The sequence below is a fragment of the Equus asinus genome, chromosome 13 (genome assembly GCF_041296235.1).
Source record: "Equus asinus isolate D_3611 breed Donkey chromosome 13, EquAss-T2T_v2, whole genome shotgun sequence".
Lineage (NCBI taxonomy): Eukaryota > Metazoa > Chordata > Mammalia > Perissodactyla > Equidae > Equus > Equus asinus.
The window spans coordinates 31,792,018-31,845,768 of NC_091802.1; the positions used below are offsets into that span (position 1 = coordinate 31,792,018).

General features: G+C 42.4%; 1 protein-coding gene across 2 annotated transcripts; it reads right to left on the reverse strand.

Annotated features, from left to right (window-relative positions):
* Positions 1–12,896: 12,896 nt before the first annotated feature.
* LOC123275680 (phosphatidylcholine transfer protein-like) lies at positions 12,897–50,868 on the reverse strand. Of its 2 annotated transcripts, XM_044745547.2 has the most exons (6): positions 50,574–50,863; positions 22,189–22,306; positions 19,630–19,709; positions 16,464–16,635; positions 15,477–15,544; positions 12,897–14,156 (listed from the first exon to the last, which is right to left on the reverse strand). In XM_044745547.2, exons 1-6 carry the CDS (start codon positions 50,712–50,714, stop codon positions 14,091–14,093), a joined length of 645 nt encoding a protein of 214 aa, XP_044601482.2. In that variant the 5' UTR covers positions 50,715–50,863; the 3' UTR covers positions 12,897–14,090. The 2 variants fall into 2 exon arrangements, with proteins under 2 accessions (XP_044601482.2, XP_070339069.1); XM_070482968.1 differs by lacking the exon at positions 15,477–15,544 and having other exon boundaries at positions 50,574–50,868.
* Positions 50,869–53,751: the final 2,883 nt, after the last annotated feature.

Here is a 53,751-nt window from a genome sequence, read left to right on the forward strand (position 1 = left end):
GATTCACCCTGAGCTAACATCTGTTGGCATTCTTCCTCTTTTTTTTTTTTCTCCCCAAAGACCCAGAACATAGTTGTATATTCTAGATGTAGGGCCTTCTAGTTCTTCTGTGTGACCCACCACCACAGCATGGCAACTGACAGAGGAGTGGTGTGGTTCTGTGACTGGGAACCGAGCCAGGGCTGCTGACATGGAGCATGCCAAACTTTAACCACTAGGCCATCAGGGCTGGCTCGATATTGTAATAAAAATCCATTAACGGTGTTCAAGGAACTTCACATACCATTCTAAAATTCATAGGAAAGTTGTAAGGATCAAGCAATTTGAAAAAGTAGGAAAGCAATTTTTTAAAATAGGGGAAAAAAAGAGGGAACCTGCCCTATCAGATATTAGGATTTATAATAGAGATAAGAGTGTGAATTTGACCCAGGTCTAGGAAAAAAATACTAAAACAATGAAACAGTTTTCCATCTAGAAACAAATCCACATGCATATTGAAACTTAGCATGTGAGAGAGAATGCACAATTTAAAAAATAGTGTTGGAAGGATTGACTATCCTTATACAAAAATGAGATTCTATATTATATCAGACACAAACACAAATTCTAGATATATAAAAGAACTAATAGTATAAGGCAAAATTTTGAAATCTTTAGAAGACAGTATAGGAGTGAACTTTTATGGCCTAAGAGTTAAGAAAAGATTTCTTGTAGAAATAAAACAGCACAAACCATAAAAGAAAAGATTAATAGTTGTCTACATTAAAAAGCAAGAACTCCTGTTCAACTACATACTACAAATAAACTAAAACCTCACACATAGATTGGTAGAAGACATTTGTTCCTTCCAAAGCCGACAAAGGATCAATATTAACCATACACATCAAACACCTAGAAATCAATAAGAAAAACCCAAATAAAGCAATTGAACATATGAACAGTAGAAAAACCCAAATGGCATGTAAACACATAAAACATTGTTCAACCTCCATAGTAATTGGGGAAATGCAAAATAAATTATGCCATTTTATTTACATAAAATTGGCAAAAACAAAAATTAGGTGTCGGTGAATATACAAGGCAATGAAAGCTCTGACGTAAAATGTTCTGGTTGAAGTGTGAACAATAGTTTGAAACACAACTTGAAAAGACCTATTGCGTTTGAGGATACACACCGTCTGGCCCAGAGTTCCACTTCTCTGAGCATACCTGAGAGAATGGCTGCTATTGCCTAAGGATTGTTTTCATGGCAAAAAATTGGAAACAACATAAATATCCACCAACCAGAGAAAAAAGAAATTAATAGTGGTATATTCATTACATATATTTTGAAATTAGAAAAGAATCTACATGTATATCACGGATACATCTTGAAAACACTACTGAATGAAGAATTGCAGAAGGATGCACAGAGTAAGAGACTATGTCTCATGTATGGCCTATACATATAAGATCTGCAGTTTAACAAGCATCTAACCAGGGAGTGAGCTGTTAAGCCCCACTTTCTGCAGGTCCTCTCTCCCGTCTCCACCAATTCCTACATAGTGATTTTTCTCAGAGATTCTCCTTAATTGGCCTGGGCTGTTACTGGAAAAACCACTAATCTTTTCTGAGGGGGCCATAATGGAGTAAATTCTTATCTAGAACACTGCATGCTCCCTCTGAACCATTAACTCCTGATCCAGGTGATGTCTCTTCTAATGCAAAACCTCCTGATTTTGAAGCAGAGCTGGTTCTGCCACCTCCTTAGTAAGTCCTGCTGGGCTAAGTCTAGCAGATCTCTTTAAAACATACATGTATCAGTGAGCTAATGCCATGAAACAAGCCATCCTAAAATTCAGTACCTTAAAATAGTATTTATTAATGCACACAATGCCACCATCTGGGCATTTTTGCTGCTCTGAGCCAGGCTTAGCTTAACTCAACTGAGCTTACTCATGCTTCTGTGGTCAGCTGGTGGGTGCGCAGGGGGCTGGCTGAATGCCAAAGTAAGATGACCTCATTCACATATCTGGTGATGGCTGGGTGGCTGGACCTCACCTCTCTCATCATTCAGCAGGCTGAGGTTTGTTGTCATGGTGGCTGAGCAAGATTTTGAAAGAGTGACAGAAGCATGCAAAACCTCTGGAGGCCTAGACTTCACAATGTGCACTGTTACTATTTGCATTCTTCTTGCCAAAAGAAGTCACAGCTTAGCTCAGATTCAAGGGCAGAGAAATAGATGTCTCTTCAGTGAGAGAAAATGCAAAGCCAAATTGCAAAAAGCCTGATACAAAGGCCACAGAAGTCCCATCCCGGATCCACCAAATTCAGTGTTCTTCCTCTATAGTCCAAAAGGACTGGTGATGTTGTGCTTAAATCGTCTTTTTCCCTCCCTTTTCTTGTCTTTTTTTGTCCTTCAGAGACGGTTACCTTCATGAGACATTCGGTTTCTTCACACGGAGGAGCAGAAGGGGATAAAATAAGTGTGCAGAGTCACTATCTGTTTCTGGCAGACCTGCTCTAGGTGCGGGCTTGTTTGTGCCTCGGAAACTGCCAGCCCTTCACACTCATGTAATCTACATCTTCCTTGCACTTGAACATGTGCCAGAGGAGCCACGTGAGGCTGTACTTGGACTCAGCTCCTTCTTGAGCAAAGGGAGCACCTTCCGCCTATTCCCTACTCAGTGATCTTTCCAGACACTCTATTGCTGTGCTTACCAAGCCACTAACAGCTCCCCAGACTGTGAGACCAGACACACTGGGTTTAAACTCCACCTCTGCCACTTGCAGTTAACTGTGTGACCTCTGGCCAGTTGCCAAACCTTTCTCAACTTCAATTTCCTCATCTTTTGCCGTGGGATGGTCCCACCTTATGGGATTATCGTGAGGGCCAGCATGACTGTACAGCGCAAAGTACAAGGCAGGCAGTCGGCCATAGTATTTCTCTTCTTCCTTCCTCGCCCCATCCCCAGGTACCTTATGAGTGCAATAAGGAGAAGAAGAACGTGCCTGGAACTAGACAGAGCTTCGTGAGTGGTGCTTCTGTGAAGAGACGAGGCTTGTGGACAGACACGTGGCGAGGTACTATAGGACGTGGTCTCGGAATGTGTGAACATGTGTTAGAGAAGGTAGAGCAGGATTTAGAAAGAAGCCCAGTTTCATTGTTCCAGTGAAGTGTTAAAAACAAAAGGGACTGGCAATAATATGAAATCTATGCATGATTTCTATGGCGTAGAAATCTATGTTCTTTGGGTACACAAATGAACCAGGGGATTTGGGTCCCAGGATCTCCCAAGAGGGAATTAATGGGGACTTGAGTTAGTCCCAGAGAACTTCTAGGGCACTCTTGACTCCAAAGCCTTGACTTCCTTCAGGGAACTAGAATAAATATGAAACCCAGTTATGCCTATCGCTGTTATCGGGGATCACGAGACCTCAAGAAGGTCTAACAGCTAATAAATGGAGACACCAAAGGCTTCCCTCTCTTCCATGAAGTAACTCCAATTACAGATTTTCACTGCGTGAGACTTGGACCTTAGAAAGCTTGCAGTCATGCCTTACAGTATGGTCAGGTGAACTGTGAATGGAGCAGGAGTTAACCTGACGCATGCAAACTGAGGTGAGAGAAGAGAGAGCTCCAGAGGTGCTGGAGGTCAGGTCATGCTCAGTGTCCTTGGGACTGTACTTGTCTCCATCTTCTTTATGGAAATGGCTGTACCAACAAGTTGCATTCAGTAGGTGGAGCCTAGAGTTAGACTGGTGGACACTGACCAGTCTAACAGGCCAGATGGGCACACTCTCCAAAGTCTTATTCTAAACAAGAAGACCCAGGTAACTAAGTGCGTCCCTGAAGCTAGAAACTGCAAAATCTGGACTAGTGAACTAAACAAGGAAACTGGTTGCACTAAGGAGAGGGCATCAAGGCTGTGGCTCTATTCTGTTGGCTGAGTGAGGGTAGGGAAAGAAGATAGCAGAAGGGAGCTGCTACCCAAACTTGCTCAATCCTTCATAGTAATTAATACTGCCACTGGATCTTAGACCTAATTAGTAGTGAGCAGTGTGGAAGCCACTCAGTTATCAGAGGTCATTGAGTCTTGGGTCTGAGCATCCCAAAATCCCAGCCTGGAATGCGAGTCATGCTGCATTACCCATCTCCATCAGGAACAGCTCAGGGAGCTGAGCCTGCAGCTGGAAAGCATCAGCAGAAGCAGCTGTGACCAGCTGGGGACTCAGAAGCTTGAAAGTGAGGCTAGGGCTAATGCAGCATTGAAAAAGTGTCTCTCTTAACATGTCCACAGCAGTTACCATACAGGAGCTCTCTTGATAATGCCTGGACTGGAATCCACTAAGGATAAAGCTTTCTACCACCGAGAATTAATAAAGATATTGACATGCAGAAACGGAAGGCAGGGGAGACCGGGAGCTGTCCTTTTGCCTGTAGCAAAAGGCCTCCGGTCACTTCTTTCTTAAGTTTCTAACTTATATCTTTACCTACAAGTTTTGCTTCCTCAGGGAATAAAAAATGTCTGATGAGGAGAAGACAAAGAGAAGGAAAGAAATATCCATGGAGGAAACTTTAGGTCCACGTTGATGTAAGCACTTCTCAATCTCTATTCATTAGTCATTTGGGAAAAAAACATTTTAAAGGATGAATTTAGTTGCTTCTTCTTAGAAAATTTAACTTTGGGCATAAGACATCACGTTAATGATAAGGACAATATAGTCCATGTGGAGTGACAGTGGAGGTCAATGTTAAAATTTATCAGCAAAGTAGAATAAATATTTATAGTTCTAAAGTAAAAACTCAGACAGAGGATCGTAGCTACTTATAGGATAAAAATTAAATTCTACCTCTTTTGGACCAACTCAGCAACTGACTTTTAAAAACTTCAGTAACTGAACATTCTATCTCCCAAATGACAAGGATATTTTATCCATTAGAATGTGAACTCCAGGAGGGCAGGGAATTTTGTCTGTTTTATATGCTGCTGTCCTTCTAATGCAAAGAACATAGTGAACACTCAATAAACATTTTGAATAAATGAATGAATTCAGGGCTTATGAGAGAAACCAGTTTGAAAGCATTATATCTGCTTATCTACAGCCTTACACCCGTTTCAGTGTTTCAACAAGGGCTCAGCTGTTCCCATGACGTCATCATCAACTTCCTTTCCTTCCATACGATCAATCACGGAGAGTCTGGGTTTACTGAAAAGAAAGCTGTCTGATTCTGATTTAGTTCTGCTCTGATTCTTAAAGAATCCAATGGAAAAACACAAAGATGAGAGTGAGGCCACAAAAATTCCTGAGAATATTTCAGAATGCACAGAATGAGGGCTTGGGGACAGTCATGGAAGGACACAATTCCCCTCACAGCCTCTGCTCTTGATCACAAAGAGCAGAATGGAAGGATACATTGCTTTCCTTTGGGACTTGAATTCTGTTACTTCAGTTCCTTTTCACTCTCTTTCTCAAAAACCTTATCATACCCATGTTCCTTGTTAATACCCCTATTGAAATGTTTCCATTGACAAAGGGTGCCGTTGTGCCCCTTCCCACAAAAGAATAATCATGCCTGTGGCTTCTTTCACACTTGGATCAGGGTACATTGTTCAGTCACCTTTGTCCAAGAAGGAAGGGGCACAGTCAAGGTGCTGATTCTGCCAGACTCAGTCACACATCCTGAAATGTTTTCCAACATTTGGAATTTGACAAGATCCCAAGCACATTTGGCTGTGGTCGCCCTTTCTCCCTTAATTGTTGAGTCCAAACAGAAAATACAATCCATTTGCTGCAGAGTCATTTTCCCAAAACGCTTCCAAATTTTCCTTGGTGAGAGCTATTTGACGTCTTTGTCTTCACGGGCCTAACACCTTCCGTCTCACGTTTTATTTCTTGGAACCAGGAAGCAGACAGAGCCAAGAGTAACAGGACTCAGTTTCAAACACAAGACACAATCTGTAAGATCAGGTGCTGGAGTGGAGGGTCGGGGGTCTCACTCCCAGAATTACAACTGCAATACATCTGAGGAGGGAGTTAGGGCAGTCTCCAGGACAAATGTGTCCTTAGGAGGCCAGAGAACACACTTAACTGAGGAGAGATTTCTCTCCACCCCAGTACAACAGCAACTGGCGGCTAACATCTCACCAGAGTTCCACGGTGAGAAAGATGGAGGCAGAGATTCCACTAACTACTGCTGTTTGGTGGTTGGTCATATCGTGAACGCTGGACTTGAAACACAAGATGGCTCACAAGATCCACCTAAGACCTTTTAATAAGACCCCAAAACTCAAAGTGAGACAAAAATGGGTCAAAGTCCTACTTCCTAACTTATATGGTACTTTCTAGTGTTGCGAATTGGGGAAATCTCTGAACTTATGTTTTTCCATTGTAAATAAAGACAATAAAACCTTCCTGGTATATTCATTGTGAGACTTAGGAGAGATTATGAAGCTTAGCATGATGCCTAGCATTGGGAAAGCACTCAATTAATGACAGTTATTCAGACCGTTAATGTTACTTTTTGTAACAGCTTTATTGAGAGAAAATTCACATAGCATATAATTTACTCAATGGCTTTAATATATTCACAGAGTTGTGTAACCATCACCATAATCAATTTTAGAATATTTTATCACTCCAAAAAGAAACGCTATACCCATTAGCAGTCATTGCTCATTACCCCTCAATCCTAGGCAACCGCTAATCTACTCTTTATCTCTATGGATTTCCCTATCATGGACATTTCATATAAATGGGATGATGACAATACATGGTCTTTTGTGCCTGACTCCTTGTTTTCAAGGTTCATCTATGTTGTAGCATATATCGGTACTTCGTTTCTTTTTATTGTTGAATGATATTCCATTATATGGATATACTATATTTTATTTACTCATTCAGCAGTTATGGGAAATTTTGGCTATTATGAATATTGCTGCTATGAACATTCATGTACAAATTTGTGTGTGGGCCTATGTTTTCATATCTCTTGGGTATATACCTGGGGGTAGTATTTCTGGGTCATATGTTAACTCTATGTTAAACCTTTTGAGGAACTGCCAGATGTTTTCCAAAGTGACTGAGCCATTTTACATTCCCTTCGGCACTGTATGAGGACTCCAACTTCTCTACATCCTCGCCAACACTTGTTATTGTCTATCTTTTTCATTATAGCCATTCTAGTGGGTATGAAGTCGTATCTCATTGTGGTTTTGATTTGAATTTCCCTGATGGCTACTGATGTTGAATATCTAATATGTGTTTCTTGGCCACTTGAGTAGCTTCTTTAGAGAAATGTCTATTCAGATCCTTTTTCATTTTTTAATTGAGTTTTTGTCTTTTGATTATTGAGTTGTAGATATTCTTTATATATTTGAGACACAAGCCTCTTATCAAAGATATGAGTTGAAAACATTTTCTCCCATTCTTTGGGTTGTCTTTTCACTGTCCTGATGGTGACCTCTGAAGCAAAAAAGTTATTAATTTTGGTGAAGTCCAATTTATCTATTTTTTCTTTTGTCGCTCATGCTTTTGATGTCATATCTAAGAAATCATTGTCAGGTCCAATATCATGAAGATGTTTCCCTAGGTTTTCTTCTAAGCATCTATAGTTTTAACTCTTACATTTAGGTCTGTGATCCATTTTGCGTTAATTTTTGTATATGGTGTGAGGTAGGAGTCGAACTTCATTCTTTTGCATATGAATATTCAGTTGTTCCAGCACAATTTGCTGAAAAGATTATACTTTGCCCATTGAATTTTTTGGCACCCCCTGTGGAAAATCAGTTGATCATAAATGAGAAGGTTCATTTCTGACTCTCACTTCTAATCCATTGATCTGTATGTTTATCCTCATGCCAGCGTCACACTGTCTTGATTAATGTAGATTTGTAGTAAGTTTTAGAATCATAAACTGAATCTTCCAAATTTTTTCTTCTTCATCAAGATTGTTTTTCTATATACAAGATCATGTCATCTGCAAATAGAGATGGTTTTCCTTCTTCCTTTCCAATCTGGATGCCTTTTATTTCTTTTTCTTGCCTGATTGCCCTGGCCAGAACCTCCAGTATAATTTTTGAATAGAAGTGGCAAGAGCAGACAACTTGTCTTCTTCTTGATCTTCTGGGGAAAGCTTTCAGTCTTTCATTTCAAGAATGATGCTAGCTGTGGGCTGTTTGTGGATGCTCTTTATTGGGTCAAGGAAGTTCCTTTCCATTCCTAATTTGTTGAATGTTTTCATCATGAAAGGGTGTTATTGTTATTATACAAAAATGCAGCTGTTCTCTTTTTTTCCCTTTTTTCCTCTCTTCTTTCCCTTTTTTGATTTCTTTCCAGAGCCCGGTAGGACACCAGGATGACGTCAGGAAAGAGGAAGCCACGGGCTGCTGAGCATCCATTCCCTGAAGTGCCCTCTGGGCATCTGCCACCTCCTCCCTCCTATCTGCACTCCTGACCTCGTGGTACCCTTGTTGTTCTGGCACAAGCTGCATCCCTCCCACTTTGATCTGTTTTGCTGGCCTACTGTCTCCTTGTTCTGGGTCCTCAGCTTCTTGTCACTCTTCTTTAGGGTTCACATCCCCTTTTCCACCTCTTCCCAGGTGCCCTAGACTGCCTTGGCAGCTACTGGTGTTTGGAAAGCTAAAGGCTGTTTTCCACGCAGTAGAGTTTCCTTTTCAGTCCTCTACCCAGTTTGATTCCACAAATATTCATGAGAGTATTTTCATGCTTTTTTTTTTGGTGAAGAAGATTGGCCTTAAGATAACATCTATTGCCAATCTTCCTCTTTCTTTTTTTTTTCTCCCCAAAGCCCCAGTATATAGTTGCATGTCCTAGTTGTAAGCCTTTCTAGTTCTTCTATGTGGGATGTGACCACATCATGGCTTGGTGAGTGGTGTGTAGGTCCATGCCCAGGATTCAAACTGGTGAACCCCAGGCTGCTGAAGCAGAGTGCATGAACTTAACCACTATGCCACCAGGCTGGCCCCACTGACGCCATTTTAATGCCAGGCATTGTGCTTGTTCAATCCTGATAATACTCACAATAACCCCACGATGTTGTTCTAAGTTTGGTTCCATTTTACAGAAGACAAAACAGAGGCTCCATGTGGCTCATTTGTTTGAGATTACATACATAGTAAGTGGCAGAGCCAGAATTTGATTACAGATCTGTGTGTTTGGAACAAAAGAGAGGGACATGCATACCATCCTAATTGCTAAGACAGAACTCAGGGCATCTGTTGATATGTTGTTAAAGCCAGGAAGAGCTAGGAAAGTAGCATGTCTCATTTCACACACAAGGCTTCTGTTGCTGTGGGCTTTGCCCACTAATCCAGCCCTATCATCCAAAAACACATGCTCACCCGCCCAGCACATGTTGAACCACATCACGCTATCTCTGTTGCTGTGCTTTTACATATGCTGGTATCTCTGCCTCAGAAAACTGTCTCTGCTACTCAACTACCAACTTCTCGATGCCTGGCCAACTCCTACTCCTACTTCAAGACCCAATTCAGAAGTCACTTACCCTGGGAAGTCTTTCTGGCCCACTCTGGGCTTTCCTCCATCTTATCCCATACGTACCTGTGTCATAGTACTCACCACATTTATGTTCTCCTTCCTCTCCCCCAAAACCGATTACCAATAAAGCATGAGTGCTTTCAAGGTAAGGGCCAAGGTTAGGTCTACCCTGTCTCCCAGCTCTCAGGATACTTCCTGGCCTGATGTTTCTTGAATAACTAATTGAATCTTTAGGATGAGCTCCTATACACACAAGCCTTCTCGGGTAGGAGATTTATACCCCCTCTCTACCCAAATAGATTAACAGCTGGGACAACTTCTTGTTCCCTTCCGTTGTGGAGAATCTGAATCATAAACCAAGGGGCTCAAACTTGTGAAATTTGAACTTCAAAAAGTAAAACCACCTTTCCACTCTGCATAGCACATCTCACAGTCCTGGCGTGTCACGTAGTGACTTCAATACTCACTTGCATAACAAGCTGCCTACTTGTTGTTCCGTTATCGTATCTTATGAAATGGAGCACGTACTGTGTATCCAAGCAGACATACACAAAAAACACATATAATGGATTAGGAACATAAGTAATTTTTCTTAAGTCTTCCCATTTTTTGGTTCCATCTCCGAGAACCTAAGCAAACAATGTGTTTCTGTCTTCTCAAGCAAAGCACTCCTCTTCCTTGTAGTTGGGGAGGATCCTAGGAAAAGACACTTTGGGGAAAGTCGACCTGCTTACGTGTTTTGTGCCTTTCCTTTTTCTCTCCAACTGGCTCCTGAAATGGTTCTGCTCTGATGGGTGGCATGACGCCATCACATTGGAGGTGTGTTGTACCCCAGCAAGGCCCGGGACAGATGGAGGGGGTGTGCTTGGATGTTCCCTGCCCCCCTTTTACTCCTGTTGAACTTCAGAGGCTGACGCTCCACTTTGGAAACTGGATTTGGGTGATAGTTACTCGGCATGCTGCCCGATGGGGGCGAGGATTCAGAGTGACAAGGCTTAAAGCACCTTGGCTAGGACCCCCAGGACAATGTTGCAGGGACTGTTAGAGATGGCGGAGGACCACAGGGAAAAATGGGCAGCTATCCAGAATGAATAAATCTGATCAGGTCACTCGTTGGCCTAAAATCCTTCCAGGCTATTGGTGCTCTGGGTTTAAAGACCAAACTCCTTGCCATGGCTCCCAGGGTCTCCCATGGCCTGACTAGCTACCTCTTCAGCCATGTCTGAGATGCCCCTCCTTCACTCGCATTGCTCCAGCCATACTGGCCTTTGGTAGTTTCTGTTTTACAGTTTCCTCAGCCATGACTGGCTCTCCTGCCTGAGGGGTTTTGTGCAAATGTTTCCTTCCGTGTGGAACGGTTTTCTTCCCCAGCCGTCACCCAGCCAACTCCAACATGTTCTCCCTTGACCCCTCAGACTTCGTTAGAGCCCCAGTTCTACAGCCTCTACTACCCTTTACTTGTCCTTTCTCAAAACTCATCACCTTTTCAACAGCTTGTCCACTGTATCTTCTTCACCAGAACATAAGCTCCTTGAGGGCAGGCACCAAGCCTTCTCTTTCATCCAGGAACCACCATGTTGATCCCCTTGCTGGATGGACTCCAGACTCTTGAGAAATGTCTGCTAGGCGAATACATGTCTCAAAGCCTTTAAAGATAATTCTCTGAGCCGACTGGGTGGTGCTACCAGAAACACGAGAACCGAATGGGCTCTTCCTGCTTGTCTCTCCCAAATCCAGCTGGGAAGCAGGAGGTGTGAAGGGCAGTCATTAGAGATGGGGATTCTGGGTGAGGAATCTCAGCCAGGGAGCCGGGCCAGGACTCTCACTGTGAAATAGGAACATTTTCAAGGAAGTGACCCTGGGCTGGAACACCTCAGTTCCAAGGTGGTCATTAACTTTGAATTGTTATGCGGGGTGAATAATTCGCCTGTGGAAAAAATTGAGCACTGACAGTCGTGCTACTTTTGTCATTAAAATCCTGAAATCCTGACTAATCTCAGCTGGACTCAGTTCAGACTGTGCCATTTCCGTAACATTAAAATATCACCCGCAGCCACACTAGCGAGGCCACCCCTTAACAAAGAAGGGACCTTAATACTTTCAAGGAAGGATCAGTGGGAACTGGAGGAATCCAGAACCCCCAAAAATGAGGACTTGGGAAATAATTTGGCTTGAATTCAATTATTCAATAATTATTACATTATTCTTTAAGGTACTCAAATTAACCCTCTATATCAAGATGGGTTTAGCCTCTGGGCGTGTCAGCGGGTCCATCTTCTGTAAATCACTCAGTCACTCATTTTAGTGCCTACTACCTGCCACCCTGATGGGCAGTAAGCAAAGGGAAATCACTGTTTCTATCCACAAAGATGTTAGTGTCTATTCGGAGAGACAGACGTGGGAAAAAGAAGCAAAACAAAGTACTAGAGGAATGACAAGATATCTACAACTTTCAAATTCCAAATACTACCTTCGGCCCCTGCAGAAGGGCCGGCACTGAGGAATCAGCGCGGCCTCGACAGCATGAGCTCTCTATTTTTGCACCTCTGGCATCTAAGTCGGCTCTGTGGCTCTCGGTTTCACACAGAGCCTCCTATTTCAATGCTATGTAGGACCAACTGTCTTCTCCAAATGAGCAAGTGGAAATGTCAGAGTCATAACTCTACTAATCATAGCAAACTATGGGACTTTTTTTTCTAACTGCCTTACTAGAAACTCAGTGTGCTTAGTATTCTCAGAGTTGTTAGCAAATTATCAAACACTGTTTAAAGATCTGGTTTGCATGACACCATTCGTGTTGATTCTCTGCTCAAAGACTCTAATGTTAGTGCTTTTGTTCAATGACCCTCTATGTAAAATTTCAGATTGATCTCCATAACATGGGGAATTTAGCTTTAGTTTATCTAAAATTAAATTCCAGCTACATAATGACATTTCAAGGATAAATTTATGAGGCGTTTGCTTATTTGCATAATTCTATCGATGTGACCACGAGAGTGGGGCAGGGATGGGCACATGGGTTAGAGGGAATCATGGGACAGTGCGGCATCTACTGGAGAGGAATGCCGTCTTCTTTTTCTTTCTTTCTTTTTGATTGGCATGAGCCGGGGAAGACGCAGGCCTACCTTTTGCTGTTAGCAGCAACCCTGCCACCAACACAGCCCAACAACAAAGATAACTTGAAAAAAAGGAGAGCTGAATTCTAACGTCAGTTTGAGCACCTATATCAACCCCTACCTGAGGCCACTCTATACCTGGCCTTGCATGGAAGTGAGCCCCAAATTCTTTTTATGTTCAAGTCCATGAGTTAGGTTGGATGTGACTTGTAAACCAAAGAGACTGATTCATTCTCACAAAAGGAACAAGGTAGGAGGGAAGCAGCACACAAGACAAGCATAAGTCATTCTGTATTTATTTGCTATTCAACACACTTTCCTTTGCAGAGAGAAGAAACACAGTCTGAGGTATCCCATTAACAAATCCCCTGCTTCTATCTTTATATCCTGAATTCCTATGCCCATTAATCAAGGTTGGGTACCATCACACAGGTGATTAAAATTGTTCCCTGAGATCATCAAGGCTGTGGCTTTGGCCACAGAATATCTTGCCCTGCCAAAATCCAGGAGAAAACAGAGGAAACTAGAATTCTTTTGGTGGTAGAAGAGGTAGACAACTTAGGTAGAATTCCTGAGAAAAAGGTGCAGTCAACCAAGCCACGAATTAATATTTCCCTGGCTGTGAACTATTGTCCCTTCCCCATCTCCAAACATTCTAGAAGGCAAACTCATCTTATTGCATATAGACACTTCATCACAATGCTGTGCTCAAAGCATCCTGGCTTTGGATAACTGCCTGAGCCATCTTGATGCCTCAGTTTCCAGTCAAAGGCAGAGTTGGTAGGGTATGCACAGCCCTTCCCCAGCCTTTCCCTGTCATATGGGAAAGAGAAAAACCCAGAAGTGGATGATGAGAAAAAATGGTGATCACATTATGTGCTCTGTCAGGCCTGCAATGTTTTTCAAGATGGTTTGGTATCAAAACAGCTAGTGAGCCTCCAGGAGCAGGATGGGGAGAGACTCACTGCATTATCACCTCAAGCCCGGCCAAATCAAGTCCCCAAAGCAAACGGGCAGCAGCACGTGTCCTCCAGCCTGGGTGCACTGAGAGGCGACTGAAGCGAATACAACTTCCAGCGGCCCCTCCTGGGCTGTAAGAAATCACAGTCTTGGAGGAGCCAGCTGGCCAGGCTCAGTCATTCTTGTGTTTTGTTGTCCTTCCTCCACCCACCCATCCCCCTAAAATGACACAATGGAATGACTGTGTTCCTTATTGAGGACCTTCCTTTTTAAAAATAAACACACAAAGGTTTCCCTAATCTGACCCATATTCCATAGTGGAAGAAGGTCGTGGGCCCGGGGTGGGGAGAGTAGGAAAGGAAGCAGGCGGGGGAGCCGGGCGTCGGGCAAACACGTTCAGAGACGACGTGCAGGAGAGTGTGCAGGCAGAGAGGCGAAAGGATGGCTGAGCATCCGTGGGCTGTGGCACTTCGGAGATGTCATTCCACGGCACGAGGTTCCCAATACTCTTCCTTAGGATCTCCCAGGGTAGGTCTGACAGGCTTTTGCCAGGTCATTCAAGAACTCAGGCACTCCATTCTACAAAGCAAAGGACACTGTCACTCCTCTGTCCTCACAGCAATCACTCTTGATTCTGGGGCATGTGGCAAAAGGTAAACAGAGATGGCTCTGGGAATAACAGACAGTAGGGCCTCTGACCAGATTCCAGCTGAACGTTGCCACAGATAACGGCGAAAGCTAAGACCCAGGGTGTGGGGGAGACTACCCGATAGGGGCCACAGTTATAAGACACTGCCTTATATTTTGGCTTTTGCCACTGTTTCTTGAAAAGAAAAAGAAAACACAGGAGATGGGGTAGGGCTGGGTTGTTTGACTCTTCCAAGAAATAGGAGAAAGGACATGCTTTGCAGAATTAGAACATGGTAAGGACTTGGGGACAAGAGATAGGCTACACTATTATTTAGCTAGTGTTGAGCATTGAGCAAGACTCTCCCCAAACATTGTCTTAGTTACTCCTATTCCATGGGGTAGGTAATATGAACCACCATTTATTTTTTTTTCTTTTTGGTGAGGAAGATTCTCTCTGAGCAAACATCCTTTGCCAACCTTCTTCTTTTTTGGCTTGAGGAAGATTAGCCCTGACTAACATTTGTGCCCATCTTCCATACTTCCCAGGCCGGCAAAGTGGAGCAGATGGAACTTTAACCACTTGACCACGGGGCCGGCCCCTCCACCACCATTTTTAAAAGGGAAAAGATCGATGGCTTCCCTAGCCTACACAGACAGTCAGTGGCAGGGCCAACATTCAAAATCACATTTGTTTGACTCAAATCTTAGGATCTTTTCCTCTCCCAGAGAAGCTGTTGAGCCCTCCAGCCAGTAAGTAGGACGCTTACAAAGCAGGTTGAATGGTCCCCATGAAGCCAGGCTCCTTAGGATGTCTCTAGTGATCTGGGCGACCACTGCGGTTCTCTCTCCTTCCAGAAAAATGGAACAACAATAACAAAACTGGAGGCTGCCCCAGGCTTGGCCACGTCTGGTGGTCTCTTGGGCCAGGTCAGCCTGTCTTACTCCCCTCAAAGCCGATACAGGATCCAGGGGTACCGTTGTTCCTACAAGGAGCAAGCTATTGTCCTGACGTTCCACTGAGTGATCCTGGCGGGGTCTCTGGGCGCCAGCAGGCAGGGGCTGGCATTCCAGCTAATGATTCTTTGTCTTTTGTCCCAGCCTCTGTCCTGGGAGTTGGCAACCCCAGTCCTAACGGTAGTCACTCAACCAAGCCACCTCATAAAAGAGCCTCATTAGGCCTGAGACAGCAAGTCTCTTCAGCCTGACAGCCCCACGGGCTGAGTCAACATTTGTCATACGCACGTCCCCTCCCACCTCTGGGGATCTCACCTTGGCAGCCCAGTTAATGAGCCAGGTTGGAATCTGGCCACCCGGGTTATCGAAGTAATACATGAAAACTAGAGGGGAAAAGAAAGGAGAATTCAGAAGGAAGAAAAAAGAGAAGGACACAGCAATGAGCCCCGCGAACATTCCTCCTTCATATTCAGGCCCAGAAAGTAAGGACGGAGGGAACACGTGATTCAGGCGAGTTCTCTCCCCTGCCTCGTCCTACGGGATATTTCTATATAAACATTTTTGAAAACACAGCCACAGGCACATCTTGCTGCGATTTATTAAACACCTGGCAAGTGCTAGACACTAGGAGACAGTCTCTCATTTCATTTTTTCTCTTACTACTTATCCTAACAATCCTAAAGAATTGGTAAAATTCCAATTATAATCCCAGTTTATTACTGATAAAGTGGAGCCTCAGAAAAGCCAGGTGACATGTCCAAGGTGCTAGATCTACGAGCCTCAGAACTACGGTTCAGATGTCGCCTCAGACGCAAGGCCACATTCATTCCAGCGGAGCCGCTGGCTGCAGGCCGCTGTCTGCCCACAGCTTTTCTCCCTGTACTGGAACTCAAGGCAGGCAGGGCCTGAGCGTCTGGGTTTCTGCCAATTGGGAGCTGCAGCCACACAGACAGTCCTGCCGGCCCTCTTGCCCACCCCCAGGCCTGGCGTATGAACCACAGGACCAGCCTGACATGAATTTCCAAACCTCTGGTTTACTTGGATGCGCTGATTGCACCTGGACAACAAAGAGTCAGTACAGAATGCACTGAGTCAGAGTTAGACACCCACCTCGCTCTGTAGCCCAGTGTCTGGGGGTGAATTGAGTCTCTCCCCAGCTGTGGAGCCCGTCTGTTTTGCACCCACACCCATTCTCTGACCTCAGGGGGCAAGCTGCGTGCACTGTACATGCCTCGCAATCAGCACGGCCGTCACCTGCGTGACCCTGACCCTGACCCTCCACCCACATGGTCCCGTCTTTACCTTTGCTCCCCTTCCTGCCATCACTTGTGATCGCCAGTCTCTGCTTGTACTGCTTCACCCGGACCACACCGGACCGCTCGGGAAACTGCGAATGGGAGGTGCTCTGGGCCAGGACCACGTAGACCTTCCGCTCTTCCACATGCAGATCTCGCCGCTCCCGGACGTAGACATACTGTACCGCTGGTCAAGGCATGACATCCACGCCAGCATTTCAGACAGGCAGAAGGAAAGCCCCACAGGCTGAAGACAAGGGAGGTGACTCAGTTCCTCCCACTTGGCTCTGGCTCCCTGGCGCTGTTACTTCACTTACCTGCCCTGTCTCCCCAAATGCACTGCAAGATTGTGCCTCATGCCACCCGGTATTCTCATCTGAGAGCACGCTTCACCTCCTGTGCAGGATTCTCTCATGCTTTCAAGCTTTTCATTAGGCAGGAAAACCACTCCCGTCTCCAGGAAGGCACTATGAGATCTCAGAGGATTGCTCACTAATCTGCTGAGATCCTGGCTTAGTTACTCAACCTTTCTGAGGCTGTTTCCCTATGTAGGAACAGGGGGCAACACTGCCCAGCAGGCAGCCTTGTGGGGGCATTAGGGAAACATTGGAGCAGAAGAAGCAGTTAATAAACAATGGAGTCATTTCTTCTCGTCCTGTCCTCCCCCAGAGCTCTAATTAGAGACCTCTATGCACAGAGGATGGTTGAGCAATCTTACTCACACCTGGTGATCACAGGAAATCTATGAGTACCTGAATATCTAGAGGCAGAAGTCCTCTCTGGGTTAACACTGGTTCACCAAGAATAACAAAGCCATTTCATCTCAACGAACACAGAACAACCACTATATCTATGGCACGATTCAAGGAAGATCATTAAATTCTAAGAAACAGTAAGAGTTGCCACTCACCGAGCCCTTTCTATGTCATAAGCATCATGTGCTTTAAGATAGCATCAATCTTGATCCTGAGAAGGTCCCTGCTGAGTCTGATGTAAGTATCTCCATTTTCCAGATGACAAAATTGAGGCTCAGAGAGGTAAAGGGACTCACCAGAGATCCCACAGCCCAGCTGAAGTGATGGAACCTGAATTTGAACCCCGATCTGGCTCCAAAACCTAGCCAGCCTTTCATAACTGGACAGGGCTCAACTCTTTAAAGTGTTCATTATACTCTCAAATGGTAGAATTTTAGGTTTCACACTACAGAGAATGAAAAGCCCAAATCAATAAAAAAAAATCACTCTAAGGCAATTACACCCACTATAACAGCAACAACCACAACCCCATCTCACCTCAGCGTCTCTACAGCACCCACAGTTGTCCCACCCTCCCTCAGGCACCCTGCAGGACGGCCATTGGCCCTGCTCTCTACATACTGATGAGTGAAGTTCTTAAATGTCTTAGCGAAGAAACGATGTTGCTTTGGCCCTGGCTTTCCTCTCTCCCAAGCCTTTTACTTTTTCCTTGCAGCAAATATTGTCCCACTCTCTCCCACAACTTGCTCAGCTCATGCGACAGTCATCACCTGATGCTCCATTGAGGAAACTTTAACTCAATTAAAATTTGTCAGTGGTCTTTGTGGGTTGGAAGGTCCAGTGTGTCATAAAGCCTGTGACTGGGGAACCACCAGTTCCCTGAGGCCCAGAGAAATGAAGGGCCTTTTCCAAGGTCACACAGCAAACCAGGGAATGTATTCACACTCAACCAGGGATCTTTTGCTCCAAAACTAATATTTTTTTCCATGGCACCATTCTCTGTTATAAAAAATTTAACAACTCTTATTGGAGAGACATATGTGCCTATACAAAGACCAAGAAACTCATTATGGGATTGCATGCCATTGGAGAGCCAATAAAATAGGACTTCAAGGAGCCCCAGGTGTCCACTCCTGGGAATACCTACCCAGCAGTGTCACTGTGAGGTCAGAGCAGTGGATTGTGCCCCGGTCAAGATCACCATCTCTGGGACAGCCGGACCTGAGTCCTGCATCTGCTTCTGTCACCCACTAGCTGTATGAACCTGAGCAAAGTTCTGGACATCTCTTTGCCTCAGTTTCCTTAACTGTGAAATGGGGATGATGATGCCTAACTTACACAGTTATTGGCAGGATTAGAGAAAATCCAAGGGATTAAGTAATACATGATTTGTTGAAATATATAGCATGTGTATACAAACTATCTAGTAGCATGTGAGAACTATGCCAAGAAATAAACTCTTATGGAGTTTATAATCTAGTTGGGGCCACGGTACACACATATATTTAGACACAAAAACACAAAAACCATACACAGAAAACACACCCACATGCTCCCTCTCTTTCTAGAGAAAGATTACGGAGGAACATAGAGACTTGTGGAATGTTAGAGCTAGGAAAGATCCCCACCATCATTTACTTCAGTGGTTTCCGAACTTTCTTTAAGTCCACAGATCCTTTGTTCCATTCAGGATGTAAAATACTTAGCTGCTGCCATTGATGAGGACGCTGAAGGAGTCGAAAACTTGCCTATCAGTCACCCTACCCCCATCTGCCCACCCAGCAAATTCCCATCCCACCCTCCCAGGCTGGTCCTGAGCAGGCTTCCTGGAACCTTGGAGCGCCAGCAAAAACTCCCCACATCCCATTCAACTGCTTTGTCTCATAAATGAGGAAACTGAGGGGAAGAAACATACACCCAGAATCCAGAGCCAAGAGTCAAGGAGGGACCACTGTGGGGTCAATAAAACAGGAAGTGAGATGGGGGAGCTGGAAATGTGGGGGCCTGAGTTCCCCTGTCAGTCACTAACCACCTGTATGAACGCTTCTGTCACTTTACCTCTCTGGGTCCCCCCCTTTCTCCTCTATAGCTTGAAGGAGCATATTAAACATTCCTTATAAAAAGTTCTTTCCAGGTCCCCAATTCTGTGGCCCAGCAATTTCAAGCCCTAGAAAACTTCTCAGGAAAGTAGGAGCTGCCCTCCAATGACCACAATTGCAGGATGCTCCACGTTGTCAGGCCCAAAAAGCAGGCTCTGAGATCTCTGAAAGCCACACAAGATGCAACAGCTTCAGCAGATGCTTCTGCAGAATCAAAGACAATGTTGCCATGCCTGCTGGACATGCCACCATTGGGCGATGGGCCAAGGGCATAGAAACACTTAGAAAGGCGAGTAGCGGTGAACTTGGGAAAGGATACATCTCTGTTGGACATGAGAGTAGGGTATCTCACTTGCCAGTAGACCACGGTCTGTCCGTTGCATCGTCTTTCATAGAGTTCTAAGGAGAATAAAAGAAGTTAATGTATCTGGAAGCCTCTTTGGCTTCAGTTAAAAAGAAGCCTAGATATGATGACACCGTAGGGTATAAAAAACCACTAACTCGTGAGGCACAAAATTCTAGAACAGTCAGACAGATTCATTACTACTGAGAGCTTCTTGCCTGAAGGCAGAGTCTAGAAAATAGAAAAATACAGTAAAAATAAAAGAACGCAACGAAACGTGTCCATCGTATATCTCAAACAACATTTTCAGATAGAATGCAAGAAACAAAATCAGGCACCCAAAAACAAATTTTCAGGTTTTAATTCAGAGTAGCCACCAGATGTCAGTAGAGTACCAATAGTTTTGCTTTTGAGAACTTTCTTCCTTCTTTAGATTTCCTGACACATTACAGCTAGCCTGGGACCAAGTCACCCAGTCTAGTGTGTTCAGCTGGGAGATCAAGGTCCCAGAGAGGGCAGTGTCCTTCCTAAACAGCTAAAAAGTGGCATAACTGTGGCTAACCCTTGGAGGGGTTAGCAGCCAGCTCTTGGAGGGAGACAGCAAAGGAATTCAATGACATGCGCACCCTCTGACCCCAAGCTGTGCAGTAAGCTTCTAAGTACTTAGAGAAGGAGCCCAGCCAAGGCTGCTAAAGTAACCAAGAGAGTCCCTTGAGGAGATGTTGATGCGGGAAATGTATTACTTAATTCAGCTTTTGAAAGAAAATCTATCAGAAGCAGACCATGGATTAAAGAGCTGGCCGGCCCATTGGTGCCACATGAGGCTGAAGACAGCCCTTGAAAGGAAGGAAAGGAGGGGACATCTGTTGCTTTTGCATGCCTAATATTGACTCTCCCCTTCTTGGACCAGCATCTTAATTCTCCTTCAGGACATCACCCTTCCCGTCCTTCTTGTGGTTTAAGCAAGACTGACTCGACCCGAATTGCAGAGCTGGGCAAACGAGCATGACGTGCCCATGGTGATTAGCTCAGGGAGGGTACATCTGGCCAGGGTCTTAGCTTGCCACTCTAAAAAGTTGAAGCCAAAAAGTGGCTTAGTAAAGGCTCTCAGATAGCTCACAGAATATCTAGGAGGACCAGAGTTAAGCTTAGAACCTCAGGATTGTTCCAGAGAAGTCAAACTGCTGCTGCCACTGGACCAGACACCACAGCGTGAACTGTTGATGCTGCGTACTGAACATCAGAGGCTCTGCCACTGCTTCCCCCAAGGTCAGATGCCTTCGCCGTGACCGTGACCGGAAAATGGATTTTTGCATGTTGCCCACTTCCTCACGTTGCTTTCTCCCAAGCTGAAGCCACATGTACCTCTTTTTGTCAAGGTCTATATCACAAGACTGAACCATGACTGCTAGGGAGCCTGCAACAGAGAACATCTGGCTTCTCCCTTGAATGGATAAGCATCACAATTCCCCCAGATAGGAAGGGTATTTGAAAACACTAAGCAACCCAAAACGGTGACAAACGTCCACAGGTAATGAGCACATGATGCTGAGGCGCTGAGAGCCAAACCTGGGACTGTGGCTGTCACTAATACGAAAGTGGAAGTCTCGTTCCTGTTCCTTTATGATTAGAATATAAGCTTGGATCTTCTGGCCCCATGGAGTTTTCAATGTCATGAACCAATGAATTCTTTTTTCTCTTCTTACACTGGCATTTGTTAGCTTTTTGCTACTTGCAACCAAGAGTCCTGACTATAGCCAGGGTCTCCAGTTCACGTTCCCCTGGGCTGGCTCCATAGTTCTACTCCACTGTGATGGAGAGGGCAGAGGCCACTCCAGCTCTAAGTGGCAGAGGGATCCCCTATTTTATGCCTTTCATAATGCTCCATCACTTAGAGGGTGAAATCTAACTGTAGCCTGGTGGCCAGGCTGGGCCCTGGGATCTGGACACTCCTCCCACCCCAGCTCCAGAGTCTGCTACCCAACAAACCAGCAACAACCTGCTCACAGTGTTTGAACATATCATGCTGTTTCGTGCCTTCCTCACCTTACTCATGCTGTTCCCTGGGCCTCGAACGCCTTTATACCATTCATCCCCACACCCTCTCCCCTCCTCACAGAAATGTATTCCTGTTGTTTATTTGCTTTATAAACTTTTCTTATAAACGTTTATGTTTTAAAATAATTGAGTAGTTTAAACTATTATGTTTTATAAACTTTTATAAAACAAAGCTTGGACACCACCTCCTCCAAGAAGCCTTCCACGAGGAGCGAGGTGTATGGGACGATAACAAACTTACAGTGAGAACAAATTAGCCCTCAGAGCAAACTGGAGAGTAGCTCTAAGAGCATGCAAGGAGCAAGTCCTAGGAGGAGCAAAGGCACATGTCAGCCCAGCTCTTAAGACTTTCCTGCCAAAATGAAAAGGGAAACATAATATAGTAAAGATTAAACCTGTCGCTTTCTACTGGCTGAAATAAATAACAATAGATTCTACGTTCTAATTGAGTTTTTAAAAATAGTAGGTGTCACTTACCTTCAACATTTTGGTCCCACTGTTTTCTGTAGTCTAGGTCCATATAGACATCTATGAGCAGAGCCGGTGGGCAATCCTTCAGAGTTCCAAAGACTTTATACTTATAGAGTCCAGTCTCCTGTAAAAATAGAATAGGCAAAAACAACCTATTAATTCCCAAGTTGACAGACAGCTGGATTACACGCATATGAAAAACAGCTGCTCATGCAACACCATTTATTGAGAGCCTCCTCTGTGGTCTTGGTGACACAATGGTGAAAAAACAGATGAGTCCCCAGCTCTCCTGGGTCTTATATTTGGCCGTAGGCATTGGTTGTGGTGATATCTATAAACACTATCCAGGTAAGCTGAATAGGATATGAGAAGGGTTGTGTCATAAATGCTGCCTGCTTTGGGGCAGGGGGCAGAGGGGTGGCATCCTACATAATCAGGTGGTCAGGAAAGGCCTCTATGAGGGATAGCATTTATCAGAATATGTTGTTCTAAATATTGCAAGGAGCCAGCCATGGGAAGATGAGCAAAGCCCCTTCCTGGAGGGGGAAGGCCCCCAGGTTGGTGGATTAGAATGCTCAAAGAATAGAAAGTCAGGGGTCTGGAGACTGTGGATGAGGGAGAGTGGTAGGAGCTGAGGTCAGAGAGGTAGGGGAGGCCAGGCCCCAAAGGGCTTTGCAAACCAGGGTAAGGGGTAAAGATTTTGTCCTAACTGCTATGGAAAACTAATACATGACTTTAAACAGGGGATGGCTTTAAATAGAAGAATGACTTTAAAAAGATGACTCTTGCTGTTTTGTCAAAAATAGATCATAATGGAGCAAGGAGATGGTTTAGAAGACCAGTCCAGATAAGACATGATGGTGACTCAAGAAGGGAGGTAGCGATAGTGATGGAGAGAAGTCAGTGATTTAGGGACATACTTTGGAAGTAAAGCCAACAGGAAGAGCTCACAGATAGGCTGTGGGGAAAGAGAAAGCAAAGGAATGAGGATAACAGTTAAAACCTTTGCTTAACAACCAGGTAGATGGGAGCTCTATTTTCTAAGACAGAGAAAACTTGGGGAGAGGAGATTTGTGGGGTGTGGAGTAATCAAGAGTTCTACTTTGAGCAAGTTGAGTTTGAGATGCTTACTGAACACTGAAGTAGGGGTGTCATATAGGCAGCTAGCATTCAGAGGACAGATAACTATTTTAGTTATCCACAGGGCATAATGAAACCCAACACATTGTTGTGTCAATTCCAAGACAGAATTTTTCATAATTGCTTCTTTTTATGTAAAGGACTCATGTATAAAGGAATGGGAAGGGGGAAAGAACACCAGCTTCAAATCATATGAGTCCCTTTTATGCATAAGAAGACCATTTCTAGATTCCAAAATACAACACGAGAATTCCCTGGTTTTCACGTTAAGCCACATCCTTGTCTGTAAGGGCTCTGGGCTAGAGTTGGCCACACTACACATCTCACTCTCTGTTCACTGGTAAATAACTATTCCTGACCTTCACTATTAGGATGAAACCAATGGCTCTTAGATTAGTTTCAATGCAAAGGCAAACAAACAAAAATGAAGCTTTTAGATGGACTCATTCTTCCATGTGCTAATGCAATGTAATTGGCTAATCGAACATGAATCGAGCCATCTTCTTAAACACCATGCCAGGGACTTATGTGAAGTCAAGGAGTAAACACGGTGAATCTTTCTAGAGATTCTCAGACTTCAAGGTCTCCTGGCTCAGGTGGCATAGCTCAAAGATAAATACATCCCAGGTTAGGAATTTCAGATGTATGTGAAAGTACCTGGAAAGCAATGGAAGGTAAAGTTGAAACTGAATTCATAAGGATTTTCCAGCTGTAAAAGTATGTGACTTTATGCCAAGGGTGTCCAACCATCCAGTGACAAACTAGTAGGTCTGAACTTCTTAAGTGCTGCGCCACGGCTGCCCCAATAGAAGGGCAGACCTCGGAAAAAACACCTCCTTCTCCCGCCTGTCCCCTCCCCTCATGTTCACACAGGGAAGACATGAGGCTTCTACACCCCACACATGGACAACCACCATTTTAATCAGTTTTGAAAGAGATAAAATCAGCTCTCTGTTCAGGAATATTGTCACCCCATTTTCTACACATACTGAGCAAGAGAGAGATTTATGCATTGAGATGATTATCTCCCCAACCTTACATGAGTTAGCTTTGGTTATCTGGATAAATTAAGACAAACTGTTTCCTTAAACGGGTTCCCTTCCCCTCCTGAATGTAGTCACAGCCCTTTGTGACCTCAGTGCTATACATACCACAGAAAAGAAAAACAGAAAGCCCTCTAGGAAGAGAAAAATAGAATAACGTGATTTACGTGAACACAGAAGAATGAACTATTGTGACAACTTCCTTTAAATACTCCCTTCGTGGCAGAACTGAGAAACACCAGGACTCCAGAGGAACAAAATGCTCGGTAACACCTTTCCTAGTCTATCAATAACATGTTCTTTTCAAGCACTGAACAGCCCCACCCAAACTCTTGGATCAAAGCAGTTTTTCACCCAATATTTCTTTTAAAAAAGGATCTCAGCAAACATAATCACATTTTTATTTGTCCTTAAAAAACTAAAGTGAATTTTTATAATTATAAAAATAATTCATATTCATTGTAGGAAAATTGGAAAATGCCAAAAAGAACAAAGAAAATAAAAATGGCATGTAACGCCATAATCCACAAATACCTATTGGTAATATAGGACATATTTCTTTTAAGGAAATAAATACTTCTATACTTTACAAAATGGGAATAATATGGTACAAACAGCTTATATCCTTATTTTTACCAATATTATACTGAGGCTATGGAGAAATGACATCTAATTTAATTATTCTCATAAGTTATTTCTTTTTCGAAATATTTTTTACAAATATAAATACTATTGGAATAATCTATCATTTCATATGGACCAACTTGGTCCATAATTTTAATTTTTTCATTAGGATAGCTTCCTTAGAGACAAATTTTCCGGTAAAGAGTATTAACATTTTAAGGTTCTCTATACTTTTAATAAACCTTTAAGAAAGTTTGTACCAATTTATACTCTAACCAGTTGCAACAGAGCATCTCACCAGGATTGGGCACCATTGTTTATATAAACAATTTGATAGGAAAAAACATAAATCTTAGCTTGATTTGGGCAAGGTTTTTATTAGCGACGTGCAAGATCTCTTTAAAATCAAAGATACTAAGTCTCGGCAACATTTGTTGAAGATATGTTTCTAAGTTGATTCACATTTCAATAAATGACTCCAAATAAGTTTACTCAAGAGGTTCTTGGCTTTTCCTGAAGCTCCTCTAGAAATAGAATAGCTCCATTTCTTTATCTAGAGTAAAACATGCTGCATACTTTTCTAATGCTCCGTTTATAGGACATTTCATCTCCTACACTGCAGATAGTAAAAGAATTATTTGATGGTAGAGAATCAGTCCATACCTTGTGTAGAATACAATTACTGGAAGAAATCGAAGATTTGGTATAGCATATACTCCTTTCTCGCTAAGAGAAGCCCTATGTAATGTCACAGCTAGTAACTTTCCTGGTCTCCTATGCAGGTAGAAGGAGCCAAATGACCCCTCCTTCCAGTTTTAAACACGGATGTTCGGAGCTGCAGCAGCTATTTTGTGATGAAGAGCGAACAAGCCTGGGAAGGCAGGAAAAAAAAGACTCAAAGACTTTCACTGGCATCATCGAGCAGCCAAACCAATGCCAGCAACTGTTGATCTCGGAACTACTTGGTAGGTGAGAGAAATAAATCCCTCTTTGTTTAAGTCACTGTCAGTCCAGTTTTCTGCTATTGCCACTAAAAGCAATCCTAATTCATACTAGTCATCCTTCCTGACAATAATGTTACTTGAGTCCCGTAATCCAGGGAAACAGTGAAGGTTTAGAAATCCCCTACCCATTGTGCTCCAGAAAAGTTTATTGCAAAGAACCCCCATTCCCCACATGACTTCGATAAGACTCACAGATGCCCGCCTTGTTTACAGACGACAAGGCCAGACGCAGACCCTCTAAATTCCCTTTCGTTGCTTCGTAAATGATTAGCTGAACTGCTTATTCCCAGTGATCAATCAGAACAAGATGCTTGTGAACCAAACTGGTTAAACTTCTCTCCTTCTTCCAGGCCCCTAGACTTTGACCACCCTCAGCCTGAGCCAGCACGCAGTCCCTCCTGGGAACAGACTGGCCTCAGGTAGGATATTCTCCGATCTACTCTCCAATCCAGCCACCTTTCATCCAACTTTCCCACACAACATTTCTAGCCTTGGTTATTCCCCTCTATAAAAGAAAAATTATTTTTGCCTGATTCTTGAGACACTCACAAATCTTACGGTCAAAGTGTTCTTCCTATTACAACAATTCCTCCCCCGACTTTGCAATAATCTTTTTGAACAGAAGTCTCTCTTTACCAAGTCCAGATTTGTTTTTTACTTGACATTAAAGTAGAAAAGCAGACTGACAGAATAATGCTCATAAGACTTAGGAACATTTACAAGGAACTATGATTGTGTGTAAATTCATTAAGACAGTACGGAAGTACATAAGCATTGCTAAAATGCATTGTCAAGGAAGAGAAGTAAGAGACAATGGACATTGTTAACGGACATTAAATAGTAGTTAATTTTGCAAAAGAGATATCTCAAACTCCACATACTCTGTCATAGGAAGTACCACCTCCTTCCACTAAGTAATTCAGAAAAATATTATAAACTTTCTAGAACCCACTATATCCTTGGCCCTGGGAAGAAATCAGGCAGAGCCATATATTTGGCTTTTCGGCTTGGAATGTGCTTCTCCTTGGTGATCAGTCAGTAGTCAATGCAACCACCACGTATTCTGACTTGAAGTTTTCCAATCACTTTGACCTGCCATAAACTCTTTCATTAATACTAGTAATTGTTTCTCTAAGCACAGTCCAGTTCCCAGTTTATATTCATTATCTCATGTAATCTTTAACATAGCCCTGTGACATAGACAGTGATATAGCTAGGGACATGGTCTAATCTCCCTCTTCATATGAGGAAAGGAAGCTCAGAGAGGTTGAACTACTTGTCAGAGTCCTACAGCTAGCACTGGAGACAGCCAAAAAGAGAGGGACCCTTCTACTGCCCAGAATGTCTCCTATTTAGTTCTACTTTCTCTGCACATCTTCTTCAAAGCACAACCTAATGATTGTGGTAAAGAAGACCCACCACATAGGATCTTAGAACTGGAAGGGGCCTTAGACTCCTTATGCAAAAGATGACAGTGACTTGCCAAGAGTCAGCCGATGATGCTGCTGGTGGCAAAGCCTGGATGGGAACCTGTTCCTTCTGATCCCCAAGCCAGTGCTCCTGCCCCAGACCAGCCAGGATGGACCTCCTACTGAGATGCTCCCCTGTGACCCTAAGCTTGATGTGTTTGTCCAACAGGCCTCAAAGTAGCTGAAAGAGGTATTTTTTAGGTGCTGCTTCTGGGGAGTTCAGACAAGCACTGGGGGAAGACAGGAATGGAGAAAGAATGAATATTATCACTTTCTTTTTTTTTCTCCCCAAAGACGTATATTTCAGTTGTGAATCCTTCTATGGGAGCCACTACCACAGCATGGCTACTGACAGACGAGTGGTGTGGTTTCCTGCCTGAGAACTGAAAGCAGCAGAGCATGACAAACTTTAACCACTTGGCCATCAGGGCTGGCTCTGAACATCATCACTTTCAACAGACAGTGCCATGCTGTCTGTCCATATGTTATTCCAAAGAATCATTTCAAAGAGCCTGTAGCCAGAAAATACAGCCTGGTGGTTACAGCATGGGCTCAGTCATAGCCCAGGTAGGGTCTAAGCTCCTCAACCCATTAGCCTTGCTTTCCTCAGCTGCAAAGTGGGTCTACCAGAGTTTCTGCCTAAGGGAATATCTATGAAGATCATACTAGATAATCCATCTAAAGTTCTTACCGTGGTACCTGGTACGTAATAAGTACTTAGTAACTATTAGGTATCATTTTCATTAATAAGATAGGTACGATGATCTTTTTCCAGATTAAAGAACTGAGTTTTCAAAACTGCAACATAATGCATATTTTTAGGGAAATTAACATCGATGGAATACTTGCTCTAAGTTGGGCACTGTGCTTGGCGATTAATGACCACAAAAATCCTGTGAAGTCAGCATTTCATCTCCACTTTATAAATGAAGAAATGTAGGTGGGGATGGAGGCATGGTTCAGCAATTTGCTACTGATATCATTAATTTTTGAGATGGTCTGTTATCATGGCTAACTTGTCTAAACACCAAGCTATTATATTTCTTAGCAATGGTGATTCAAATGCATAAGAAAACTGCAATGTCTTTGCAACTGCATTCATAGGGTTAAAAGATTTTGAGAAACTTCACTGCCTATAGGGCACTTATTTGTCCTAAGCAGAATAAATTCTGCAAGAGCTAAAATGTTTACATATGAGAAATGTCAAAATGTCATAATGTTTGCATTTGACATTTGTAATTCTCACAGAGGAGTAATCCCTGGCAGGACCCCCATTCCTCCTACCTGCCCCATCTGACCGGAGGAAGGCATTCCTCATTCTCTTCGATGTATGGTGTTTATCTGCATTTACATCACCAACCACAAGACAGCCTTGATGAATCACTTTTCTCTAATCCTGTAAAGGCACCCTTGAGTGTGCACTGAATTTTCTTTGCTGCACTGCCACTGGGAAGTATGTATCAAGACGGTGCAGAAAGACGTTGACTAAATCTGCTTTACTATTTTGGATCTCTCTATGAAAACATGGTAGGTCCAATCCCTTAGGATTGCAGACAGCTAGGTAAAATAATAAGGATAGCTAATACTTATTGAGTGCTTACTGAATACCAGTCACTGGGCTAATACTTTACATGTATTATTCCACCTAATCCACACAATGATCATACGAGGTCTGCACCATCAGTAAACCCATTCTTCAGACAAGGAAACTGAGGTTTGTAGAAGTTCTGAGAAATATCCAGAAAAGGCAGATCTAGAAGAAACAGGAAGCAGATTGGTGGTTGTCTGAGAACAGGGAGTGACTGTGAACAGGCAAGAGGTGTCATCTGGGGGTAACACAATGTCCCAAAATTAGATGGTAGTGAAGGCTGCATAACTCCATAAATTTACTAAAAATCATTGAATTCTACACTTAAAATGAGTGAATTTTATGGTATATAAATGATACCTCAGTAAAGCTGTTAAAATTAAAAAATGAGTTATGAAACTCATCCCACGTCAGACAAATAATGATGGCAGAACCTGGACTTGAAGCCAGTGATCTGACAATCGAGTGCACAGTCTAGGGTACTGCCTCCAAATTGCCACTGACCTCTCCAAACATCTCGTTAGACAAGTCATAAACTGTCTGGAGTGTGTATGGCTCTAGCTAGAGTGACCATATAGTTTATCATTCCAACTGGTACACTTCTGAGAGGGAACAAGGTGTTGGGAAAATTTTCACCTGGACAACAGGTATAAACCAGGCCTGTGATGGGTATATTGGGATATCTATACCCAGCTATAGCTCACAACAACACACCATTTAACTTACTAGGTGCTTCAAAATGTATCCTCTCATTGGATCCCCATACAAATTTGGAAGAACAGAAATTATCTCTGCTTTAGAAATGAGGAAACTGAGACTCAGCTAGGGTCATAGGCTCATAAATCCTAAAATGACAAAGCAATTAAGCATAAAAACTATACTTTAGACCAGGGGTTGCCAAATCAGTAATGCTGGCTATTTTTGAACAGTCCACAAGATAAGAACGGTCTTTACATTTTTAAATGGTTAGATAAGTACCTACACAATATCCTCCATTTTGCCTCTTGGTCCACAAAGCCTAAAATATTTACTATTTGGCCCTTTATGGAAAAAGTATGATGATCCTTGCTTGAGACTATTGTGACCACCACTTCCAAAACACACAACCCAGGAAAACTCTGAATTACTATAGAGTTATATTGCAATTATACACATAAGAGAAGAATCTTCGTGGCACAAGCCCCAAATATATTTATATTTTAATTTGAATTACATAGGGGTTTACCATCTAAGCTCAGACCACTCTTCAAATCAAACCTGCCAACCCTGAGCATACCATACAGGATAAATACCAAAACATTTTAAATATATCACACTCAAACTCAGAAAAACAAAGAAAAAGAGAAAATCTTGAAAGAAGCTGTGGGGGAAGAGGGGACCACTTTACTTACAGAGGAACAAGGATGAGAATTACAGCAGACATCTCATCAGAAACAATTCATGCAAAAAGAAAGTGGAGTAAAATACATAATATATTGAAAGAAAAAAGCCACTGACCTAGAATTCTATATCCAATAAAACTGTCCATCAAAAGTGAAGGACAAATAAAAACTTTTTCAGACAAATAAAAACTGAAGGAATTCAGACCAAAGAATAGAGCAGAATCTAGAATGCTGTATTTAACACCTACACGTGAGAAAATCTCTCACAAAGGAAACGTATGTATCTAAACTCTAAATACAGACTTTTTCCCCACTATCATGTAGTTCTAGCTCCAAATATGATAAACTGGAGAAAATTAGGGTCGTGTTTCTAGCCATTCTTACTTCCTCAAGAAATATATAAAATTCAATTTTTTGTTGGCAGAGCAAAATGGTGGGGTGAGCTGACCCGTGATTCTCTCCCCTCCAAAATACAACAAAAGATTGGAAGAACTGAATTTCAGAGAATAAACATAATGCCAGCTCATTAGAAACCTACAATACCAAGAAGGCGGAGATCATAAACCTAGCTTTACCCCTTTGGAGGCGCTGGAACGGTAGGAGAGAACATCGCTCCCTCCCCTAGAGTCTGTGATCTCTGCAGCGCCGGTCGGGAAGGAGCGGGGGAGGGGCCACGCGACCTGGGGATCATCCAGGCCTCCTGCCGCTGATTCAGTGGAGACCCGCTAACGGGGGGAAAGCTTCCGTCCACGGGGACCCCATAAATCAAGGGCCTTGGGAGACCAGAGAACAGAACTGATCCGAACCCAGACCAGCGCGTGTGAGCAACACCCCCTCCCCCAGAGCAAAGCCAGTGGGCGCAGCCATCTTGCCCCAAGGCGGAGAGCTAACATGCCGCTCTCGACCCCCATCTAGTGGCGACAGGCTGTAACTGCAACTGAATTCTACCACCATGAGAAAAAACCGCTCCTCTACCATCCAGCAATTTATAAAAGCCCCAGACCAGAAGGAAAACAATAAAGACACAGAATTAAGTCCTGAGGACTTGGAATTAGGTAAACTAAGTGATAACGAATTCAGAGCAGCTATAATCAAAAAACTCAATGAGGTAGAGAGAAAGATAGAGAAACAAGCCGAGTTCTGGAGTTACTTCACAAAAGAGAGTGAAATCATAAAGAACAATCAAACAGAATTACTTGAGATGAAAAACACAATGGACCAGATAAAACAGAATACGGATTCCCTGAATGCCCGTGTAGACAACATAGAGGAGAAAATTAGCATAATCGAGGATAGACAGGCTGAATGGCGCCAGACAGAGGAAGAAAGAGAACTAAGAATTAAAAAGAATGAGGAGAATCTCCGAGAGATAATGGATTCAATGAGGAGTAAGAACATAAGGATCAAAGGAATTCCCGAGAATATGGAAAAGGAAAATGGAGCAGAAAGTGTGCTTAACGAAATTATTGAAGAGAACTTCCCAAATCTAGGGATCAATGGAGAAATGTGTGTAGAGGAGGATTTTAGATCTCCTAGATTTGTCAATGTAAAAAGACCTACTGCAAGGCATATAGTAGTAAAGTTGGCAAATAGGAATGATAAGGAGAGAATACTCAGGGAAGTAAGGAAAAAAAAGAGAATAACCTATAAAGGAGCCCCTATCAGACTGTCAGCAGATTTCTCTACAGAAACCCTACAAGCTAGGAGAGAATGGAGTGATATATTCAAAGCTTTAAAGGATAAAAACCTTCAGCCAAGAATATTCTATCCAGCAAGAATTTCCTTCAGATATGAGGGAGAAATTAAATCTTTTCCAGACAAACAAAAGTTAAGGGAATTTGTAACTAAAAGCCCTCCATTACAAGAAATCCTCAAGAAGGCTCTCATACTTGAAAACAGAAAAAAGGGAGAAAGGGGACACAATCCACAGACTAGGGAGACCGATGGATAGAACCAGAACAGGATAGCAAATATTCAATTATAGCATTAGGGTAAAGGTAAGGAAACTACCAAAACAAGGACGATCTTAGCACTCTAACTACAAATTAATAAGACGAGTTGGAATAAAAAATGAAAATAATTATTTAGGAGGGGAAGAGCAAAGGGTCTAAATCAGTATTGGTCAAGTAGGTAAGAGACCACCAGAGAATAGACTATATTATACACAAGATTCTAAATACAAACTTCAAGGTAGACACTAAAATAAAGTACAGAACAGAGTCACAAATCATAAATAAGGAAAAATCTAAGAAACCCAGCATAAGAAATTGTAGTATTAAATGGGTAGTCTAAAGCACACAGGAAAAGAAACACAGGAAAACAAGATAATGAGCGACAGATTAACAGCATTAAGTCCACATGCATCAATAATCACTCTCAATGTAAACGGATTGAACTCTCCAATAAAAAGACACAGAGTGGCAAAATGGATTAAAGAACACGATCCAACAATTTGTTGCCTCCAGGAAACACACCTCAGCCCCAAGGACAAACACAGACTCAGGGTGAAGGGGTGGAGGACAATACTTCAAGCAAATAGCAAGGAAAAAAAGGAAGGTGTTGCAATTCTCATATCAGACCAAGTGGATTTCAAAATAAGACAGGTAAAGAGAGACACAGAGAGACAATATATAATGATCAAAGGGACACTTCATCAAGAAGAAATAACGCTTATAAATATCTATGCACCCAACACAGGAGCACCAAGATTCATAAAGCAACTATTAACAGACCTAAAGGAAGATGTTAAAAACAACACAATAATAGTAGGGGACCTCAACACCCCACTCACATCAATGGACAGATCATCCAGACAGAAAATCAACAAGGAAATAGTGGAGCTAAATGAAAAACTAAAACAATTGGACTTAATAGACATATATAGATCACTCCACCCTGAAAGAGCTGAATACACATTCTTCTCAAGTGCACATGGAACATTCTCTAGGAGAGACCATATGTTGGGAAACAAGGCAAGACTCTACAAATTTAAAAAAATTGAGATAATAACAAGCATCTTCTCAGATCATAGTGCTATAAGGCTAGAAATTAATTACAAGAAAAAAGCTGAGAAAGGCACAAAGATGTGGAGACTAAACAACACACCACTGAACAAGCAATGGATCATTGAAGAAATTAAAGAAGAAATAAAAAAATACCTGGAAACAAATGAAAATGATAGCATGCCATACCAACTCATATGGGATACAGCAAAAGCTGTATGAAGAGGAAAATTCATCGCAATACAGGCACATCTTAACAAACAAGAAAAATCCCAAATAAGCAACCTTAAAGCACACCTAACTGAACTAGAGAAAAAAGAACAAATGAAGCCCAAAGTCAGCAGAAGGAGAGAAATAATAAAAATCAGAGCAGAATAAATACTATTGAAACGAAAAAGGCAGTAGAAAGGATCAATGAGACAAAGAGCTGGTGTTTTGAGAAGATAAATAAAATTGACAAACCACTAGCCAGACTTACAAAGAAAAAAAGGGAGAAAGCTCAAATAAACAAAATCAGAAATAAGCGAGGAGAAATAACAACAGACTCTGCAGAAATACAACAGATTATAAGAGAATACTACAAAAAACTATATGCCAACAGAATGGATAACGTAGAGGAAATGGATAAATTCTTGGACTCCTACAATCTCCAAAGCTCACTCAAGAAGGGGCAGACAATTTGAACAGACCAATCACAAGGAAAGAGATTGAAACAGCAATCAAAAACATCCCAAAGAATAAAACCCCAGGACCAGATGGCTTTCCTGGGGAATTCTACCAAACTTTCAGAGAGGATTTAATACCTATCCTTTTCAAGCTATTCCAAAAAATTAGGGAAGATGGAATACTTCCTAACACATTCTATGAGGCCAACAGCACGCTGATATCAAAACCTGACAAGGACACCACGAAAAAAGAGAACTACAGGTCAATATCACTGATGCACATAGATGCAAAAATTCTAAACAAAATTTTGGCAACCAGAATTCAGCAATTCATCAAAAGAATCATACATCAGGATCAGGTGGGATTCATACCAGGGACACAGGGATGGTTCAACATCCGCAAATCAATCAACGTGATACACCACATCAACAAACTGAGGAATAAAAACCACATGATCATCTCAATAGAGGCAGAGAAGGCATTTGACAAGATCCAACAGCCATTTATGATAAAAACTCTGAACAAAATGGGCATAGAAGGAAACTACCTCAACATAATAAAGGCCATATACGACAAACCCATAGCCAACATCATACTCAATGGGCAAAAACTGAACCCCATCCCCCTGAAAACAGGAATGAGACAAGGATGCCCTCTATCACCACTCTTATTTAACATAGTACTGGAGGTCCTGGTCAGAGCAATCAGGCAAGAAAAAGGAATAAAAAGAATCCAAATAGGGAGGGAAGAAGTGAAACTCTCGCTGTTTGCAGACGACATGATCTTATATATAGAAAACCCCAAAGAATCCATTGGAAAACTGTTAGAAGTAATCAACAACTACAGCAAAGTTGCAGGGTATAAAATCAATTTGCATAAATCAGTAGCATTTCTATACTCCAGTAATGAACCAACAGAAAAAGAACTCAAGAATACAATACCATTCACAATCGCAACAAAAAGAATAAAATACCTTGGGGTAAATTTAACTAAGGAAGTGAAGGACCTATATAATGAAAATTACAAGGCCTTTCTGAGAGAATTGGATGATGACATAAGGAGATGGAAAGACATTCCATGTACATGGATTGGAAGAATAAACATAGTTAAAATGTCCATCCTATCTAAAGCAATCTACAGATTCAACGCCATCCCAATCAGAATCCCAATGACATTCTTTACAGAATTAGAACAAAGAATCCTAAAATTCATATGGGGCAACAAAAGACCCCGAATTTCTAAAGCAATCCTGAGAAAAAAGAACAAAACGGGAGGCATCACAATCCCTGACTTCAAAACATACTACAAAGCTACAGTAATCAAAACAGCATGGTACTGGTACAAAAACAGGTGCACAGATCAATGGAACAGAATTGAAAGCCCAGAAATAAAACCACACATCTATGGACAGCTTATGTTTGACAAAGAAGCTGAGGGCATACAATGGAGAAAAGAAAGTCTTTTCAACAAATGGTGCTGGGAAAACTGGAAAGCCACATGTAAAAGAATGAAAATTGACCATTCTTTTTCACCATTCACCAAAATAAATTCAAAATGGATTAAAGACCTAAAGGTGAGACCTGAAACCATAAGGCTTCTGGAAGAAAACGTAGGCAGTACACTCTTTGACATCAGTATTAAAAGGATCTTTTCGGACACCATGCCTTCTCAGAGAAGGGAAACAATAGAAAGAATAAACAAGTGGGACTTCATCAGATTAAAGAGCTTCTTCAAGGCAAATGAAAACAGGATTGAAACAAAAAAACAACCCACTAACTGGGAAAAAATATTTGCAAGTCATATATCTGACAAAGGCTTAATATCCATAATATATAAAGAACTCTCGCAACTCAACAACAAAACATCAAACAACCCAATGAAAAAATGGGCTGGAGACATGAACAGACATTTCTCCAAAGAAGATATACTGATGGTCAATAGGCACATGAAAAGATGCTCATCATCGCTGATCATCAGGGAAATGCAAATCAAAACTACACTAAGATATCACCTTACACCCATTAGAATGACGAAAATACTTAAAACTAATAGCAACAAATGTTGGAGAGGTTGCGGAGAAAAAGGAACCCTCATACACTGCTGGTGGGAATGCAAACTGGTGCAGCCACTATGGAAAACAGTACGGAGATTCCTCAAAAAATTAAAAATAGAACTACCATACGATCCAGCCATCCCACTACTGGGTATTTATCCAAAGAACTTGAAGTCAGCAATCCCAAAAGTCCTATGCACCCCAATGTTTATTGCAGCACTGTTTACAATAGCCAAGACGTGGAAGCAACCTAAGTGTCCAGCAACAGACAAATGGATAAAGAAGATGTGGTACATATATACAATGGAATACTACTCAGCTGCAAAACAGAACAAAATCATTCCATTTGCAATAACATGGATGGACCTTGAGAGAATTATGTTAAGTGAAATAAGCCAGCGAGAGAAAGATAATCTGTGTATGACTCCACTCATATGAGGAATTTAAAATTATGGACTAAGAACAGTTTAGTGGATACCAGGGGAAAGGTGGGGTGGGGGCTGGGCACAAAGAGTGAAGTGGTGCACCTACAATATGACTGACAAACATTAATGTACAATTGAAATTTCACAAGATTGTAACCTATCAATAACTCAATAAAAAAAAATTTTTTTTAAATTTTTAAAAAAAGAAATATATAAAATTCAACTTTTTAGTGTGTTTTTTGGCAAATAAAATTTATTGAAGTGAAAAAAAATAAAAAAAACTGAAGGAATTCAGCAGCAGCAGACTAACTCCAGAAGAAATGTTAAAAGAAGATTTTCAAGGAGAAAAAAGTCATATAGGTCAGAAACTCATATCTACATAACAGAAAAAGGGCCTGTTTCATTGTCTTAAAGCTTCTTGAAAGTATGAACTTTGTCTTATTCATCAGGTATCCCCAGGGCTTAGCACAATGCCAGGCACACAACAGGTCCCGAAAGACCACTTGAATGAAAACATGAGCAAATGTTCTGGAGTGATCTTTTCACTAGGGTACATTCAGAGAACCCAAAGGTAGCTATGGAAACATGTCTATCCTAAATTAAATGGCAAGATAAGGTAGTGTTATATATCTATAAGCTTTTCTGTGTCTTCAAAACACATTAAAAGTCCCAGGCTAAAATTCAAAGTTTCATATTTACATGAATTCTCCCTTTCTTATAAGAACATCTTCATTTGCATAATTTCCCTGAAGGGTAAAATAGCCTCCCAAAATAATGTCAGGGAATGGTGAGCTTGAGGAATTACAAACTATTCCTATGGGAGAGTCTGCTAGACTTCTCCTTCCACCCATAGGTGGTAACTCTGATGTCAACAGCAGGTTGGAAGCCCAGGCAAGAACCATCCTCCATTTGGAATTGCCCCTGATTCAGCTCCTGGTTCACCCAGATATTGGAATGATATTATGTCCAAGGATCCAGAAGGTCCAAATGCTTCCTTACAAGTCACCTCTTCTCTCAAAGGGTTCCCAAGGTCCAAAGAAAAGCAGAGTTTTGCTTTATGAATAGCTACCTTCTGTAAACTCCATGCAGGGATGGGATGAAAAACAGGGTGAGAGCATGAAGCTTTGCTTATACCTGGTGACAGAAGTGAAGGGTCCTACCCACCCCTCTCCCTCATTCTCCCAAATCTCAATCTTGGGCCCAGCATTCTCATACTGCCTCATACCACATGCTCATCCTGAGAGAAGTAAGGAGAGGGAGAACTGAGGCTCTAACGTATCTATCCAGTTGTATGCTCAGGGAGAGGAAAAGAAGAGAGGGAGAGAGTGCTGGCCTTGGTCTGTGGCAGGAAGTAGAGCAATGCGACACATGGGTGTCAGCTCTAAGACATGGTGGCCCTGCCCACTAGTAAAATATGGCTCAATAAGTGTCCTGGGTTCGATAATTGTCCTATCAATCACGCTGGTAACTACTCCTCCTTTAGGAGAGAGGTAAAGGGTGGAAGAAGGGAGCAGGATAGTCCTGTAATCCTGAAGTAAAGAAGCTCAGTATGCAAAGTGGATTATGATCCCACTTGTGGGAAGGGCTGTGGAAGCTTCTCACCTGTTGAGGAAAATCTGTCCTTATAGGAAGGAATCTGTGCCTCCCTCCTAAAGGCCAAACTTTCTCTCAGCCCAGCTGGCTAAACACAGAGTTCCCCCAGTGATGCCAGGCTCTAAGTATTGCAGTAGTTCAACAGCATAGAAAGAACAGTCCCTGGGACAGAACTGTCTGCTCTCACCAAACTCTTTGATTAGATCTATGAAAAGACAAAGACACAATATGGGCAGTCCCCTCTCACAGTGACAGACATTTAGATTTAAAAACATAAGAAGCCAAGACATCAGCTAGGTCTTTTCAGTCCAACATTTACTTGGCCTAAATCGAAGATGTGAACTTCTGCACGCTGGTTTCACATTGCCTACTGGCATGTCACGGTGACTATTGGCATGGCAACGCAGCCCAAAGCTCAGGCGACACCTGACTGCAGATCACTGGGAAAGCATTTATAAGTGACCCGTGGCCTTTCGCTGCTGGGGAACTTCTTGGCACTGCATTCATTCCCAAGTGGCCATTAATTTAAAAATGAGGGAAAGGGAGTCTTAAAATGGGCATTGCTTTTGTCTTAAGATAGTCTTTTTTTCTCACTCATTCCTTTCAGTTTCCATTGCTTCTCCTCTCCAGGGCACCCTCTTGCCTCTCAATCTCAGAACCCCCTGAGCACCATGCTAGAGGCTCCCCATACATCAGTGGTTCTCAAAGTATGGTCCCTGGACTAGTAGCTTCAGCATCACTTGACAACTGATTAGAAATAAAATGCAAAAAAAAAAAAAGAAAAAAAAAGAAAAAAATATATAATGCAAACTCTCACACTCTACACCAGAACCACTGCATCAGAAACTGGGAGTGGAGCCTGGATTCTGAATTTTAACACGGCCTGCAGGAGATTCCGATGCATGCTCAAGTTTGAGAACCACTCTGCCACATATCATTTCATTCAAGGATTGCTGAAAGGTCAAGAATCATGAAAGGTAAGTATTATCTTTGTTTTGCAAATGAGGAAGCTGAGATTTCAAAATGAAAAAGTAACTGCCCAGCATCACCCAGTAGAAGGTGGGGTCTGGACCTTGACCATTCTACAGCCTCAGTTTCCCCCAGTCCTATGGCCTCTGGTTCTTCCTGGAAAACAAGGTAAGGTCAGCCTGGCTCAGAGACTTTGTACTCAATGTTCCCTCTACTTCAGTGGTTTAAAACCCAGCATGCTCAGGGGCTGGCACCGTGGCTGAGTGGTTAAGTTCGCATGCTCCGCTGCAGGCAGCCCAGTGTTTCATTGGTTCAAATCCTGGGTGCGGACATGGCACTGCTCATCAAACCACACTGAGGCAGCATCCCACATGCCATAACTAGAAGGACCCACAACGAAGAATATACAACTATGTAGTGGAGGGTTTGGGGGAGAAAAAGGAAAAAAGAAAATCTTTAAAAAAAAGAAAAACCCAGCATGCTCATTTGAATTTCCTGGGAAGCTTAGACATTAAAAGCAAAGCCAAGAGTGACGTCAGCATTATGGCAGAGTGAGTTGTTCCCTCTGCCTCTCTCCTCTAAGTTACAACCAAATGGACATTCATTAACCAACAGAGGATCCCCAGCACAACATAACAGTATGCCTGAGACATCCACACAGCTATACTTCTGGAGGTGGGTGCACTGGACCCCTGAGAAGCAGTGGAACTAAGGGAGTGGACCCCTCCCCTACACCAGTGACAGCAATCTAGGTCAGGGATCCTCACACAGCTGCTGGTGTGACTCTGAGTGGAGGTGGGGGCAGCCCAGCCCACACATGAATGCTTTTGGAGTAATAGTGTGGCCCATGGGTGCACCCACCCACTGTGGCAGCCCCACCCACATGAATGCTCCCCACCAAGTGGCGGTGGCTCAGCTCACACAAAGGCACACCATATGTCAAAGGCAGTGGCCCAGCCCCTGTGAAGGAGCCCTGCCCACCTAGCACAGCAGCCTGGCTAGACCTGTCCACCTAATGCAGTGGCCTGGCCTGCAGGAAGGTACCCCACTTGTGCCCTGTTTGCATGAGCACAACAGACCCACCAAGCACAGCTGCCTGGCCGCAACCCACCCACCAAGCACAGTGGCCCCACCTGTGTGAGCATGACCCACTGAGTGGCTGCAGCCAACCCTTGTTAATGCAGAGCAGTTCGACTAGCACAACTACAAGCAGAAAGGGTGGGAAGAGAAAACCTACCAGCAGTAGGGCTGAATACAAGTCCTATCCCCAGGACCCTGCCAGCTACAGTGACACCTGTGAGCACAGAACCCTTGACAGCAGTGCAACCAGCACTCCAAGAGAACCCAGGAACAGCAGCATAGGTAGTGCGTGGGACAGCCACATCAGAGTCCATGGAGAGACCGTGGAGGAACATGAGACCCAGGGGACCAGAACTGAAGTAACCAAAGCTGTACCCAAATAAGAAAAGGTGATTACTACCACAAATGCACCAGCAGAGGATCAATTCATCCAACACCATGAAGAACTACAGTAACACTGCAGAACAAAAGGAAAATGGCAACTCTCCAGAAACCAAACCTCAAATCACAGAAGACTACAATCTAACTGATAGAGAATGCAAAATAGCTATCATAAAGAAATTCAACAAGTTGCAAGAAAACTCAGATAGACAGTTCAACGAAATCAGGAATAAAATTAATGAGCAGAAGGAATACTTCACCAAAGAGATTGAAGCTCTAAAAAAAAACTAAAACAGAAATTCTGGATATGAGGGACACAATTAATGAGATAAAAAATAATGTAGAAAACATAAAAAATAGACTAGACTTTATGAAATTAGTGACCTTGCAGATAGAAACCTAGAAATGCTTCAGGTGGAGAAGGAGAGAGAACTAAGATTTTTTTTTTAAAATGAATAAATTCTTTGAGAAATATCCTGCTCAATTAGGAAAAGGAACCTAAGGATTATAGGTATCCCAGAGGAAGAAGAGAAGGAGAAAGGAGCAGAAAGCTGGTTCAAAGAAATAATAGCTGCAAAATCCCCAAACCTGGGGAAGGAACTGGACATACAAGCACATGAAGCCAACAGAACTCCTAATTACATCAATGCAAAAAGACCTTCTCCAAGGCATATAATAGTAAAACCAGCAAAAGTCAATGACAAGGAAAAAATATTAAGGAGAGCAAGAGAGAAGAAAATAACCCACAAGGGAACTACCATCAGACTTTCAGCAGATTTCTCAGCAGAAACCTTACAGGCTAGAAGAGAATGGAATGATAAATTCAAATCACTAAAAGACCAAAACTATCAGCCAAGAATACCCTATCCAGTGAAATTATCCTTCAGATATGACAGAGAAACAAAAGCTTTCCAAGATAACCGAAAGCTGAGGGAGCTCAGTACCACTAGACTTGCCTTACAGGAAATGATAAAGGAAGCCCTCCTACCTGAAACACAAAGGCAAAGGTTTACAAAGCTTTGAGCAAGGAGATAGACAAGGTCAGAAAATTGCAGCTCTCTAACAGAATAGGGTAACAAACAATTATAACATAAAAGATAAAGGGAAAGAAAGCATCAAAAATAACTATAAACACTTGAACTCAGTCACAAACTCACAACACAAAAAAGCATAATTTGTGACAACAGTTACACAGAAGGGGAACAGGGAAGGGATGGAACCTGCTTAGGATAATGGAGATAAGAGGCTATCAGAAAATAGACTATCTCATATATGAAATATTTAACACAAACCTCATGGTAACCATTAAGCAAAAAACCTGAGCAGAGTTAAAAATCATCAATAAAGAGAAAACTGAGAGAACATCATCACAGAAAACCACCAAACTGAAATGGCAATCAGAAATAAAGAGGAGGGGCCGGCCCAGTGATGTAGTGGTTAAGTACGCATGTTCTGCTTCGGCAGCCCGGGGTTTGCCGGTTCAGATCCCTGGTGCAGACATGGCACAGCTTGGCAAGCCATGCTGTGGCAGGCATCCCACATATAAAGTAGAGGAAGATGGGCACGGGTGTGAGCTCAGGGCCAGCCTTCCTCAGCAAAAAGAGGAGGATTGGCAGCAGATGTTAGCTCAGGGCTAATCTTCCTCAAAGAAAAAGAAATAAAGAAAGGGGAAAAGAAACAATGGAAATATAGAACAACTGGAAAACAAGAGATAAAATGGCAGTAATAAGCTCTCATATATCAATAACCACTGTAAATGTAAATGGATTGAATTCACCAATCAAAATACACAGAATGGCTGGATGGATTAAAAAACAAGACTCAACAATATGCTGCCTCCAGGAACACATCTCAGCTCTAAAGACAAACATGGGCTCAAGAGTGAAGGGATGGAAGATGATACTGCAAACAAATGACATGCAAAAGAAAGGAGGAGTAGCCATACTTATATCAGACAAAGCATACTGTAAGATAAAAAAATATAATGAGAGACAAAGAGGGGTAGTATACAATGGTAAAAAGGACACTCCAGCAAGAGGACATAACACTTATTAATATATATGCATCTAACACAGGAGCACCAAAGTTTATAAACCAAGTATTAAGAGATCTAAAGGGAGAAATTAACAGCAACACAAAAATAGTTGGGAACACCAACACCCCACTTACATCAATGTATAGATCATCCAGACAGAAAGTCAACAGGGAAACAGTGGCCTTAAATAACACTAGACCAGATGGACTTAATAGATATATATATAACACTCCATCCAAAAAGAGCAGAACATACATTCTTCTCAAGTGCACATGGAACATTCTCAAAGATAGACCATATGTTGGGAAGCAAGGCAAGCCTTGATAAATTTAAGAAGACTGAAATCATATCAAGCATCTTTTCTGACCACAATGCTATGAAACTGGAAATCAACTACAAGAAAAAAGCTGGGAAAGTCACAAATATGTGGAGTCCAAAATACGTGCTACTGAACAACAATTGGATCAATGAAGAAATAAAAGGAAACCTCAAAAAATGCCTGGAGACAAATGAAAATGAAAACACAACATACCAACTCTTATGAGATGCAGCAAAAGTAGTACTAAGAAGGAAATTTACAGCAATACAGGCCTACCTCAACAAACAAGAAAAATCTCAAATAAGTAATCTTAAACTACACACAACAGAACCAGAAAAAGAAGAACAAACAAAGCCCAAAGTCAGCAGAAGGAGGAAAATAATAAAAATTAGAGCAGAAATAAATGAAATAGAGACTTAAAAAAAATCATTGAAATTAAGACCTGATTCTTTGAGAAGATAAACAAAATTGACAAACCCTTGGCCAGACTCACTAAGAAAAAAAGAGACGGCACAAATAAATAAAATTAAAAATGAAAGAGGAGAAATTACAACAGATATGACAGAAATACAAAGGATTTTAGGAGAATACTATGAAAAATTATAGGCCATCAGATTGTGTAAACTAGAAGAAATGGATAAATTATTAGTGTCATACAACCTCCCAAAACTGAATCAAGAAGAAATAGAGAATCTGAATAGACCAACCACAAGTAAAGAGATAGAAACAGCAATCAAAAACCTCCCAAAAACAAAAGTCCAGGATCAAATGGCTTCTCTAGAGAATTCTACCAATCATCCAAAGAAGAGTTAATACCTATCCTTCTCAAACTATTCCAAAAAAATTAAAGAAGACAGAATGCTTCCTAACTCACTCTATAAGGCCAACATTACCCTGATACCAAAACCAGAGAAGGACAACACAAAGAAGGATAATTACAGGGCAATATTGGTGATGAACATAGATACAGAAATCCTCAACAAAATGTTGGCAAATCGAATACAGCAATATATTAAAAGGATCATACACCATGACTAAGTGGGATTTATACCAAGGATGCAGGGATGGTTCAACATCTGCAAATCAATCAATGTGATACACCACGTTAACAAAATGAGGAATAAATATCACACAATCATCTCAATAGATGCAGAGAAAGCATTTGGCAAGATCCAACATCGATTTATGACAAAAACTCTCAATAAAATGGGTAGAGAAGGAAAGCACCTCAACTTAATAAAGGCCATATATGACAAACCCACAGCCAACATCATACTCAATGGTGAAAATCTGAAAGCCCTGAGAACAGGAACAAGACAAGGGTGCCCACTCTTGCCACTCCTATTCAAAACAGTACTGGAAGTTTTACCAGAGCAATTAGGCAAAAAAAGAAATAAAAGGGATCCAAATTGCAAAGGAAGGAGTAAAACTCTCACCATTTGCAGATGACATGATTCTATACATAAAAAACCCTAAGGAATCCACCAGAAAACTATATAAATAATTAACAAATACAACAAAGTTTCAGGGACCAAATCAACATAAAAATCAGTTGCATTTCTATACATTAATAATGAACTGGCAGAAAGAGAAGTCAAGAATACAGTCCCATTTACAATCACAACAAAAAGAATAAAATATCCAGGAATAAATTTAACCAAGGAGGTGAAAACCTATACATCGAAAACTATAAGGCATTGTGGGGCCGGCCTGGTGGCGCAGCAGTTAAGTTCACACGTTGTGCTTCGGTGGCCTGGGGTTCGCCGGTTTGGATACCAGGCATGGACATGGCACCACTTGGCATGCCATGCTGTGTCAGGCGTCCCACGTATAAAGTAGAGGAATATGGGCATGGATGTTAGCTCAGGGCCAATCCTCCTCAGCAAAAAGAGGAGGATTGGCAGCAGTTAGCTCAGGGCTAATCTTCCTAAAAAAAAAAACTATAAGACATTATTAAAGAAATACAAGAAAACACAAAGAAATGGAAAGATATTCTATGCTCATGGATTGGATGAATTAAAAGAGCTAAAATGTCCATATTACCTAAAGCAATTGACAGATTCAGTGCAATGCCAATCAGAATTCCAATGATTCTTCACAGAAAGAGAACAAAGAATCCTAAAATTTATATGTAACAACAAAAGACTCTGAATAGCCAAAGCATCCCTGAGAAAAACGAACAAAGCTGGAGGTATCACAATCCCTGACTTCAAAACATATTACAAAACTATAGTAATCAAAAAAGCATGTTACTGGCACAAATACGGACACACAGATCAATGGAACAGAACTGAAAGCCCAGAAATAAGACCACACATCTATGGACAGCTAATCTTCGACAAATGCACCAAGAATATACAATGGAGAAAGGAAAGTCTTTTCAATAAACAGTGTTGGGGAAACTGGAGAGGCATGTGCCATGGAATGAAAGCAGACCATTGTCTTGTCTCATAGACAAAAATTAACTCAAAATGGATTAAAGACTTGAATGTAAGACCTGAAACCCTAAAACTCCTAGAAGAAAATATAGGCAGTACACTCTTTGACAGCAGTCTTAGGAGTATCTTTTCACATGCCATGTCTACTCAGGAATGGGAAATAAAAGAGAAAATAAACAAATGGGACTATATCAGACTAAAAAGCTTCTGCAAGGCAAAGGAAATCATGAACAAAATGAAAAGACAACCCACCAAGTGGAAGAAAATATTTGCAAATCATGTATCCAAGAAGGGATTAATTTCCAAAGTATATACAGAACTCATATAACTCAACAACAAAAACAACCCAACTAAAAAATGGGCAGAGGATATGAACAGACATTTTTCCAAAGAAGATATACAGACGGCCATCACATGTGAAAAGATGTTTAATATCACTAATTATTAGGGAAATGCAAATCAAAACCACAATGAGATATCACCTCACACCCATCAGAATGGCTATAATTAATGAGACAAAACATAACAAATGTTGGAGAGGATATGGAGAAAAGTGAATCCTCATATCTTGCTGGTGGGAATGCAAATGGGTGTAGCCACTATGGAAAACAGTATGGAGATTCCTCAAAAAATTAAAAATAGAAATACCATATGACTCAGCTATCCCACCACTGGGTATTTAACCAAAGAACATGAAATCAACAATTCAAAGAGATTTTTGCATCCCTCTGTTCATCACAGCATTGTTCACAATAACCAAAATGTGGAAGCAACCTAAGTACCCATCACTGAATGAATGGATAAAAAAGATGAGGTATATACATACAATGGAATACTACTCAGCCATAAAAAAGACAAAATTGTGACATTTGCAAAAACACAAATGGACCTTGAGGTATTATGCTGAGTGAAATAAGCCAGACAGAGAAAGACAAAGACCACGTGATTTCACTCACATGTGGAAGATAAACAAACACATGGACAAAGAGAACAGATTAGTGGTTACCAGAGGGGAAGAGGCTTGGGGGGTGGGCAAAAGGGGTAAAGGGGCACATATGTATGGCAACAGATAAAAACTAGACTACTGGTGGTGAGCATGACACAGTATATGCAGAAATTGATAAACAATAATGTACACCTGAAATTATACAATGTTATAAGCCAATATGATCTCAAAATACTTAAATACTTAAATAATTTTTAAAAATAAATAAATAAATTACTTACAAGGCCAAACAAACAAACCGACAACAACAAAATCCATTCTATTTTGAAGCACTTCAGACATACACAAATGTAGAGAACAGAATAGTCAGCTTCTATATGAAAGGAGAGCTTTTCAGAAAGACTATCTAATCCCCACCACAGACCACTTAAATCTGAGACTCGGGGTAGGGCTTGGTGATGCTCATGTCCTTGAGCTTTGAGAAACACTCTCTGGTGCATTTCTCCTCCAGATACCCGCTTGACTCAACCTCTCCTCACTTCTATCTCCACTTACATGTGACCTCCATGGAGGGGCTTTCCAAACTCCCTTATCTAAAAGACACCACATCGCCCCTGGCTACCCCTGCCACACCATCTCTGTGACTTTATCACACTTTACTTTCTTCACAGCATTTTTCACCTGGCATTTTCTTATATACTATGGGTTTATTCTCATCAGTGAATATGGTTCATTCTTCAAGAAGCTCACTCACTGAGGCAGCAGCTCCATCCTCTGTTCCCTGCTCATCCCATTGCCTGCGAGGGCATTAAGACATGGGAGGCACTTGATCAATATTTCCTGAAGGAATAAATGAATGATAGCAGTGCTGAGCTGAGATTTTAACCCAGGACTATTCACCTCAAAAACCCATGCTCTTCCCACAATACCACATGGCAGCTCTGGACTAGTTTTGCTTAGCTTCCAGAAAGAGAACAGGGGCTGGCCTGGTGGCGCAGTGATTAAGTGGGCATGTTCTGCTTCTTGGTGGCCCTGGGTTTGCTGGTTCGGATCCTGGGTGCGGACATGGCACCGCTTGGCAAAAGCCATGCTGTGGTAGGCGTCCCACATATAAAGTGGAGGAAGATGGGAATGGATGTTAGCTCAGGGCCAGTCTTCCTTGGCAAAAAGAGGAGGATTGGCAGTAGTTAGCTCAGGGCTAATCTTCCTCAAAAAAAAAAAACAAAAAAGAGAATATAGTTCTTGCCTTGAAACAAGCTGTATATTTGGTATTGAGTTTATCAAAGTAGTAGACTGGTTGATGTCTAGTTACTAGTTATGAGATCTTATGTGACTCACTTAACAACTCGGAGTCTTATTTCCATCTGTAAAATAGGAAATAACCCTGCACCTGCCTATCTTCCAGATTTGTTGAGAGGGATAAATGAAAACTTGTATGCGACAGCATTTTGTAAATTAACACACCATGTAAAGCTAAGTTATTACCGTTACAACCTGGGGAGGGAAAAAGAGAAGAAGAGAAGGAAACAGAGTAGGCAAAGAAAGTAGAATAAAGAAAACAAAGGAAAAAATGATGGTGTTGGACAGAATGGTTTTGATGAACCTTTCTAAGTTTAAATTTCTATCACTTAATAAAAAGAGAGAAAATGAAAAAGTATCAAAACATTATATATCAAAAGTAGCAATTTGTCCAAGAACAAGACCAGAATTGTGTCTACTAAGAAGAAGCCACAATATTTTTTTATTTTAAAATATAATTTACTTGTTACAATGAAAACTCTTTCAAGTGCCTCTACACTTATTTCAGTGGTTTCAAAACCTGAATAGTAACTTTGTTATATCATCATTTAGATCATGATCACAGCTCACTATGGCTTCTTAGCCAATCATAGATGACTACACATGATCCAGACACATAGTAGGTTATTTCTCAGGGAGCAGCCAGCCTGGTGGACTGGAATAGGCATAGTGTGGAACAAGCTGAATTCACTTGTGATGTAGAGCAGTGGTCAGAAGAAAAGATTGACTAACGAGATTAGATGGAATTCTCTTCCAGGGAGGAAGTAAAGGATGGGAGTCAACCTGGAAAGAAAATGAAGTTTTAGCAAAGTGGGTCAGAAAATGAGGTTTTAGCAAAATGCTGGATAATGCTAGAACCCACTGAGGGTTCTAGGAAAGGGCTTTTACTTGGATCCAACAGGGCTCTTTAACATTTTAGTAAAATGAAGACCAAAGTGACTATGGGGCAATGATACTCCATCCTAGCTGCTGAGGCTCCAGGGCACACCTACGGGAATCTTATGGCCCTCCAAATTTATCAAAGTTCTCTGGGAGCACTTGTAACTTACATCAGTGTACCATGCCTACCTTCATTCCCAGAACAGGTCGAAATGAGTCCTGTCTTACAGTAGGATTCACAGGGAGAAGAACTATTCAGAATACCACTCACATCCTCCCCACAAGAGGGAGGTGGGCCCTGCTACAGAACAATACACAATGGAAACAACACACAACGCACAATACAAAGCAGGTCACTCTGTGTTGGCTCACAGGCAGTGGATGTTGTGGGACAAAAGGCACAAAAGCAAAACAGCACAGGCCAATGCAGGGAGGGAGGTGGAGTGGTCTGGGTTGTATGGATGATGTTGTAAGGAGATGTATGGATGAGTCATGGGAGCTAAAGCTGGAAATGTGAGTTGGGACCAAACTAGTTCTGTGGAGCCCACCTGGCAGCATTTGCCTTCTTTCAGAGAGACAACGCAGGAGCGTGTTTACGGCACAGGTCTGGCGCTGGGCAGCTGAGTCCCGATCCCAGTTTGAATCTTGAGCTATCAACGTAACCTTTCCATATATTCCTTTCCACATAGGTACAAAGGTAGTAATCATATCGTAGTACCTTACATGAGGGTTCATGTGAGGGTTGAGTAAGTCAGCACCTGCAAAGCACTTAGTGTCTGGAACATAAGAAAGCACAAAATGAGCTCGCTGTTACAAAGGTTATTATTATTAGTTCTGCAATCAACAGTGCACTGAAAGGAGAGCAGTAAGATCACAGCCTCTCTTTCAGGTGCTTGATCTGTAATGTGTAGGATGGAAGGGATCAGAGAGGGGTACGGGACACTACTTAAGAGGTCACTGCAATTCTGGTGAGAGGTGACACCTAAAGTGACAAACATAAAGGAAAGAAGGGGAAGGGAAGCAGCCAGATGGCAGACATGTCTGAGCGGTCCAACTGACAAAACTAGGCAAGTGCCTGGAGGCGGCAGATAAGGAAAATGAAATGGACAGAGAGAAGATAAAAGGATTTTGTCTGAAAACAAGTGCATTTTTTGCACCAAGGTAACCGTTGCAATTACACGAGGAAATTAATTCTGCCTGCTCCACACTGTGAGCCTCTTGTTCATCTTGTGATACCCAATGGCCCTGGACATTCAGAGCTCCTCCCTGCTCTAACCCTGTAATACTCTGGTCCTCTGCCAGGAAACCTCAACTGCACTTACCTCGCCTAAAGGTCACTTTTAACCTATTTGCCATACAACTACTACCACACAGAGCAACTGATGACAGGGCTCAGGTGCAATGCGATCCTTCCACCTAGATGGCTACCCAGTTCCAAAGGACTCCGAGAACACCCCGGGTCTTGCTTAATAACCAACTCCATTCCTCCTCTGTTTTCTCCCTGAAGCTTCGGACTAAAGTTATCAAGCGCAGCTTACAAGGAAGGGGCAGCAGCCAAAAGCAGCCAGTCACCAAAATGACTAGAGATGATAGTAGGTCCCTCTCGCCACACGCCTGTCCACACACACTAGCCACCGTGTTCATCCAGTCTCTGAGAAGTCCAGCCTCTTTTCCACCTATGTTCAAACCCGAGGATACTGCCCCCGCCCCCAACACACACACCATTGGCACCCACCCGGGAGGCTGATCCATGTCTCCCACGGGCAAGCGCGTGGGGCTAAGAATCAGCAGACCCACTTTCTAATTTTATCATTAACTTCTGAAAAACCACTTCCCCGTCGGGCCTCAGACCTGAGGCTGATTTCTGAAGCCCTTTCAGCCCCCCGCGATCTGCCCAGGGCTAAGTCAGACGGAGGCTTCGCCCCTGCTCTCGCTCCTCCCCGCAGCAGAAAGCCCGCCCCGGGCCTGACTTCCGCGGCTGCAGCCCCACCCTCCCGGCGGGGAGGTTGGCCCGGCTGACGGCAGCCCTGTGGGCCTCAGGCGGGCAGGCCGCTACCTGGTCCCGCAGCCGGTAGAAGCGAAGGCCCAAGGCCTCCATCAGCAGCTCCCAGTCGGCGCCGGCCAGCACGGGCTGCTTGAGCTCGGCGCAGGCCTCCCAGAACTGCTCCTCCGAGAACCCGCTGACCGCCCCGGCCATCCTTCCGCAGCCGCGGCTCCTTGGCCAGCAGGCTAGGCCGCCGACAGGCTCGGTACAGGTCCGGGGCCCGGGCGAGAGGGGCCAGCGTGATTGGCAGGGAACGGAGGAGTGATAGGAGAGGTGGCGGGACTTATGGGGAAAGAGGAGCCTAGAGGGAGGCAGAGCCGGGGAGGGGCGGGTCTAGAAAAGTGGGCGGGGCTGAGCGAGACACGGGGTGGATGGAAAAGAAGTTAAAACTAGTGAAAAATTGGACTTGATCTGGGAGAAGATGGAGGAGCTAGGGAAGTGGGAAGGCTTTTAGACCGACGGGAAAAAGAAAACACTAATGTGTTCTCAGAAACACCTCAGTTGCCCATCTCATACTCCTCCCCACCCACATACCTTCCAAACCTGCTTGGGTGTCTTTTTTCCCTTCTCTGAAGCAAGTAAGGAAGTTCTCTGAGCGCTTTGGCAGACTTAGGAGGTGAGATGGACAGAAATGCTTGAAACTCTCAGGGGCATATTTCACTATAATTTCTATTCGTTCTGTTATGCATTAAAAACATTATTCTGAGAAGGGGGTCCGTGGAATGCACCAGAAGCCCAAGGGGGTCCATGGCACAAACACAGTTAAGGAACCTAACGCATAATGGATCTACAGGGTAAGTTACCACCCTAGAGGGTGAAACATGATCTAAAAGATATCACGGTTTCCACCCAGGATTTCTGCAGCTTGCATAATTCAGATCTTTGCACAACTCAAGCATCTTTCTGTTCCCTCAGGCCCCTTGGGTATTACTGTATTTCCTACCAGCAGACTGTACTTGGCTTTGAATAATGTAGGTAGTGTAAACATCAAAACAACGTATCAGCACATGGATGCCAATAAACTCTGGAAACCCCTGTTTCCTGATCTGTAAAATGGGGTAAGAATTGTGCCACCAGTTAGAATGGAGGAGGTGACTACCTAAAATGAACATGGAACATGTTTGCGCAATGCCTATCAAAGTAAATGTTCACTAAAAATTTCCACTTGTTTTACATCACTATGTTGAAATGTTTCTCCTTCTGTACTTGAAAGAAAGCCCTGAAGTTGGTGGCAAACTCTATGTTTCTGCCAATTTCCAAGAAGAGAAATAAGATCAGACATGGCAGCATAGAGAAGTTACGTCTTTATCCAATCGAATGCTGGTTCGGTCTTGTTTTGTGAGGATGGGAGGAGGGAGGTGGTTTTTCCCTGGACTAAATGCACAAGAGATCAGAGACATACTTTCCTAATGTTTTTATAATGCCCTTTAAGTTCTCTCTTCTTTATAACAACAATGTTATATTTAAACTAAAATTCAATTGCTTAAAAAAAGCAATTTCATCAAATACCATTAGTTATGAAGTACTTTCCAATATCTTCAAGGAATCCCATTATGAAGGTGAGCTTTGATGAAGCTACACCTTTATCACTATATGGCAATAGATTAATGAAGATAAGAGTATAAATGACGTTATGCAAGATATAAGATATAAAGCAGGAAATTTAAATTGTATTTATTACATGTGTTTAAAAGTGTTTACCTACTAAATTCAGAAGGTAAGTAAATATATATTTAGGTATGTTGAGATTTATACCTGTGTTTACTTTATTACAGTTAATGAAGAAAGGATCATATTAGGAAATAGTTATTTTGTGCAATCTCAGAGGTCTAGAAAAGGCTTGGAATGAGGTCTAGAAAGGCGTGTTCTCCCTCAGCACCTGCCTATTGTAATAGGCCTCCCTGCTTCCTTTGTAAGAGACACTCTCTAGAGGAACTTCCAGCAGCACGACAGCTGAAGCTCCTGGCCTCAAACATAGAAATGCTAGAGAAAATATACCAAAGATAGTCTTAAATCTTTAGCTGAAAATAAAGAAAAGGTACGCTCCAGATTTCAGAAGGGGAAGAGAGAATCAAAGCTGGGAACACAAGCCCCCAGATGTCATTAGAAGGGACGACTACTTCCCACCCCACCCCCTCCACCCCATGTTTCTGTGTGGAGGAACTTCCTTCCTTTAGAGTAATGCTTCTGGCCTCACTCGTTCACTCACTCTTTCTCAGGAGAGGAGGGGTGATTTAAATGGTTGGTAAGTTTGGGAGAAGGGACTGCTAGGTGTGTCTAGATTAATCCTATCTGGCTCCTCCTTTTTGGCACCTGTCTACTTGTCAAAAATACGCATTCTCATCTGCCCTCGGTTATATAGTAAATTCAAGAGGTCATGCTCTGCCACCAGAATTGAGATTTTCAATGCTGCCTGTGCCTGAGGAGCAAGTTTGGTTATAGGCAGAGTGCTGTAGTTCTGTTGTTGCCAAGGACCCAAGTTCTATTCTAGAAACTGCTTTATTGTAATAAAGGTGACATGCTAATCTCCCTTGTCTGCCTTTAGCATCAGTCTCTAAATTGATTCAGAACACAGGTAGGGAAGAGAGGAATATATTTGGGGCTTCCTAAAATCTCAACAGACAGATGCTATAAGGGCTGGGGTTCTAATACTCACACATGGACTGAAGAATGGCACTGGGCCGTAACTGGTGAGAAGTTGAAGCGGGGACTCCTTCATAAAGCCTGGATCCTCAAAAAGTTATCCCTTCCATTCCAAGGAAACCAGGAAATCCCATCTGTAGACCATGGAGCCCTCCAGGAGGTTCATACTTTTCCTGAAGCACTAGGTAGAAACAAGAAAAATGTAACTGGAAGAAACCAAACCCCAAGCCAATGCCAGAGATGGGATCTAAATTTGTGTTACCCGCACTGTATGGGAGCCACAAGGAGATAAATTAACACAAAATCTGATTCGGGACCATAGAAACCCCTGGGACTCTGCCAGAATCAAGACCAGGGACACTTTCACAACTAGGACACGAGGAATTACCCAAGCAAGAACACCCACAGAAGATGCATGTACAAAAGTGAGTTACGGAGGCCTAAGGAAACAACTCTCTGTGTGAGAGAGTTAGCAGATGTGCAAACAGGACAATCAGAACCAAAGAATTACAGATAACAGACTAATATGAGTCATTTATTTAATATG

What these genes read in the sequence shown, in the direction of transcription:
- LOC123275680 (XM_044745547.2), bottom strand. Translation starts at nt 50,714, where the DNA reads ATGGCCGGGGCGGTCAGCGGGTTCTCGGAGGAGCAGTTCTGGGAGGCC. An exon ending in TCTACCGGCTGCGGGACCAG is followed by an intron (nt 22,307 to 50,573) that starts GTAGCGGCCTGC and finishes CTATTTTTACAG; the next exon opens with GAGACTGGACTCTATAAGTA. An exon ending in CTCTCATGTCCAACAGAGAT is followed by an intron (nt 16,636 to 19,629) that starts GTATCCTTTCCC and finishes CCAGCGGTACAG; the next exon opens with TATGTCTACGTCCGGGAGCG.